The following is a 72,089-nucleotide window of genomic DNA, read 5'->3' on the forward strand; positions in this document are numbered from 1 at the left end:
AACTAATGATAACTGAATGAAAGATCTATATGTCCTCTGATATGAGCACATTTCTGTAACGATAATGTGTGCCTATGGAACAATGCTCATTTGATGACTCACGACCACAAAATAGCAATCCTACAACGTAAGCACAAACACTTGCAGCTCGTACACAAACAAACGACAAAGTTCTAACTAGGCACGAAAATTAGCAGAACTCGTATTTCCCATCCAAACAGTGCATCTCTCATAGAACGAATTTCATTCATATAACAATCAAATTATCTGGTAGAGTCAACCCTTGCGAAGCGTTAGGGCTCCCCCAACATTTCCACCTACGCGGAGATATTTTCTCCAGATGGTACTCCAACAACACAACCCTACCAGTTGGCATCGGTATGTACTCTCGACGCTTACAATATTCACTTAGATATGGCCCGCGCGAAGGTGTATACAGTATGCGCGTGAAAAGACGTATTGTTTCAAGTCTGATTACTATCAACCGACCGCGCGGATCGCTTCGGCGGATCGGGTAAGGTAAGAAGAAGAAGCATTCCCCTGAGTAAGTCAACCTGCGCCAACCCGACACACGAGGTTCGGTTCTGTCCAGAGGCGCGGAAAACGCTAACTGCTGGCGCTTGGAAAATTATTTATTGTTTAGCCCTCAACCGGAACGGACCGCTGAATCACGTCTTACGGAAAATATCGTGTGTGTCAACAGTTCTGGTGGTGAACTTTAGCATAGCATAAAAACATCGTTTGTGAACCCGCGATAAGAAATGCAAAATGAAAGTGCACTTATCAACTGTTCCCCCGCTGCAGAATGTATCGAACGATGAAAACTAGAATCGTATCACCTCACGAAGAGTTTGGGTGAGAACTGTGTCAAGTCGGTGCAGTGAACGCATGTGTAGTGTAAACCTGACAGATTTCCATTTAGAGTATTTTTATTTGCGTCGATTAAGGATATAAAGTATACAAAACCAATATGGTTAAGCCAGCTGCCAGAATAGTGATTAAATTTCTTGAATTAGTAAGTTTGACCATGTTGATACAATTTATTGGGAAATAATGAAAAATGTACGTGCCTTCCAGTTAGGATGTGTAGCTTGCATCATCACTAAGATTATCACCGACCACGAATCGCGGAGAGTATTCGTGAGAAATCAAAAGTTGTCTAGGTAAGATGAGAAAATTAGCAGTGATGATTCACTGTCTTGTTTACAATAACGAACAACTAGCTACTATTTCGTCATTTACATCTCATACACTTTTCGGGAATGACGTCACGTTATTTTGTTGAAATGGTTGATTTTTGATCAAAAATTTCGTTTTTGGTTAAATGCAATTCTATTGAGATTTTATTCCGCACGAAAATGATACTTATAAAACAATCAGACACGATTCTTGGAATTTTTGTCTATTTTTCGACGAGAATTTATGAGCAATCATACCCGTTATGATCTGAATACTCTTGAAAACAAAACATTTCTAAAGTAATTCGGTTGGAGAAACTACTTTTTGTCGATGCTATTCAGTCTATGTCGTTCAATGGAATTGCGATACGGAAAACAATATCCATACTTAATTTCAGATGGTACTTTGCACAAGGTGGATTTGTGATATCACAAGAAGATCTTATTTTGAGCGTTCCTTTTATTCATTTACAATATTTCTAAATTCTTCACAATGTTTCGTCAATGCACCTGATCCATGGCTGCAGAGCCATAGTGATTCTTGCCATGTTCTTCTGGCAATTGGCCCAATCATCTCGTCCACTGGGCTCCTCATCTCGCTGTTCGACATTCGGCGTTCTAGCAACATGTACGGCTCAGCGAACTCGTCCTGTTCTAACGACATTCCTGATGTTGGGATCGATGTAAAGATGTGCCAGTTTTAGGTTCATTCTCCTTCTTCATATTTCGTTTTCATGTACACCTCCGTAGTGTTTCCGTTTGCTTTGTAACGATATTGGAGGGTGTGGTGGGAGAAGATGCTTAGAGGCAGCAAAATTCTTCGTTATCATCCAGCGTTCCCCTTCACTGCAATATTTTTCGCCATCTTTTATGTAGGATTATTACATTATCCTCATGACCAAACAGTTGTACAACAACAAAGGCGACTGTACAAGTCGGACTCGATTATATACAGACTCGATTATTATATACAATTTTGAACTCGATTATTTACAGTAGGAAAAAAAATATTTTTTTTTATATATCAAATATGGCTTATTTAAAGAAAAAATGTAACCTTTCAGCGTTAAGATGAAGTTTAAGTGGCTATTACAAGTACAGTGGGGTAAAAATCGTGATTTCTGAAGATTTTGCTTGAATTTTCACCAGGAATTGTTTATATCGATATTGCAGCCAAATAAAGAAAGAGAGAAGTTGGGCATCAAAGAACAAACTGTAGAGCAGTTAAAGAACTTCAATTAAATTGATCGAAAGAATCTAGTTTAATATAAATTTTAGGGATAAAATTAATAATAACACATTAAAAATTATTAACTTTTAAGTTTTTCACTTCCAAAATGATATTAAAATCCACTAATTTATTAGTTCCACTACTATATCCTGTACTAAATTTTCTCATCTTTCAAATGTAAGCATCAGGATCGTCTTCCGTAGCGTACTTTTTAATATAGAGTCAGTTTGAGGTAACAGAATCCGAAACAGAAAAAAAAAGGTTCCATAAATCTGTCATTGTTGAAATTCGAACATATGCGTAGAAGGATTTTTTTCATCAACCTCCTGAGATAATCTGGATACATTTTTTTCACGTGAGAAAGGTGTTTTCTGACTTTAAGGGGGTGAATCAAAAATCAAATTCCTCTTTTATTTTCAAAAATCGAAAAATACATGCAAAAAAAAAACAAATAAAAAATTTTTTTTGACTCGATTATATACAGTGAAAAGAAATCAAAAGCTGTATATAATCGAGTCCGCGTTGTATGTGATTTCCAAGGAATGGATTCCGGCCAATACTCCGAAGCTAAGGTTGATTAAGAAATACTGGTCGATTGTGGAAGGCAAACTGAAAACAAATTTTGAAGGATGATGGGTCGTTCTCGGGGAAAACAAAGTGCATGTTAAAAAATATTCACGAGTAGTGAATAAAATTTTATTTCAGTGTAAAATAACAATATACAAAAGTTATTCATATCGATGATGCACTAAAAAGTCTTGCTGTAATGAATGAATACAGCATTTAGGGGGTTTCGCTATCATTTATACTTTGAATGTCAAATGCAAACAATTGAATTTCATAACAATCGATTTGAATATCGTTCCTGGCAGTGAATTTTAGTTTGAGTAAAAGAAATTTTTGAAAAATTTGTTGTGCTGGGCCATTTCGAAGACAAAAAAATATACAGTGTCGACATCTGGTGGCGATATCCATTAAGAGAGGCAAAATCTGTACAGTAAAACCTGTTTTTGTGCGGTTTTTTTATGTGCGAATTTTTTTTGTGGGATATTTTGTCCTTGTGCGGGTTTTTTGCCATTTGTTTTTGTACGGTGTATGAAAGAAGCATATTTGACGAAGTTATCGTCCATTTAGTTTTTTCGATGGTTTGTATGCATTTCAGTGCGAAAAAAGCATATTGGCGTCTCAATTATCCACTTCTGAAATCATTCCCCTCCTCTCATCAAACGCTCTAAGTTGTTCTAAGTTTTTGCATGACATAATTTCTAACACCAACACGTTTCAACGTGCAACTAAAAGCACAAAACAGCCACGCGCTACCGAAAAGGCAAAGTGTCCCATCGCAAAACAGGGAAACAAAAGGAAATTGAACGGTGAATGGCGTGGATTTGAGTTATTTTCTTGGGGGAAACTTTTTTTATGCGGTCCCTATCTACCGCACAAAAAAAGTTTTTTTTTTCAAAATTTGTACCGAACACGATTTTTTAAAGCTGCTGGTGAAGTTTTGCACGATTTTTTTTTATGCAACTTTTTTTGTGCGGTCCCTATTCCCCGCACAAAAAAAAAAGGTTTGCTTGTATCAGTTTTGCACCTAAGACAGTTTTGAATCGTTGAAAATTGAATGAAACTTTTCTTTGATGTTATTTGATTACTGAAAGTAGTATCAAATTACGTAGTATTGAACCTTACTTAACCATTTTTTGAATAAATTTCCTGATATTTACACAAAAATACATCATTATAATATAAAATCATTATCAGACACAACTTCCGTACAAAATTTCTTCACCATTTGTGAACCAAATGTATTACTGTATTACATAGTGTACATATTTGATAAAAAAAAATGTATATATTTTGAAACATAATTTTTATTTGATTCCATCTGAAAGCTCATTGCCGTGAACGCGAACAACCGCTTATATGCATTTCGTATAAACTCAAATAAAAAACAAGAAGTGAGCCAACGGTAGTCCTACGTAAACCCTGCGATATAACCGCAGGGTTTACGTAGGACTACCGTTGGCTCGGTAATAATTTATTTGAAATTGCATCTGAATCAATTCTTAATTAATGATTCAATGAATATTTTGAAAGATTGCTAAAAGTTTTTCTTTTTAGTGTGTGGGTGGATGAGTATAAGTAAGGAATTATTATTAACATAAAATTCAACTCTTTCGAACTTGTTGGTGGTTCGGAAACGAACCGATTGAATTTGAGTGGCCTTGTGAAAGCAACTGAAGATGTTTGATACGTGATTCATTTTTGTGAGATTTTTCATGATCACTCCATGCGCAGAACAGAAACTGAGGGCGTCATTTCACGGTGAAAACGAAATAAAGTCTATATAACCTTGTATAAGATTCATTTCGTTTTTATCGTGATGTAGCAATTTTTCATGACTGTTCCATGCGAAAGCAGAACATAAACTGATGCTATTGGACTGCATAATAGGAACACCAAGCAGTGTTGTCACATATACAGATTTTTCTGTAATGATACAGGTTTTCAGCATGTTTTTTGTCCAAGAATCTACACAGATTACAGATTATTTAATATCCATGCAGATTTTATACAGATTTTGTAACAAGATAAACTTATTTTTAAATATAAGATCATTTTTCGCAACAATTAAAAAACTTAATCAGACGATTGAAATAGTACTGAACAGAACTATTTTTGCTACTGTCAAATGTGTTAAATACAGTAGTGATAGAAATCGTATTTTTCGCCATATAATGTGAACAAAACAAAAGTTTGAAACCATCTCGCTACAAAAACTGTGAACGCGATTATCAAATCGAAATTATTTGTTAAAATCCGAAGGGAAGCGCCTCAGTATAGTTGTCAAATGACATCAACGCTAAATTCTGCAAAACCATTTATAAACACCACGAGGAAAGTGAGTATTCAATGAATGTTCATAACGCGAAACTAAATTAAAAAAGCTCTCTGTCGGTTTTCCTTAAAAATACATTTTATTTGGTATAATTCTCTATGTATTTAAAACACTCAATCTAAGATATTACACATTTTCGATCAAACTTTTGCCTGATTTTGCCATATGCCTGCAAAAAATAGTCTTATTCAGAAAACTACTGGCAAGCTATACCAGTGATCACGTGCTCCAAAATATGGCTAAGCAGAATATATACACTTTACTACAAGTGTGCAATTCGTACTTCGTACTTAAATCTAACGCAAAAGTCTTATCAGGTGCAAAATCCGGTATACGGATTCCAATACAGATTTTCTATGTTTTCTACAGATAAAAATGATTTTTTAGCTTGGAAAAACAGATTTCAATATGGCAACATTAACACCAAGTCATGGGTGCGAATATTCCTTCGCTCGGACGCATTCACACGCAAACAATTTTTCATGACTGTTCCATGCGAAAGCAGAACAGAAACTGATGCGAGTAAATGTACTCACGCCTTGCATGTGTCCGCTATGGTTTCCCAAACACTAATGCAAGCGAGCAAAAAAAAACACAGCTTGCATGTATTCGCTATGACGGTTCCTCCAGGTGCCTAGATTTGGCGTCCGTGTTCGGGAACACATTGCGATCACCAATCATCATCAATGAGCTAGATTGTTATGACTCCAATAGCTTGCTTTCAAAGCAATTTTTAAGCTATTGCAACGATGTTTTCACCAATATGTGACATTATATAACTCGTTGACATTTTATCTTTCGGATGAAGTGATTATTATACCACTCCATTCAGCCGATAAAGAAGTAATAACGTGCAAAACCTTGCAGTCCAGCGTCACTCTCTCACTTTCGAAACTTTGAGCTTACACCCCGGTACAGGAATGAAAGACGTAGTCCTACGTCAAAATGAAATTCATTCATTCAATAATCTAGATGGATATGACACTAGGTGGAAAAATGAATTCCAGAACATTTTGGAAGTGGTTGTCTAGATCTGTTATTTTGATTTTCATTTGGAATATATAGATTTTCAATGCATCGTAGTCCGAAAATCTAAGCACTTAAGCTTGCAGGAATGACTTTTTCAACTTTTTAATTCTTCTATTGCCATATACTTTGTTTGTTATGTTCCGCATTATTTCTAGACAAAAGATTCATAAAAGCACTCTGAAGCTGTCGTTTAACGTGAAAAAAATACAAGACTGAAATCACCATACGAAAAATCTTAGGTTATATAAAACAATAATATAAGTAGAAACAAAACATTCAAATTAAACGGGTGCATTATGATTATACATAATAATAAAGATAATGCACTTAAAGCTAAAAAATAATTAAGCAAGTAGCAGTTATCACACCCCTTCCACATTTCTTTCGGAACATTGTAGTGTATTCTATTAGTCAAATCAATTCATTTGATACCGATATTGAGGAGGTTGCAAAAATACATAGTAGAATCTTTTGAGGTGGCAACCTTTTTGAATCTATGTTGTTCATAATGTAGTATGTTCTCTAAGTCAAGTCCATTCATTTGATACACATATTCCAACTAATAAAACCATTTTAAAATATAAAAATGTCTGCAAAGGTGAAAGTAGTGAAAATTAACAAATATCCAGACGAGTGACAGAAAGTTGAGACAAAAACAAAAAGAAACAGAAACCATACGCTCCGATTTCCACAACATTGTGCGCCACAACTTATGCCGATATCCGGAAGAAAGTGAGAGGCGATCCTACTTTGAAAAAATCTCGGATAGAACGTGGCTAAAGTGAGACGCACCCGGAACGGCGAAATGCTGTTCAAGCAAAAAAGAGACCCGACGATTAAGAGCTCAGCTCATAAAGAGCTCTACGGTAAACGGCTAAAGTGAGGACACAATCACAAGAAATCGTGTTCGAATGCAGCATTCTGGACGAGATTACGATGGAAGCCGAGCTGAGAGAAGCTCTGAAATTCCAGTTCGAGCTGAAAGATACTTCCTCATCAATACGCATGAGAAAAGCTTTCTGAGACACGCAAATAGCTACTATAAAACTGCCGAAGATAGAATCATCCAACTAATAGGGGTAGTAATCCAGCCAAATGCCGGCGCACAGTGGGGCCGTTCTGAAAAAAGACGGTCAAAACCAATACCAATTTTTACAGCACAATTTACTCAATTTTACTCTGTTTTCTTCATACTTTATCTACTATTGATGTTTATTTGCATTATATTAATATATAAATCAATTTCTGATTCTATCTCATCATCAGACCTCAAATTTGAGTTGTTTTGCGGTAGTTGGCGATAGCAATTGGTCCTTTTACGATTTTCGTTTTCGCAAGCTGCTTATCAAAGAGTCTATGACATCCGACAAACATCACGAATGCTGATCTCTCTGCAAGTTGAATTTTGAAGGTTTAGAATGTGTTTATACGTCTTTTCATGGTATGTGATTTTTCAGAATTTTAGCAGTGTCGCGTGGTACAAAAATATATATATTTATAAAATTTTGATATTTTTTTGAAATTTCGAGACTTAATACTGGTTCTATTCACAAATATTAAAAAGCACATACGAACATATTTAAATTTAAATTAAAACAGTACTGAGTCTCAAAATTCTAATAAAAAAATTTCAAAATTTTGTAAATATATAGATTTTTGTACTGCGAACACTGCTAAAATTCTGAAAAAAATCACACATATCAAGAAAAGGCGTATAAACACATTCTAAACCTTCAAAATTCAACTAACAGAGAGATCAGTAATCAGTAAATTACAAAGTGCAGCAGGCACCAAACCGGAACGAGAAAAAAATGCTGTGGCGAAAAACCGTGCCCGGAAACTCGACACAGTTGCTCACTTAATTGTACTGCATCATGATGGTTTTTTAAGACGTTTTTTAACCTACTTCAGGGCCGACTTCCATCAACTCCCTGGACATATTCATCCCTATTCTGTATTTCGATCGATTCGAAATATTTCAAACAACTTTATAAAATTCCATTCTGTATTCCGTTCGAGTTGTTTTTCCATGTCGTTCGATCTATTTCTCTTCGAATATTAAAAGGGAAAAACGTCCGAAATATGGAATGTGAAATTATTACTCGAACGAATCGAAAATGGAAATCCGTCGGATTACAGATATCGTCGCCAAGTCCAAATTTAGCATTCCGGAGCATATTCGAAAAAAGAATGTCGACATTTTAGATGTATTTTCTTATTCGACCGGCGATTTGCGGCTATGGAGATGTTAGCGCTTTCTAGATCTCCTCTCTAACTATAAACGGTGAGGTAAACGAGCAAGAGTGTCTTCAGACACATTTATTGCCATTTCTGAAAAAAAAACAAGGTTCAACAACGTGAATATTGTGCCGAAAGCACAATAGTACCTATTGATAAATTTTGGGCTCTGTTTATCGAACCGACATTTTTTTTATAACGAGATGTAGTTGAAAAAAGTTTTGATAGATTTTTTTTTTCAAATTAGTTACCCATCAATTAATGTATAAAGCGAAGAGAAAAGTGCAAGCATTCGGAACGGGAGGGGCAGTTGGATAAAATAGCCTTTTATTTCCTGAGAGTTTGAAGAAAATCCGACAAAAAGCGTAATTTTGAGGAGCAATTTTGTGTGTGCAATCTTTTTTTTTTAATGGAATACACCCTTTATCTTTCTCAAAATTATGCAAACATGTACATGAAAGTAATAACGATTATAATTTCCCTATCTCTTCAATATTTTCAGAGAATGGAGTCTGATACACAACATCACCTGGAGCAGTGGGGGCAACGCATTTACCAATATCGTCTACGGTGGTTACACGATTGTCATCGCACTCATGCTAATCACAAGGTCAGCAGCCACATCAAAATAAAAACCACATATCCACGACTATTTGTTGTTAACCGCATATATGCCGTATGACTGTCATATCGTCGTTGTAGACGAAAAGAACGATAATAATTAGCTACACATGCACTTGGTCTCGGCCACACGGTGGCTGGGAAGTACCACGAATTGTGGCCACATACGTGCATCCACTGCCATCGTCAGCAAAAGACAATGCTTTTGTCTCTTGCGCTTTCCCACCGTCGCAAAAACATTGTGCAGCCTCCTCCCCCGCAATGCGTCGCGAAGGTTTATTACAGCGGGCGGTGGCCCATGGATATAACAGATTTGTTTGTTTCAGATTCACTTCCTTCATTCAAGAAAATTGTTCATGACCGCGGTGGTTAAGTGCCCTCGCGGAGAGCGACAAATTCTTCAATAGATTAACACTATGCTGTGCCTAGGGTAGGGAGGTGGACTGTTGGCAGTAGGAGAGAATATTAATATCCCATTCTCGTACCCAAGATAAAATCAGTGGTTTGCAACATTGCAACATTGAATTTCAATGTAATGGAAAATGATCTCTAACAATAAATCGTCGCATAACTCTCAGTTTTTGTTCCAATTCTAATTACCAGTACGAGAAATTCTTGGTAAATTATTGGAAAAACGATTTATTTATGTTCCGATCAGTTAGAAAAGTTTGGATTCATTGTTCAGTTCATTTATAAGCACCTCATTAATTTCTTTATTGTTTTTGTAATTTTCAATCTATATTTAGTAGGTTAAAAAATAATTTGCAGATCAATCAGTGTTCTTTTTATGGTACTTTCAGGGTTATTTTCAGTCACTTTCTCTGCCTTTTGCTTCAGATCAATTTCAAATGAAATCGACAAATGACAAAACATGAGTATTTTGATTCGAATGAAAGTTTGTATTCCGTTTGGGTTGAAGGAAATATGAGTTTTCCACAGCATTTGGATTTTTTTTATTCAACTTTATTCAAATTTATTCAAATATATTTATAACTTTTGAAAAGGGCGTATCGATTTTAGTAAGAAAAACCTTTGATAATTTATATCTCAAAAACTATGAGTCCTACCGAAATAGTGTCTTAAAAAGAGTTATAGAGTATTGATGTCCAAACGTGAAAAAATGTTCACTTAGAAAAAAAAATCAGTACTTTTTTTATATACAAAAAAAAGGTAATGGGTTGTATCTAGAACACGACCGCAGTTTTCGACCTAGAACAACGGAATTATATTATTCAATCCACTTGCTTATCACTTTGGATATTATTTTAGAATGCATCGAAATTTTTGTAATATCTTTTTATCTATTTACTTTTTTACTACTTTAGTAGAATCGAAAGAGTCGAGTTGAGTCGAAAGCTATCAGCACTTCTCGTTTATTTGGTTCAACTCGCATCAGACTTTCTCCTTCCCACTCAGATATCGATCACAAACTATGAACAGTAAGGTTGCCCTGCTGAAAGTTGAAAGCATACTTTCATGAAATATACGTTTTTCTAAATAAATGCAGTGTATATCTATATTCAAAAATTCTGAATACTCTTCCATATCTGCACTAGCACAAAAGAGGGGCTTAGAATGAAAGGGGTGTAAGTGATTTGATCGATTTCTCTACATCGACTCTCTTCTGGTCATAATTTAGCTGCAAATACATTCCCAGTTGTATTTGACAATGTGGAAGATAGGTCAGAACCTCATCTATCGGATTCTATAGCGAACTTAAATTGGAACTTTTTTGCAGTTGAGTTATTAACTAAAGAAAAAGTTGATGAAGAGAAATCGATCAAGTCACTTACACCCCTTGCATTCTAAGGCCCTCAAAAAGAATCTCGTATGCTGCTTTTCTTTGTCGTAGCACACCTCGATACAGAGGGCTTCATCTCCTTGTATCGAGCTGTGTGTGTATGTGTGTGAAATCAGCATTAGGCATGAATGACATCCGCTCGTTGTGTTATGCTAGCTCACTCGCATCTGTGTTGTGCATTCTATTCTATTTTTGATTTCCGCCTCTAGCCCTGAGAAGGACCCCTGTGGAAAGAAACTCTTTTCCATACTCCTCCTTCACCCGACAAGAAAACAATCCTCTCCCGCTCGATGCTCTGCGGCAACCATGTTGCTTCGTTAACCACCAAACGAGAAGTGATGTGGCTTCAGTCGGTCGGTCCTTTGTTTTTAAGAGACTTTAAAATATGCAGTTCATTCGCCTCTAATGTGTGGCTTCAAATCGCGAACGGCTTATTTAAATGAATCTATCAGTTGCTCGTTATTGACAGCTCTGTTCGGGAATACACACGAATCCGTATGAAAAAATGAGAATGCTTCCATTTATCATTAATTTAAACTGTTTAGGCATTTGTTAGGTTTAGGCATTATTAGACAGTACAATCCGTATATGAAACGAATCTTAGAGAATTTTCGATTCCAATGGTGTGCAAAGTTTAAAAAATGGGTACAAGATGGTGGAACTATTTTTGACGAACTTTGTGCAACATCGAATTTTTATGAATTTTCGAAACTTTGAATTTTGGTATGTTAACAGTCCTTAGTCACAAATTATGAATCCTGATGTGATTTAAAACAAAAAGCCATTCTCGAGATATTTGTAAAAAATATTTCCAATCTATTGTCTTTTTTTTATAGTAAATAGGTTCTTTTAATATGTTTGTCGTGGTATACCCCGCCATGTTCATAATGATGTATTTGGAAAAGTTGTTGAAAATTATAAGCAAATTCATACAATTTCATGAACATGACGGTATAACAAAATATAATTTAAAAGAGCCTATTTACTATAAAAAGGCAATAAATTAGATTTATATTAAATATCTCGAGAATGGCTGCATTTAGAAGGATATTGAGCTTTTTTGTTTTAAATCACATCAAGATTCATAATTTGTGGCTAAAAATTATTGTTAACATACAATAATTCGATGTTCCACAAAGTTCGCCGAAAATAGTTTTACCATCTTGGACTCATTTCTTAAATTTTCCATTTCTACCTAATATGAAAAAATTTAAAACAAAATAAAAATTTGTATTTTAGATATTGCAAGTTAAAGTTTTTTTTGTGTATTAAAAAAAGAACACTAATTTTTTTTCTCAGTGTATATTTTTTTCACGTTTTAACATCAATATTCTATAACTCTTTCTAAGACACTATTTTGGTAGGACTCACAGTTTTTGAGATATAAATTATCAAAGATTTCTCTAACTAAAATAGATACGCCCTTTTCAAAAATTACACTTGAGCCAAAAATTTCCCAAACGTTGTGGAAAACTCATATTTCCTCCAACCCAAATGGAATACAAACTTTTGTTCGTATCAAAAATACATGTTTTTAAATTCTGCATTTTTAGTTCGATTTCATGTGGAATTGCACTTCACTAAAACGGAAATAATAAATATTCAAAATTATTACTTCATTTCAGATGTGTAGATGCCAAATCGAGACCAACATTGTTTGAGAAGATTATCCTATCGCTAGGAACACTAATGTTCTTCGCTACCGGTTAGTGATCCCCTCCTACGATGACCTTCACCAACATTTTGCACCCAGGCATTGCACTGCACAAACTAAAATTCATAAACCAACCCTCTGACCATGACCAGTTTGTAATCGTTTTCATTTGTTTTCCCCCGTTATAATTTTCTCGCCCAGGTGGCTTGGTTTTTGCCTCAATAGATCAAGTACATCCGGACCTCCATGACAACGCAATCATTCTCGGTTGTTTATCGTTCCTGGTGGCGATACTTTTCATATTCGATTTGGCCGACCCGATGGCTCGCATGACGGCCCACATGACACAAACCGAAGGCTCTACCGTTGCCAAAGTGTCGCAGGCCACGGAAACGGAAAAGGATATGCTGAAGAAAGATGTGGCAGCGGACGTCGATGCTGCCGCGGTATATTCTATTTCACAAGATCGTTATCGAGATATGGTCGGACCGGAAAGGCAGAGTCTGCACGACATACAGGGGAATGACTATCAGAACCACTATGGTAGGGGTGAGCCCGATAAACGAAGCTATCGCGCGCGACCCGACTCCCGACATCAGAGTAATTTTGACCGACACGATCCGGAACGCCGGAGCACGGAATCGATTGTTGAGCGGAAGGTACTGCCATCGGTGCAGGTACCAGTGTTCTCATATATACGCGGTCCCGAAGAAAGCCGCCGAATTGCGGGGAAGGAAATCCAGTATCTACCCGGACCTGACTATCGGGATCGCCGGGAGTATCGCGACGCGGGTCCATACACGAGCCGCCAGTCACTGCATCCGCACTCCTCCCCGAAAGCAGCCTCATATCACGATAACGAATCGTTCGTGGATGAAATCTCACCTTCGAGACGCAGCACGTACGTTCCGGCGGACAAGTACGACAGCGAGGCGGTCCAAATAAAGCCCCGATTCAGTCGTCCGGCACCGCCAGCCAAACCAACCACGGTTCCGCTGGCGCATCAAGGATCCGCATCGGAATCCAGCTGCAGCAACTGCCACTGCTCGCAGAGAGGTGCTCCGCCCAAGCGAAACGGTCAGCAGCAACAGCCGAGAGACGAACCGGATACACCTATAAGACCGGGTTATGTAGCCAATGCAGCGAGGAAGTGGGACGAACGGCTGCGGAGCAAGAGCCAACCCATTATCGGATTGAATACGATGGTTTGAGTGATGATGTTGGTGTCCCTCTGTTTTCAATGAGTAGTTTGTATGATTGTTAATGAAATAAAAAAAAAGCAAAGGCGTTTTTTTTGTTTTGGTACGTTTAAAACAACTATATTGGTTACTCATTCCGCGTAGTTGGGAAGATGTTTCCGTGCACTAGATTATACAAATTGTTGGCTAGTATTTTGCAGTATTTTTAGTTGTTAAGTTTAACGAGTATTCATCGATGATGCGCTGTTGAAGATGGCCGCGTCTTAACTGAATATATGCATCTAACGGGACAATTCAACAACTTCAGGGAGATACACTAAGGCAGGCAGGTTGGCACTAAGTAAGATATCGGGGAACGTGGGGAACCGGTCATTGGATCTCTGTAGCTTAGCAAGCAACACATGTAGGATAGGGAGGGCACAGGTCTCCACATGCTGGCGGTACGCTTGGAGTGCAAGGATCATCTGTGAAGTAGCAGAGAAAATGAGATGCTATGAATACAACGGATTTCCAATTTACAGTTTCATAAATTAGTTATACATAAAATGATATAATTTGTACGATGTTTTCAAAACGCTGCAAAAAAAAGAAAAGGTTGGTCCTAACCCAAATCCGATCAGAAATTGTAAAAGCCAGTATGCACCCAACAATTATTGCAATTCTGTCGAAGATATTAGCAGATTTGCTCGAACGAACGTTATCAACAATATTACACAATATGGAAATATGGCATTAATTTAATTTTCAAATATAATGAACCTATAGCACCACTAGCAACCTGATATAATCTATACTAGGGTGACAATGGATTTATGGAAAAAAAATTAATCATCGAATTTCAAAAACCGACAATGTACATTGATTTTCGGCCAAAATTTTTTTATCGAGATGACACCAGATTCTGAGGTTTTTTGCATTTTTAAGTTAATTGGCATCGAAAAAAAAAATTAGATTTTCCAAATTTCCTATATCTCCACACTATAATCTTCGAAAATCAGGAAGAATTAAAATAAAAATCAGGAGAAATCAGGATAGCTCATATTAGGTTGTCTGGAAAGTTCATGTCGACTTTTTTGTGAAAACAAAACCACAGGCCCAAACTTTCCGAACAACTTTATTTTTCTTCGATAAATGGATTTTCTTGTTTAATTATCTTATACATCGATAGGTTGCATTTCAATATTATTTATTGCGAAAATACCACGGAACTTGTATTTTCTTTATTTAACTCTACATTTTTCTTAGCGGCAAATATTCCTTCTTTTTCTTATTTTCTTATTTTGTTATTTGTTATGATATATTTACCACAGTCCCATCATTAATGTTGATTCTACTTTGAATCTGACGAGCAAATAATATAAAAAATCTTTTCATATTGACCGTTACCGTCAAACATTTTCTCTCGAGTAATTTTACTTAATCTCGTTTTACTTAATCGATATCGCAGGAACATATTGAACGAAAACTGTGTCTAATGATGATTTTATATTATAATAGTAATTATTTGTGGAACAAACAGGAAATGCATCGACAAATGGTTAATTGAGTGTCAGGACTACATGTGTTAGGTAATCAAACAATATGAAGTAAAAATTTTCATTCAAACTTTTATATTTTTACACTGCACTTGGTCCTTCTGATCTGATAGAGAATAACTTACCTCTCAAGCACTAATATCGCCACCAGACGTCGACACTGTACATTTGTCGTCGCAAATATAAACAAATCAGACTATATAACGCACACCAACAAACCACCGCTTTCGTGAAACTGAAAACGTTTTTTTATTACAGAGTCAGTTTGGCACTAACTCAGTTTTAAAAACGAATTCGCTGTAGGTTGAAACTGAGTAAATAAAAAAACGTTTTGACAGCAGTTAGTGCGGCACTGGGGCTATCAATTTCATCCTAGTTTCGCACTAGGTCCAACCCGAAACAGTTAGTTTCGCACTGAGATGTTTCACGGGTTCGCACTCGAGTTCACCAATACAGCTATATTGAACTGTCAAGTTCCGAGTATTATTTTGGAAAATCAAAAAAAAGGACTATGAAAATGGAAAACCCGCAGCTTTTGCTGTTGTATTATTGGGGTCGTAATTCAATTCGGATTCTGATTTTGATGTATATTCGCTTAGACGGCATTAAGCTTTATGTGCTTTGATTGTGAGGCGAAAATAATTATGGATTTTCAGGTGGAATGAACATGCTTTTAAAATAAAAATTATGAATGAAAATTTTACATAATAATGGGAATTGTTTGTGGAACAAACAGGAAATGCATGGACAAATGGTTGAGTGAGTGTCAGAACTATACGTATTAGGTAATCGAACAACATGAAGTAGAAATTTTCATTCAAACTTTTATAATTTTACACTGCACTTGGTCCATTTGATCTGATATAGAATAATTAACCTCCCAAGTACTAACATCGCCACCAGACGTCGAAACTGTACATTTATCATAGCAAATATAAACAAATCAGACTATATAACGCACACCAACAAACCGTCTCATTCGTGAACCCGAGAAGGTTTTTTTATTACATAGTCAGTTTGGAACTAACCCAGTTTCAAAACGAATTTGCTATTAGTTTTGACGTAGGACTACGTCTTTCATTTCTATACCGGGGTGTAAAATCAAAGTTTCGAAAACGAAAGCGTTACGCCGGAGACCGAGATTTTGAGCGTTAATAGCTCCTAAACAACTGAACGAAATGGTATGATAAACACTTCATTCGAAAGATAAAATGTCTACGCGTTCTCCACTTGTTACTTTCTGATCCAAAAACTTGTTTCAATAGTCTTAAAATTGCTTTCAAAACAGGCTATTGAAATCACCAATCGGTATATAAGCGAGCGCCGCTCGGAAATCCACTCAGTTCAAATTGAACAGCGATTGGAGCATGTTGTCGTTGTTGTGGTGAAGCTCTTCGTTTATCATGAAAGCGCGGATGAACGGTGTCACCAAGTGCACCTTAGGCCAGAAGGGAATCCATAAGGAGGAGAGTGATGCCACAAACGGTTCCCCGGGAAGATCTCGAAGCAGCCGCTACAACACACACACACACACATACACGGGCGGAATTCTTTCCGTTTGGATGCCATTCAGCATCGAGAAAGATCCGGAAAATAATCTGCCAGTTCCTCTGGGAATTTAAAAATACATTCATGTGAAAGAGTTTATTTGAATGTTTTCTATCCATGTAACACTGTGACCAAATATGTTTCAATCAAGTGCTATTAACAGATAGTTATCGAGTTAGCATTAACCACTGGTGGGCTTCCAGTATCGAGGAAAATGTGGAAATATCTAATCGTTACTGAAAATAACCTGCCAGTTCCTCTGGGAATTTAAAATTACATTCATGTGAAAGAGTTTATTTGAATGTTTTCTATCCATGTAACACAGTGATCAAATACATTTGGTTTTGTGATTTTTCAATCAATCGCAATTAACAGGATAGCTTCTGAAGATTATTCTTCCCCATTAGTAGTAGGATATTTCCGTGTCCAATATTGGATGCATAATGTGCGATTCACATAGCACGTTACGGAGAAGAACGTCTACGTTCCGTCAACGTCTCCACCAATTCACACATGCAGTCAATGCTTCCACCAGCACCGTCACGTCAAATGCCAAACGAATGATTTATTTAATTTTATTCATGGTGTCGCCACCTACAACAATTTTAAATTGCAATGCCCTCTTTCAAATCAGCATGCCTAGAATCAGTTCTAAATTTAGAAAAATTCAATGAGAATCATTGAATTCAATTATTTAAATGCTTAAACCCCGTAGTCCGACCCTTATGCAACAATAATAATAAATAGAATAATTCTTTCAACTAGTCGCGAATGATTTTCACTCCGAATGACTTAGCTCCAAAGAGATATGGTGGCATAAAAAGTACAGTAAGTTACTTATAAAGCGATATGCTGAGGCACCACTCAGTGTCGCATTGGAGTCAGTTTCGACCAGTAATTGGACATTTGCGACTGGTGGCGACTTTCAATGTGGGGCCATAATTTGGGCCCCGAACTCAATGTTTACAAAAATGTCCAACTAGAGGTAAAAATGTCTAATGAAACGTGTTGCATCACAGATCTGTTCAATTAGCTTAATGTCGATGTAGATGTAAATTACTGTGCAACCAAATCAAAACAAAAGCCGAGACACAAAGCCCAGACAAAAACCAAACGAGCCGTCCGTCTCCGTCAAATATTCTTTTCTACAAACCCTGCCGGTCGTTTTCGTTGAACGTATGCTGACGGGTCGTTACGTTGCTGGTGTATGTGAATGTTTTCATGAGAATTGCATGGTAGAATCATTGACGTATCGTGACGTGACGGGACGTGAACGTGACGTGTATGTTGTATGTGAATCGCACTTAAAACCTTGTGCCTCCAACGTAACGCTCTCGTTTTCGAAGTCCCTCAAATATTCATTCATTCAGAATGAATTCAGATTCAACTTCAAACAAATGATCTCTAAATCAACGATAGTCCTACGTCACCCTTGCGGTTATACCATAGATATAACCCACTTCCTGTTTTTTGTTGTACACCCCAACACTATCATGCTGTCCGTACCGGCACTCATCCAAAAGTAAGCAACGAACGTTGTCGATGCCACTTTCGCATTCTACATTAGGACGCCGTCTTCGCTGTGGCACACCATAACTGAGGCCTGTACCAATTCAAGAAGCCGGAAAATACTGTGATTGTGGCGAGCGGTCACCAAAAGAAGGATTGCAAGCACGCCTGGCATCGATGATTCGGCCATTGAGATTCGAGAGCTATCGACCTTAAGGCCAGGCGCAAGTTGAGACGCGTATAGCGCGAGTAACTTGCCGCGATATAGCGCCTGTTTTTGTGGCTAATGAAAACAGATAGAACGGCGCAAATTGGCCAGATGACGCGAGATTGTGGAGCGCACGTGAGACACGACTCGCGTGACGCTGTGGCTGAACCACAGTTTCTCGTGCTGGTCGTACCGGTCGGGTGATTGTGTTAGTAAATAAATATATCGCGAAAACAGTGTGAATCAGATATTGTATGCGAGTGGCACGTTATTTACACCAAACTGCGACTGAATATGCGCTCCACCACGCTACGTTTGTGGCACGTATGAGTCGTGTTGGTGGTCTCGTGTTCGTTTACGAGCGCTATACGCTTCTCAATTTGCGCCTTGCCTAACTGTAGGTTGATCTAGCGGATGGTCAAACAATTCACGAATGCGGCTTCGATGAAAACTGCACATGCTGTACGTTGCGTTCGTCAAAACTTATTTCGGGCAGGCGTCCAAAGCCATGCGTTCGGATCGGGCAGAGAGTGCAGTAGGAAGCAGTTGTGGTCCTTCTAATCAATCGACGTTATGCCTTATGAGCTTTGGAACTGTGTAAAACCCCAAGGTCGGCCATTGGCGGATCTTTGGTTGTACTGCGTGAGTTCACATCCCAAAGCTGGAGAAAAAGAAGCTGGATGCCACCGCACAGAAGTTGATTTTTGTTGGCTATTCAAAGGAACACAAAGCCTACGTCAAGTGAATCGTGACGTCAAGTTTACCGAGAAACGAGGAAACGATGTAGAGTCTTTCGGCTGACTCTTTTCACGGTTTCAACGATAACGACACTCTACTTAGAGTGGAATTTAACATCTGCAACTTCGAGGGAGAGCTCGGGAAGATTCGCCAACCACTTCAGCAATATTTCAAGCATACCTGTTTAGGCGAGCTCAAGCACTTCATGAGGATTCACGTGACGAGAGATGGTGAGCACTGATGGCACAACTCTACCGTTGAGACCTCGATACTCTTTTGTTCTTTTTCTCTATGAGTAAAAATCAGTTATATTCGTTCTCTCTACATATAATCGGTCGTTTTATTTCGCTGCGCTACGCAGTCCTATAATCACTACACTCTCGATCAAGCAAGCTACATTAAAAAGTTGGTTCGACGATTCCGACACAATCAAGTCAAGCCGTCGAAAGTGTCGATTAACCTTGGAAACATCAAGTAAAAGCAACAGTGTGCATTGCCAAACGTCTTTCCGCAGTTATAGCATCTGTTTGTTTCACATTTCGCCCGATCGGACATCTCTCATTCCGCTCACAACTGGGCGTAAAAATCACAAACCCAGCAAACCACAACTAGAACCAAGAAAGTCCTTCGATATCCAAAGACCACAAAGAACCATCGTCTGCACCTGGGATCCGGATGCCGCGAGAGGAAGTTTGTCGTGGACGCCGATTAGGCCGACGACGAAGGAGACAGAAAATCGCATTTTGGATTTCTGTTGCAGTCCTATAGCGGTCTTGTCGAGTGGGAACAATCTTGTGGCGGACGGATGTTCTCAGTTGAAACAGTAGGAAGATTAGGGTGGCAATGGATGTATGGGAAAAATTTCATCATCGAATTTCAAAAACCGACCATGTACATTTTGTTTATTTGTCTAAAAAATGATCTGTGCCAAGTTTCAGCTCGATCGGACATGATTTAGGGGTGCTTCAAAGTGCTCAAAGTTTTGATTTTTTGATCCTCCAAAATCTTCCAATGGGAGAGGTAAAGGAAATTTGGAAAATAGAATTTTTTTCTTTCGATGCCAAATGACTTCAAAATGCATGTAACGTCGAGATCTGGTGTCATCTCGAAAAAGAAATTTTGGCCAAAAAATCGGCCTTCTGGGACTTAGCCTGAGAGGCAATGAAGATATGGAAAAAAAATTATTATCGAATTTAAAAGACCGACCATGTACAACCATGTTTATTGGTCCAAAAAAAATATCCTGTGTAAAATTTCAGCTCAATCGGACATTATTTAGGGGTACCTCAAAAAAGCACTCAAAGTTTTGATTTTTTGGCCACTCAGGCTAAAGGTGGAAACAGAATTCCGCGCTATGCGTCGCGTTGCGACAATTGTGCTTTGACACTTCTTTTCGAATATGTGTGTTTACATTTAGTCGAACACAATAATGCGTTGCGTCATTAGCAGCGTTGTACTAAACGCTAACATTTGTTCTAAACTGCGCCGAATTCGCGATGACAGTGGCATGTTGTCGACGTCTGGTGGCAACTTCAAATTAGGGCCATAATTTGGGTCCCGAACTCGTTAGTGTAATCTATATCAGATTAGAAGACACGAAGCCGGTTTTTAAATTCTAAAATTTGAATGAAAATTTTCACATCATGTTATTTGATTACTTGAAACACGTGTTTCTGACTTTCATTCAAGCATTCCAATTCCAATTTTCATTCATAATTTTAATTTTGAAAACTTGTTCATTCCGACTGCAAATCAGCTATTCTTTCACGCTCCCCTGAACTGGTAAACGAAGCTCAATGCCGCCAGCGGGGATATGTCAATCCCCCTTATTCTACGCGAATGACGTGAGACGGCTCAAGTGACTGCCTTCCCGTAGGCGAATGGCGTGACTCAGTGTTATCCATATAAGGGTTATGCAGATGATGGAGTGTATGAGTTGGATTGCTGCGATTTTTCAATCTTCATTTTTCCTCGTTACAAATTGTCACGTCACTATTCGTGTTTACATTTGAAATATTTCTGCTTCCAAGTGAAAACGCTTTCTCAATTAGTTTCTATCGCTATTTTAATTGGAAAAATATTCAATTTTTAACAGTAGTGAATCAAATATTAGCATAATGCCAAAATGTGCTGTGAATGCTTGTGGAATTACGTCGAGAAAAGCGAAAAAAGACGGAATTTTCGTGTGTTTTCATGCGTACCCAAAAGATAGTAAAAAGCGAGCAAAATGAGTCAAATTTACCGGTATTATCCAGGAACATCCTGCTCTAAACATTTTGCACCGGAAGCGTTTGAGCATAATGCTAGCACTCAGCGACAACTCATAAATTATGGACGAAATAAGTTGGTCAAAAACGGTAATCCGTATTTAATTCCTCATCTTCGTAGTAACAAAGATAAACATAATTATAATGATTCTAGCGATTCCAACTACCCGCATTACGGCGGTTACCGGAGCAAGCAGCAGTGATCGCTCGCTGCGCTATTCGAGAAAAGAACAAAAGAAAATCGAAGATATTTTGAGGGCTCATAGTATGTGTAACGAGGGAAGCACTTTAACGATCGAACATGATTCTACTGAACCAGGTACAATTTTCGATGTTCAAGAAGAAGATTGCTACGGAAGTTCTGATGAGCCTCAAGGTAATATGTATTCAAGATATGATTCAATCTAAACCTACTAACGCAGGTCAAATTCATATTTCAGAGGAAAACGTTGACTCGAACATGAAAGTCCTGCTAGAGGCTATCGAACTAGCCGTGCCATTACCAGTGACAAGGGAGAGCTGCGGAATGGGCTGTACGGACGATTCTGGATGGGAGGATTTTCAGCATCCCGACTGTCCTGACTGCAATACCCAGGACGTGGAGCTGTTTGATAAATCTGTGATAAAAACGCTGCGGGAAAAATTTACGAACAAAATTAACCGTCTGGCGCAAGTTTCCGTGAAGCAAAAGTCTACAACAGCTACGCGTACAGCTAATGCCATTTCTATTTAATGCTAAAGACTTCAATCAATATAATCAACATGGGCTGTTGATCAGAGAGAAGGAAAGACATCTCCAAATGTTGTCCAACATTATTAAACAGAGAAACAAGAAACTGGAAGAACGCAACCAGGATATAGAAGCACTTCGAAATGATTGCAGTAAGATTCAGGAAGAAGTACAGCCACGTTCAGATCAGCTCGTTAAAAAAGAAGCAAGGAAACACTTCAATAAGGTTTTCACGAACAATCAAGTTGTATTAATTCTCGGGGAGAAGAAGAGAGTTGTATGGTCGACTGATGAGATTGCTCGAGCGTTTTCGTTAAGGTGAGCTTTGTATGTATGGTTAAGGGTACCAAAATCATATGAACAATTCTAATAGCGACAGATTTTCTATAAAGCCTCATTAGCAATATTGTCCAAAAAATAATCATTAATATTTTCTAGTTTCACAAGTAAGGTCGGGTGTTCGGTAGCTCATTAAAGCTACGTATAAAGCATAGCTTCTACGCCTAAGACTTAATATCAACCATTATAGAGTTGTCCCTCTTTTTTAGTTTTGGGCTATGGTTGACTTAGAAACGTTCTAACTTAAAAATATACTACTCAGCATAATTATAATGCCAATTACAATAACGTGCTAAATGAATAACTCTTTAAAATCACTAACTAATTTTATTAGTGGGACTTTTACAGCTTTTGAGGAAAGCCCTAAGAATTTCGTTGATTGAAGTTTGTTTTTTAGAATTAGAACGAGTGCGAGACAAGCACTCAATATATGAATATATAATTATTCAATAATACACTTTACTTCGTAGGTAGGGTAATTATATTACAGTATAATAATTATTCAACAAACATTAAACTTTCGAAACAGTCCCATGTTTTCTTGAATAATTTAGGACAAAATGATAAATAATCTAAGTATTTTTATCATTTATTTGTATTTTCTATGTAAACTATCGATTGAATGCAAATGATGACGACACAATTTTTTCCGTTCACCAATACATGTATACATGGCCTACTGCTCCACCTCTATATGTACCTCATTGGACGTGACTATAGTTCGTCACTAGGTGAGATTTGAAGTCGTATCCTCATTTTTTGTTAACTCGAGCGACAAATAGGAGCTAAAAAGTAAAATGGCTTCCAGAATAAAATAGTAAACTTTGCAATCTCACCTCACTCGCCGCGCGGAATAAAGGGGAATGTGTTGTTTTTAAAAACATTGAACTGATCCGTGGACACAACAAGATTTTCTTACGAATTTTATTTTGTTCTTGTTTACATGACCAGTGGCGACGCGAATGCTAGATTGTGACTGCAAATCAACAGACTGCGTCGGGCGTATGTTTTATACAAAGCGCAAGCAATGACAGCTGATGAGAAACAACTCACAACACGGCATTCTGTTTCCGCCTTAAGTCCCTAAAAGTCGATTTTCGGCCAAATTTTTTTTTGAGATGACACCAGATCTCGACGTTTCATGCATTTTTAAGTCATTTGCATCGAAAAAAAAACGATTTTTCAAATTTGCTTTCTCCCCCTTGGAAGATTTTCAAGTATCAAAAAAAACAAAGCTTTGTGCGCTTTGAGGCACCCCTAAATCATGTCCGATCGAGCTGAAACTTGGCACAGATCATTTTTTTTGGACCAATAAACAAAATGTACATGGTCGGTTTTTGAAATTCGACATGTCCATTTTTGCTGCCACCCTAGGGAAGATAACAAGTCGTGCATGGAGATCGTCGTGTCCCAGGGTCTTGAGAGGCGCTCGAAACATAAAGCCATAAAGTACGTCTTCACGAAGGATCTACAACAGCAGCAAATCATTGATCTGCGCCACATGTCACCCGAGCGCATGGAGGCCGACGAAGCCGTTGGACCGCTTCAAGCTAGACAGATACCGAACTGCCATCGACGTCAGACTTCCACCCGAAACATAAAACTAGCATCATTGAGGATTGTCGGATTGATGACACCGATGCAATTTAGATCCTGGATCCAGTTTACCCCAATGCATTAACACTTTGACGACCATGAGGGCCGTACTGCATTCAAAAGTTATTCCGCTGGGGCCATGAGTGCAGCACTGCACATGCGAAATCTTCCAAAGTTTGAAACGTGTGCGCTACAGCACACGTTCTACGTTAAAAGAATGTGTTTTTCGTTTTCTACTGACATCAATACATAGTAGGACACTTCGATATCATAGTTTGGCATCACTGCTTGTATTATTCTACTAATTACAATTTATAACTGCCCGAAATGCTCCGAAAAGTTTTTATGTCTGGATTGTTCTAATAGAAAACATTTTACGAGTTTGAAATAATGTTATAAAAAATGTAACTTCTATAAAAAATTGTTTTATAATGATTTTTATCGATATTTTACTCGTTTACCTTGAGTTGGGACCGCGTGTGCAATACAACACATGGGTAGTTTTTTCTCTAATATGGCAGATGGGGATGAAATTTTATGCTAGATGGGTTATTGGCACCATCCAGTGTAAGAATCAACCATTGGACCCTCCGGGTTTTCACGAACTTTTTGGCCAAAAAACCATGGCCGTTAAAGTGTTAAATTTCTATTATTCGTTATCCCCGTGTAACACATAATGACGGGTTTACATTAGGGAGATCTATAGCTATAGATGGATTTATTCACGTGAAAATAGATGTAAACGGAGGAGAATAAATATGATACACTTATTCGAGGTATATATAACTTGAATAAATTCAGCATATGTAAACGCTTGTGAATTTCTCACTGGTGAGAAAATAAAGTTGGACGCAGTTCTACTTCAGGTGGATAAATTCACCGTAAATATGAATATATTCATTTTATAAGTTTACACTAGTGTAAACGGTTGATGCGATTTCTATAAATCTCATCATATTTCTTCCCATAAATATATTACTAATCTAAGCCCACCCTAAGAGACCAATGAACTGCAAAGTTTAAAGCCTCTTCAAACCAAGTGAAATCTCTATAAACTCTTCAACACCTTTGCTAATCAATTTTTTGGTGTCCACTGAAAATTAGGTTACTTCCGGAGAACAACCATCAAGATAGTCAATTACAGGTAACAGAACATAACCTCCTGATAGCATCTGGACTACATATGAATGTTGCATGAGACAACAATGGCATTTTTTTCTGCACGGCGGATGACGTGATATGCCTCGAGTCACAGTACTCCCGAAGGCGAAAGTTGTGACTATAGTTTGTGATTATATCAAATTTGTAGTCGACTCTGCATTTGCCACTGTTATGCACAATTGATCTTCTGTACAATCACAACCAAAAAAAAATTACTAAGCCGCGACAATCTTCATCATATCGTGAAACGGATTATTGTACAATAAGTGAATAAGTGAAAGTAAAAACCTTGGTAATTTTTTGAAAAATTCATCAGAATAATTTCACGTTGGAAAGTTAGAAAAATCTGAGCAATGCAAAAACATCTATTTTGGTCTAACGACTGTTTCACAAAACCGATCGAGTATTGATTAACACCACGATCTGCACCGAAAAAAAATAAAAAAAAAAATTGAAAAATCTACTTACAGCACGGCATACAGTTGGGTGTCGCTGCGCCGCACGGGCCACAGTCACCTTGGGGGACACAACCACACGGATCACCCAGCGGAGGACAGCTAGGGTCACACACCGGACCGCATGGTTCACAAGGTCCGCAAGGTCCACAAGGGGCACAGCGACCGTATGGTCCGCATGGTCCACACGGCGCGCATGGTCCGCATGGACCACAAGGTCCACATGGTACACATGATGGTCCGCAAGGTCCACAAGGTCCGCATCCCGGGGGACACGAGTAGCAGTCGATGGCGCACGGGTTGCAACCGCTTCCGGTGGTGGTCACCCGACAGCGCTTGGGACACACCGGGTTACTCTTGTTGCCCATGGTTACGTTGCGGAAGCGTCGTGCATAGGTCGACGGACAGCAGGTGGCTTCCGGTTTGGTTAGACAACAAGGTTTTCCCTGTTGGTGGGGGAAAAAATTAATACTCGCTAGAATTTGGTTCTTGGAAAGATCAACAAACCTGACATTCCGAACGGGGGCAATCATGTTGGAGACCGTTTCGCTTGAGACACTCGCAGTTGGCGATGAGAATTCCTCCACGCAATTCACGACTTTTGCAGCATCGAGCCGGTACCTTTTGTGGAATGAAACTTTGCATTAGTATTTATTTTTATGGGCAAATATTTAAGGGAGAAAAGGTAAGGTACAAGGGTGGAATGGCGTGAGCAGTGCGCGTGAATCATCGAAATATGAAAGTATGAAGCATTCGAAACCACCATTTTGTACACCACCTTTGTACACTTACCTTCGCTCACGTGTTTTCCCTCCGTTGGCTCCTAGCATCGCTTTGGCCGGCAAACCGGATCGCACGGTGAGCACGCCGGTGTTTTGGTGAATCCAGTATATGTTGGAATACAGCAGTAAGCCGGAGGCGGTGGGATCTGCACGATCTGTGGCTTCGGTTGGCACACCATCGTTGTGCATATCTCCTTAGGTTCGACAATCGTACGCGGGGTGCACACAATCTTTGGGTCGGGTACGATTCGCTTGTAGTACAAAATTTTCGGATCGGGCACTACTCGCTTCCGGTAGATGATGCAAGGTTCCACATAGGTGCGTGGTTGGTAGATAATTTTCGGTTCCACAATGGTCTTCGTTCGTGGGACCACATGCTTATCAACCACAGTGCGGCAACAGTTGATGAGCTTTTTCTGGGCGACAACTCGGGGAGGCTGCTGAACTGTGATAAATCGCGGGCCGCATTGCACTGGAGGGCAAACGGTTGGGCATTGGGGCATGCAGTTTAAATCGTGGGCCGCATAGGTCTTGGGAACACATGGATCACACAAACTTCCGGGAGCACAGGGTGGGGGACATGGACCCTTTAGGACGGGGGAAAGGATGGTGCAGTTGATAACGAACTAATGCATACTGAAGCGAATGGAATGGATGGACCACTGATAAAGTCTCCCGTTCCCCTTGCTTCTGTAACTCCGGAACGTACCTAGTAGATTCGTTGGCATCCGCAGTACATTTCTTCGTAGCGTATATCCGGAATGTTGGGTTCCTTCCGGCGGAGATTCCAGCTGTGATGAACTGTTGTGGTACTGTCGTAGACTATCAGCGGTCGCTTCCACCAGTTCAGATAGGAAGGGGAACGGGGTGACTGACGATGGTATAACGTTATATTGAACGATCCCGAGTGGATTAATGTGGTATTGAAACATGGTTTTCAATTCGTATAACTTGCTGCTTGGAACAAGGCTTCGTAATTATAATAAAATTCTCTTCGAGAATTTTCTCCTCTAAGTTTAACTTCGATTGTGGTTTTGGAATGAAATTGCATATACAATAAGACAGTTCGTTTTCATCAAAATTAAGATTCGAACAAAATATATCTTTACAACAACTCACTCCCACTCGAATATTTGAACTTTGTTCTGAAATTATCGCGAGCGGAGAGCGCTACTTTTTACATCACAGTTTTGAGCTTTTCCAGAGGGAGTTGTATGCTAAATACCCTTGTTCCTTTAAATTTTTCCTCGAACTAACCATCTACAACATATCACTATTAAGCTTAGCTTCTAACAAACATTTCAAGCAAATCGATCGTAACAACACCAGAGTGACAGTTTTACTTCGAATCACAAGCGTATGATTGGTAAAATATTACTCCCTTGATGCTCGCAAGCACTATATACTTCACTCCATCACCCACAGGACGAAAGTGGTCGCCTAGCTTCGAATATGGCGACCACTTTTCTGTTGCCGTTGCCGTTGAGTAAGAAACGACATTGAGCCAAATACTAACACTATTTCAATTCCAATCGCAAAATAGTATCGATTTGCAACATGTTTCACCGAAAAAAAATGAATTTCCGTGCCTCCTCCTTCCGCCTTCATCGTTCGGATTGATTTCGCTGTTTCACCGCGGAAGGAGGATTTTTCGCGCACATTCGCGAATACTACCAACTATGAACAAAGGATCGTTAACGTCTCCACCCTCCGGCCGCAGGACGACCGGAGGACGCGAGGTCGCGATGGAATGGCGGTGGTGGTGCTCTAGTAATGATGACGACAGCAGAGATAACAGAAACGATAGCGATGCTTGGTGCAACAGGAAAGGGTACAGTGATCGCACTTGTGACAGGAAGAAGAACAGTGACATCTTACGCAAGGATAGCAGGGATAGCAGGGATCGCAGGGGCTGCAGCACGGGTCGCACATTTTTCACACGACTTGGGCGGTTCTTGCCGAGGTCTTGAGGTGCGTTCGCTCTGGAAAGTAATCCAGAGTTGTCTTATCGTCGTAAACGGTCCCGTGTCCCGGGGGATCGATCGACCCTTGTCACGAAATACTCACCAAAAGTATTGATTTTTCTACCGCACGAAAGTGGCCTTCAAAAATTAGTAGCTTGATAGTGCTTCACTGGTTGATGGTTGAGACTTGCTAGTATATTCCGCTTGATGCTTCTGGGTTTTTCCAATATAGTTGTTCACTTGTACTGAATGAAAAGGAATTTTAAAAACTTCTACAAATTATATTTTTCACACTTTTGATTTTTTTTCCTGCTGTCCGTTCTCTTCGAGATCCAAACCGATTATGATGGCAGAGAACAGTGAAAATTTACAGCTACCCATTGAAAAAATTGTTATTTCCGGTTACCATGGGTACACGTGTTCGGAATCGTTCATTTAGCAGGGGGAGAAGTGGGGGTAGTTTGAAATTTCGCGCCGACGGGAGAAAAGGCAAACTGCTCGAATACAAGAATGGTTGTATGCTTCGATTGGTGGCGATTCGAAAAGGAGAGGGCGATACGAGCACTGTGTAATGGTCGTATTAGGGTTCGTTTCCAAGAGATGTCATAAGAGCAAAGTGTTGCGTGATTATGTCGCGTGTGTCGCGTACCACAGCTGTGGAATGGAACAGATGGAGAATCGCGACGAAATTATGCACAATTAAAAGTTAGAAAATAAGCGAATGTTGTTACTGCAAACAATAAAATAATGTGTTCTCACATCTTAGGGAACATAGGTCATGAGTTAATAATATAGGTAATGGATAGGAGAAAATAGGTGTGAGTGAATTCCGTACACGTTTTATTGTGTAATACATTCAGAGTTATTTTTCCTAGCCTGTAATATTGTGATCCCTTTTCATTGCAATACACGTAGAATTATCTTCGTTATGATGTCATGATGTCAGTAACAGGATCGTATTTATTAATGTTGAAAAGGCAGCTCAACCCTCATAAACCCCTCATAAGGCTGTGAAAACTTGGCAAGGAATCGGTTTAAACTTCAGAGAACATAATCCTTACACGAGGAAGAATATAGTTTTGCCTTTTATAAAAAACAGGAAGTGGGTTATATCTATGGTATAACCGCAAGGGTGACGTAGGACTATCGTTGATTTAGAGATCATTTGTTTGAAGTTGAATCTGAATTCATTCTGAATGAATGAATATTTGAGGGACTTCGAAAACGAGAGCGTTACGTTGGAGGCACAAGGTTTTAAGTGCGATTCACATACAACATACACGTCACGTTCACGTCCCGTCACGTCACGATACGTCAATGATTCTACCATGCAATTCTCATGAAAACATTCACATACACCAGCAACGTAACGACCCGTCAGCATACGTTCAACGAAAACGACCGGCAGGGTTTGTAGAAAAGAATATTTGACGGAGACGGACGGCTCGTTTGGTTTTTGTCTGGGCTTTGTGTCTCGGCTTTTGTTTTGATTTGGTTGCACAGTAATTTACATCTACATCGACATTAAGCTAATTGAACAGATCTATGATGCAACACGTTTCATTAGACATTTTTACCTCTAGTTGGACATTTTTGTAAACATTGAGTTCGGGGCCCAAATTATGGCCCCACATTGAAAGTCGCCACCAGTCGCAAATGTCCAATTACTGGTCGAAACTGACTCCAATGCGACACTGAGTGGTGCCTCAGCATATCGCTTTATAAGTAACTTACTGTACTTTTTATGCCACCATATCTCTTTGGAGCTAAGTCATTCGGAGTGAAAATCATTCGCGACTAGTTGAAAGAATTATTCTATTTATTATTATTGTTGCATAAGGGTCGGACTACGGGGTTTAAGCATTTAAATAATTGAATTCAATGATTCTCATTGAATTTTTCTAAATTTAGAACTGATTCTAGGCATGCTGATTTGAAAGAGGGCATTGCAATTTAAAATTGTTGTAGGTGGCGACACCATGAATAAAATTAAATAAATCATTCGTTTGGCATTTGACGTGACGGTGCTGGTGGAAGCATTGACTGCATGTGTGAATTGGTGGAGACGTTGACGGAACGTAGACGTTCTTCTCCGTAACGTGCTATGTGAATCGCACATTATGCATCCAATATTGGACACGGAAATATCCTACTACTAATGGGGAAGAATAATCTTCAGAAGCTATCCTGTTAATTGCGATTGATTGAAAAATCACAAAACCAAATGTATTTGATCACTGTGTTACATGGATAGAAAACATTCAAATAAACTCTTTCACATGAATGTAATTTTAAATTGCCAGAGGAACTGGCAGGTTATTTTCAGTAACGATTAGATATTTCCACATTTTCCTCGATACTGGAAGCCCACCAGTGGTTAATGCTAACTCGATAACTATCTGTTAATAGCACTTGATTGAAACATATTTGGTCACAGTGTTACATGGATAGAAAACATTCAAATAAACTCTTTCACATGAATGTATTTTTAAATTCCCAGAGGAACTGGCAGATTATTTTCCGGATCTTTCTCGATGCTGAATGGCATCCAAACGGAAAGAATTCCGCCCGTGTATGTGTGTGTGTGTGTGTTGTAGCGGCTGCTTCGAGATCTTCCCGGGGAACCGTTTGTGGCATCACTCTCCTCCTTATGGATTCCCTTCTGGCCTAAGGTGCACTTGGTGACACCGTTCATCCGCGCTTTCATGATAAACGAAGAGCTTCACCACAACAACGACAACATGCTCCAATCGCTGTTCAATTTGAACTGAGTGGATTTCCGAGCGGCGCTCGCTTATATACCGATTGGTGATTTCAATAGCCTGTTTTGAAAGCAATTTTAAGACTATTGAAACAAGTTTTTGGATCAGAAAGTAACAAGTGGAGAACGCGTAGACATTTTATCTTTCGAATGAAGTGTTTATCATACCATTTCGTTCAGTTGTTTAGGAGCTATTAACGCTCAAAATCTCGGTCTCCGGCGTAACGCTTTCGTTTTCGAAACTTTGATTTTACACCCCGGTATAGAAATGAAAGACGTAGTCCTACGTCAAAAAGTTGATGGGTTTGAGCCTAGGGGCACGGATAGGATCTTGACATTGGACTGTAATTGTGTGTAGTAATTGTATTTGAATTGTGTTTTTTCATTGTTCAAAATCTGTAATTTTTTTCTCTTTTGATACATCAAATAGAAGCCCTGAAAAAAATCTTTTCCTGTACGAACTTGTTGTGGTATCCTGAATTTAGAGTGTAGCTCTGCTAGTGTAAGGTAAACAAAGAGAGTGCTGTTTAACCTGTCAATGAAGATAGACGTGTCTGGAAGAATAGGAGTTTTACGTGAAATAGATTCCAGTAGTAATGGAATATCACATTGGCGATCCTGCCATGATGAAAGTGAACAGGAAGAAAGTGTTATGCTTAAAAAAAAAGTCACAGGAGGGTTGTGTCCGAGACACGACAGCATAGTTGACGTAGGATTCCGTTAGGCTATATGTTGATTTTGGATATGTTTGAAGAATTACATCGTTAAATTCTTTGTGATGATTTGATGGCCCTGAAAAGGGCAATTTTGTTTGATTGTTGGATATTGTTAGTTCACTCCACCAGTGTTTACCGAGTAGTGTTGACATAAAGATGGTAACCAGTCGTTGGATGGTGCGTATCAGATAAAAGATACCGAAGTGGAACGAGATATGATGAGAACCGCCTTCTGTGATCCTAGACGAGATGCCTCCTATGTTATGTATGGATGAAATATGAAAAAACTCACTAATGGAATATAAAATAGTTACCAATACCGAACACAATTATACATTTTTCTCATCAGTAAAAACATGTTACTTCGATATAGAGAAAACATATTTGAAATGGAGAAGGTAATTTTCTTTTATAACTTTCACTTTCTGAGTGTTTATTCAACTCAATGCGAGTTTTAATTGGACTAACAGCACCTAATACTATCTGTAGAGCATATGGGAAATCACTTTTTCTAATATTTTTTCACTTTTCAAATTTTTCTCGCCGTATAAACTTTCCTTGGGTGAAAATAAACACAACAAAACAGACAGCTTAAACCAAACGACCCGTTCTCGAGCGAGAACACACCTTGGTTTTTATTTATGAAATATGAAATAAATCGTTCCATATATCAAGTCATTTTTAACACAACTGCTACCATATACAATTTTACACTTACACTTGTGCTAATTTTTTCACAATACACGATCGGCCATTGATATGAAATTTAACGAAGCAACCAACATTAAAGTTCCAAATTTAAATTTTATTTGCTAGAATTAATCGTTCACTCACCTTACTTGCAATATAAAAATGTCCCCGACTTGCATATATTTGCAAAGCCGATTTCCCCTAGGCACCTTGGTTTTGATGTCTCTGTTAGTGAATACATTTCGGTAGGAACAAAAGCACCCCCTACTTTCATGTATTTGCAATGTCGATTTCCCCTAGGCAGCTTGATTTTGATGTCTCTGTTAGGGACCCGCCGCATGTGTAGTCAATTTCGACCAATCAGAAGTGGGTATTTCCGTTAGGATAAGGGTTGAGATTTTTCAATTGTTCGATAGTTAGTTACATAACATATATTATTTTCTTCAAAATAAAAAATTGTTATGGAGTACCGAAATCGATTGACGCAAAAATTTCATCAATCCATCATTAAATGACTGAGCAATAAGCGTTTGAAATTCGACAATTTTCACGATGTGCTCGATTTTCGATTTTCAATTTGTACCCCAATATGTTCCCGAAAGACGTTATCCTACGTCAAAAAGATTTTTTGCGTCCGATGAGCAGTGTTTTGAAACAATGAAGGTAACGGTGATAGAGGGAGATTCAATTTTCTCTGAAGTGCTGCCAGTAATGTAGAAAACATAACATTCAGATTGTTGAACGTTATGTTGTGTTGAAATCATCTCCAGAAAAAAATAAGTCGGTTCGAGCCTAAGACCGTATATAGTTATATATATTATTTTATTCAGATACTACATTGAGTCGGGTTTAGCCCAAGGCCAATATTTGGATAAATTTGCGCCAAGTACATTTAGATCAGTTGAGTCGGGTTAAGCCTAAGGCCAACTAGTAAATATGCATGTAATCATATCAAATGTCATTTGTTTACCATATTGAGTCGGGTTAAGCCCAAGGCCAGCTTGCAAGTGTATATGTTCATATTTACCATATTGAGTCGGGTAAAGCCCAAGGCCAATATTTGGCTTGTTTCCGCTGAGCTCAGCTCAAAGCCAAAATCATTGCATTTGAAGCAGTTGAGTCGGGTTAAGCCCAAGGCCAGCTTGCAAGTGTATATGTTCATATTTACCATATTGAGTCGGGTTCAGCCCAAGGCTAATGTTTGGTTAGATTTGCGCCGAGTTCAGCTCAAGGCCAAAATCGTTGCATTTAGAGCAGTTGAGTCGGGTTAAGCCCAAGGCCAGCTTGCAAGTGTATATGTTCATATTTACCATATTGAGTCGGGTAAAGCCCAAGGCCAATATTTGGTTTGTTTGCGCTGAGCTCAACTCAAAGCCAAAATCATTGCATTTGAAGCAGTTGAGTCGGGTTAAGCCCAAGGCCAGCTTGTATGCGTGCATTGTAGTTCTTACTTACTATATTGAGTCGGGTAAAGCCCAAGACCAATAGCATGGTGTGCGAATGACGGTGTTCTCACAATATAAAACGGGGTGGCCAAAGACGATTGTAAAAAGCGTGGCACTGGTAAACAATCAATAAATTGGAAAGCGGTATCCTGCAGCTGAGGCAGTTATGAGCTGAATGATTTATTTCGAAAGGAAAAAATTCTCGCATGTAGAAGTCTACATGCGGTTGAGAATAGTCGTTAAGTTTTAGAATGTGTTTTATGTAGAAAATTATCTACCTTTTTGGAAAATATGCATTGTTTGAAATATTTGTGATCGATATCTCTTGTGCCGAGATATCGATTAGTTCGATGTAGATTATAGAATTAATGAAAACATTGAGAACCGATATATGGCAGCATCTATGAAAATGAATGTAAATTTTTCAAACATCATAGTATTACACATTGATTTGATAGACGCTGACGCTGATGAAGCAAATAATTTTGGTGAGCTTTAAGAATTAAATGAACTTGAGACGGGCAGTATTTTTTTTTTGCAGACTTATCTCACTTCTTAACTAGGCGAACCTAGCCAGAATTTTCACCTGCCCCCGGGCTTCTGAATGCCAAAGGGGGACTAGGCTCTGCGGAATGCACGTATCTGCATGCTCGTGCTGTTTTAGTCCTGACCGAGGAATTGTCGGACAATCGCGCAGGTGCTAAGGATGACCGACTTTTGGATGCCGGCCAATTCCTTCTCGATGTTCAACACCTTTAGCGCTTCCAGAAGTGTCTTCGGGATAATTCCAGTTCCAGAGAGAACGACTGGAACAATTCTTGGGACCTCCCTTAGCCCCCACAGTTCCTTGAGCTCCACGGCCAATGGTCGGTACTTGCAGATTTTGCGACCGTGGGTCTCCTCCAGATTCTGGTTCAGTGGAATAGCGACATCGATGATGGTGACTTTGCGGTCGCTCTTGTCGTAAACCATTATATCTGGCCGGTTGTGGTGGATCGAGAGGTCGGTCAGAACAGTGCGATCCCAGTACAGCTTGAAACGGTCATTTTCCAGGACAGGTGCAGGCAGGTACCGGTAGTTTGGTACGTTGTCTTCCAGTAGAGCACATTAGAGCGCCAGTTGTCGATGAACAATACGGGCCACGTTGTTGTGGCGCTCGGTGTAGGCTGCGTTGGCCAAAACGGGACAGCCTCCCATAATGTGCTCTATGTTTTCACCTGGTTGATGGCACATCCGGCAAATGTCATCAACGTCTTGATGCCAGACGTACCGCCTGCAGTTTCTCGTCGGAATTCTCTCTGCACCTGCTGCTTGATCTCGTCGATTTGCGTTTGGGAGAGCATGTTGTTGCGTACTATCGCTCTACGCCTCGCGTTCATCGCGTTCTGATCAAGCCTCCCGACGAACTCTGGATACGCTTCCTCGAACATTGTTAGTATTCGAGGGCGACCGCTCATGTCCGTCTCCAAAGCAGTGCAGATGTAATAGGCGCGGATCACGAATTCATTCATTTCGTGTGTCCACATGATCCGGCGCCTAGTGGTACCCACAAGTGTGGACGACTGTCGTCTGGCAGTCGCAACACGTCTCGTAGGCGCAGCGTTTCTTGGGTGATGTCGATGGCTGCTGTTTCCGTGTAGCGGTAGCTCTTCGGGTTGAACCCGGCTGGTGGCCCGCTCTTGCACATCGCCCTCCAGCCGCTGGCCGCTCGCTCTTACGCCCGTTCCAGGACCAGCTCCAGTTCGGGGACCCTCCTCGGGCGATCGCATTCTGAGTATTCTTCGTGAACGTAGCTCCATTTTCTGGGTGTATCTCCTTTGCCCGGGAGACAGCGGGTTGGCAAGGCCTCCATGACCCGGGAGGCCTTCCCCGGGAGAGATATAGCGCTCTGACTCGCTCGCACCCCCTCACTTAGCCACTTTCGACACCCGTTCTCGGAGCCAAGACCAGGTGTGTGTTTCCAGTTCACGCCCGATCTAAAAATGTCGTCATATGATCTTCGTGGAGGCGTGAGATAGGAACATTTGAGACCAACAGGCAGGCTCCTACCCTATGTTGATCCCCATTTGAGATTTTTTTTTTTATTTTATTTTATTTTTTTTTTTTTTATCAAATGAGTTATTTTTCTTTTCGAACCAAAGAACGTTAGGGGGGGTCTCCGTAGCCACATTGGTTGCGCGTTCGCTTAGTAAGCGATCGATCGTGAGTTCAAAACTCAGGGCCCTCATTGACCATCTTTGTGTTATTATAGAATAGCTACGTCCACGCAACAATCATCAGCGATGGAGATCGATCCACGGTCGAAATAAGATCGATTCATCCATACAACTGCTCTGCTCTGCCAGACACATCGGGCTACTGTTCTATAAATAACTCAACAATGATCAAACAACTGTCTCCGCTGTCCGGTGGTCCAACTGGATAATGGAAGAACAGAAAGAATACCCTTACGCCTAAATGGCTACTGTGTGAATGTACCATATGTAATGGTATAGAAGGAATACTGGCGAATGGCAACTGTGTAATGTGCTAATTATAGATATGATAACCATGTGACATGTACACGATTAAAATTCGGCTATGTTACAGCTAAAATGCTAATGAGTCTTAAATAAATAAATGGGATAAAAAAAAAAGAACGTTAATCTCTTTTGATGTTTTAGCGTCTTTGGAGGATGAGGGTTCCTTATTACGGCGAATCAATCAATCGTATGCATTGTGATACTGCGGAAGTCCATTCACATGGATATTGTCTAGTACATAACGAGAACGCTGTTCAATTGAAACCGGATGCGAATGAATCATATGATTTAAAGTCTCCGTGAACAAAGAAAAAAAAGAAGAAGAAGTATGAAAAGAAGTATTGAAAGACTGCAAAACGAATTCGTTAACTAGATTATTTTCCGCTACATTGTTGTTACTGCCAGGGGAGGATGTGGTATCCTGAATTTAGAGTGTAGCTCTGCTAGTGAAAGGTAAACAAAGAGAGTGCTGTTTAACCTGTCAATGAAGATAGACGTGTCTGGAAGAATAGGAGTTTTACGTGAAATAGATTCCAGTAGTAATGGAATATCACACTTGTATCATTTAACGGGTTAGATTAGATAACGCGGTAGAATCCGGAACCACATTCTGTTTAAAAATGTACATTCGTTTAAAGCCTATACTAGCCTTTTCTTTTGTTTATTCAATTATGCAGAAGAAGACAAAGAGTCATCATGTATCATTTTTAAACACAAGTCTTAATAGTTAATATCTTCGTAAATATAAACCTAAGTCAAATTAATTCATGACTACAGAAATATCTTATAGATAAAATAGCATTTTCTCCTTCGTTGCCACGTTGGCGATTTATAACCTTCTTAGCGTAGAGAGAATACTTGAAACCGGGAAATTTGAAGATAAATTCTGCTTTTTCTAAAAAACTTGAACGAATTCCATACCAAAAAAACAAAACATCATCATTTTACGCGCTGCGCCATCTGGTTGTAAATCCAACGTAAATTCGTCAATTGCGAAAACTGGCACGTAGATGTGAAATTGTATCAATTATGGTAATACAAAAATACACGTTTATTTCGATAAAATCGTATAAATTGGTCGAATCACAATATCAAGAAGGTTGTAATGTATGCGTCTACACTGTGTTTGCATCAAAACAGCCACTTCACAGCATAAAAATCACATTATTTTGAACGCATATTCCTTAGCAATATGCTAAGAAGCAAGCATCAATACGACACACTATTTTCAAACTAAAAATTTTCAACAAAAGAAAAAGGTTTCACATGGAATCAAGTACCAGAATCGACAAAGGAGAGATTTCTGACGTTCAAAAATCGTATTAGAGCCTTTAAAAATAAGATTTGCTTTCTAAACTAAGAAAAAACTCACTCGTATTACCATAATTGGTACTATTGGGATGATAGGTACTTCTACCCTATATTGAGTATTCTATGGCCTTGAGTGCTCTCTAGAGAAGTTCGTGTAACTGCTGTAGTGAATTGATTTCATTGGGTGCTAAGTTCTGCTTATGTATAGGAAAGGGAAAGGAGAATTGGCATGTGCATTCGAGGAAGTGAAGCGGGTTCCTTAGGGTGCTCATACACTGTTTGACCGAAGCCAAATATTTGACTCTTTTTGACAGATAAAATTTGGTCAACGTGTACTGATCAAATATATTGTACACAAAACACGACAAGCAAATATTCAATTATTGGATGCCTAAAATATTTTTTCAGTCTGTTCTTCGAACCTGTCGGTACATTGTTAGGTTACCTTGAATATTTCAGTTGATTTTTTTCCATGTTCGGTGTTTGATATTACTACTGTTGAAAATTGAAGAGTAGCAAACAAAATAGTGTTTGTACAAATATCAACTCAAACTTTATCTGTCAAAAAATATCAAATATTTGACCTCCGGGCAAACAGTGTACGGCCACCTTTAGGACGACATATTTAGAGAGCATAATATTAAGATCGCGACTACTCATGCTATCATAATCTGATATGCGCGAGTATACTCTTTCGATCTTCTAAATCAGCAACCAGTTAAATTAATTAATTGCATTTTACCATAACCAAATAACATGCGCGATATTATGACATCCTGGACCACAATTACATGAATTGTTAGTTGTTAGAAGACACAATAAAAATGTGAATTGAGCACGAATTGATTGGGCAACATACAATACAATAACTGATAAATGCCTATTACCGGTAAATGGAGAATAATTCATTATACGCATCAATATTGTGAACTAAACGCCCGTATTTAGGCAAAAAAGATTACTCGTTGCGTCGGAGAGTAGTGCGAGTGGTTAGTGCAATCGAAAGAGAATATATCCAGTTTAATCGTCAAATTGTTAACTTTTTGACGTAGGATTACGTCTTTCGGGAACATATGGGGGTACAAATTGAAAAACGAAAATCGATCGCATCGTGAAAAATGTCCAATTTCAAACGTTTGTTGCTCAGTCATTTCTTCATGGATTGATGAGATTATTGCATCAAACGATTTCGGCACTCTATAACAATTTTTCACCTTGAATAAAATAATATATGTCATGTAACTAACTATCGAACAATTGAAAAATCTCAATCCCTATCCTAACGGAAATACCCACTTCTGATTGGTCGAATCGACGACCCATGCGGCGGGTCCCTACCAGAGACATCAAAATCAAGCTGCCAGGGAGAAATCGGCATTGCAAATACGTAAAAGTAGGGGAAACTTTTGTTCCTACTGAAATATGTTCCCTAACAGAGACATTAAAACCAAGTTGCCTGGAGGAAATCGACATTGTAAATACATGACATAGGGGGATAATTAAAATTAAAATTTGGAACTTTAATGTTGTTTGCTACTTGAAATTTCATATCAATGCCCGATCGTGTATTGTGAAAAATTTAGCACAAGTGTAAGTGTAAAATTGTATATGGTAGCAGTTGTGTTAAAAATGACTTGAAATATAAAATGATTTATTTCAATTTTCATGAATAAAAGTCAAGGTGTGTTCCAGCTCGAGAACTGGTCGTTTATAGAAAAGTTTATAGGCGAAAAAGATTGGAAAAGTGAAAAAATATTAGAAAAGGTGATTTCCCATATGCTCTACATATAGTATTAGGTGTTGTTAGTACACTTAAAATTCGCATTGGGTTGAATAAACAGAAAATTCGTTTCCCATTTCAAAAATGTTTTCTCTATATTAAAGTAACATGTTTTTACTGATAACATTGGTGAGTTTTTTTTTCTCTTTATTTCATCCATACATAACACAGGATGCATCTCGTTTAGGACCACAGAGGGCGGTTTTCATCATATCTCGTTCCACTTCGGTATCTTTCATCTGATACGCATCATCCAACGACTGTTTACCATCCTTCTATCATCATCATTCGGTATGCACTGGTGGAGTGAACTAACAATACCCAACAACCAAAAAAGGGCCCTTTTCAGGGCCACCGAATCATTATCAAAGAGCTTAACGATGTAATTCTTCAAACATATCCAAAATCAGCAGAGAGCCTAACGAAATCCTACGAAATCCAACTATGCGGTCGTGTCTCGGACACAACCCTCCTGTGACTTTTTTTTTTACACTATATTGACTGTTCAGTTAAAAAAATTGTGGCAATATAGTTGCCACTTTGTGCTCCCGTGGCCGAGTGGTTAGCGTCATAACTAACATGCCGGGTGTTAGGGTTCGATTCCCGTTCTGGTCGGGGGAATTTTTCGTCAAAGAAATTCCCTCCGACTTGCACTGTGATCACGCGTATTCTAGAGCTTGCCGCTCAGAATGCATTCAAGGCGTGTTATTTGGCATAGAAATCTCGGCTAAGTTCTAATAAAAATGACGCAAGTGATACTACGTTGAGAAGGCGAAGTTCCATTAGGAACGATAGTGCCATTGAAGAAGAAGAAGAAGAAGAAGATAGTTGCCACTGCCCGTTAATCTCAAAAACACTGTTTGCCGCTGCCTTGTAAATTCACTTTATTGAGCCTTTGGTAATGCATCAATTAATACGGAATATTTCTACGCTTCTATCGCAATTAATAAAATGTTATTTTTCATTAGATAAACAATTGAAAAACTGTGAAACATCAAGCGTTCTCTAAACGCCCTAACTGCCTAGTTTTGATTGGCCCGATTTACGATTTCCCGAACACAGACTTCTTATTCAATGTACTTGTGGGAATCCCGAATCCGAATCCGCAAATATATTGAATTCAATTGAATTCGGAAATTGTTTTATTCAATCAAAAGTTTACTCAATACAAACAAATAATTGCAAAGCTCAGGTAGTCCCACGTTAACCTTGCGGTTATATCATATATATAATCCACCCATTTTTGATGTAGACTTTGTTACGGGAGAAAATGGCGAACTCGACACAGAATCGGTCACTTCCCGACGTTATGATACTTAGACCGACCAAACACTTCACTCGTAGAAATTTTTTATTCGAAATCCAGAGATGATTGGACTTGTCACACTTCGAAGATGTAGAAGAAATAAGTTGAAATATAGCCAAAGCTGGTTAGTCTATACTGATACGTGACGGATGATTCCGCCTAGATTTTTAACTGTGCAGAATTGTACTTTCCGATGAGAGAAAACATTTTCTGTAAACTTTTCGGTTCCACGTGATTTTTAGAATACTAGAAAGTTTCACTATTTCACTACGATGTTTCATTTGCGGCTGAGCGAAGTAGGGGAACCGGGGGTAAGACGGACAGTGGGAGTATGATGGACAGGTGGTTGATTTGTATAGTTGCATTGTGAATTTTAAATTTCTGTTAATGGGAACCCCTCCTACTTGCTATTCTAGAATATTTAAACCATTCCAAGACAATGAATAATGATCAAAAGTGAAATAGGGAAACAAAAACCGAAAATCATTGTCAAAAGACGTGATTGGAAATTTTGGTATCCATTCCTAAGGTCGTTTGTAAGACATTTTCTGATGACATTCATCAACATGTGTTGAGCGTATATTTTTGCTTTACAGTGAAAACAAAACAAAATCCGGAAATCGGTTGGCTTGCACAATTATGGACTCTATTTTGAAAGCGAAGAACTATGTATCGGCCCAAGGAGGAGCGTCAAAGATGAAGTTAAAGGAAAATTTGAAGGCAAAGTTCAACGAAACCACGTAAAAATATCATACAATTCTGAGGCAAAAAACTTTTCTATTATCTATTTTGTTGTATCGACACGACTTCCACAACTCATAAATTAAGAAAATATGTTCAAAGTGAAAATAAACCGTTATTTTCATTTTCTCCCTTAACTTTTCGATACCGATTTGTTGGCCAACATTACAGATATCCAATTTTTATCAGAAAATACTGCAGAACTAAATGTGGCAACCCTGGTGGTGAAGATTATGCCTGTTTTGATTTAACTAAGGCGGCGGTGACAGTGGTTGCGGAAAAGTGGTCGTACGAACTGTATGCAATAGTGAAAATAAAGCGTGTGTCACATCAAATTGCATCACGGAAAAAACGCTGTAGAAATTCGCCCAGTAGACTGATCCTTTTGAAAATTTTAGACAGTAAAATAAAAACTATTAAACAACTTTTGGCATTTTCTTTTTATTCATACTTCGAGCCCAAGCCCGTATGCTCGCACCTTCCTCTTTACCCCGTCCATAAGGTTCTGTACAACGTCAGGTTGTAGTTTTTTTTGAACAGAAATCCATTTTCTCTTGAAGTCCGCCTCCGATTTGACAACTTTTGGGTTCTTCCGGAGGGCCTGCTTCATAATCGCCCAATATTTCTCTATTGGGCGAAGCTCCGGCGCGTTGGGCGGATTCATTTCCTTTGGCACGAAGGTGACCCCGTTGGCTTCGTACCACTCCAACACGTCCTTTGAATAGTGGCACGAAGCGAGATCCGGCCAGAAGATGGTCGGGCCCTCGTGCTGCTTCAATAGTGGTAGTAAGCGCTTCTGTAGGCACTCCTTAAGGTAAACCTGCCCGTTTACCGTGCCGGTCATCACGAAGGGGGCGCTCCGCTTTCCGCAAGAGCAGATCGCTTGCCACACCATGTACTTTTTGGCAAACTTGGATAGTTTCTGCTTGCGAATCTCCTCCGGAACGCTGAATTTGTCCTCTGCGGAGAAGAACAACAGGCCCGGCAGCTGACGAAAGTCCGCTTTGACGTAGGTTTCGTCGTCCATTACCAGGCAATGCGGCTTCGTCAGCATTTCGGTGTACAGCTTCCGGGCTCGCGTCTTCCCCACCATGTTTTGCCTTTCGTTGCGGTTAGGAGCCTTCTGAACCTTGTATGTACGCAGGCCCTCCCGCTGCTTGGTCCGCTGGACGAATGAACTTGACAAATTCAGCTTATTGGCGACATCCCGGACCGAACTTCTCGGATCACGTCTAAACTGCTTAACTACGCGCTTGTGATCTTTTTCACTGAAGGAGCATCCATTTTTGCCGTCTTCACCTTCCGGTCGATGGTTAGGTTCTCGAAGTATCGTTTTAGTACTCTGCTGACCGTGGATTGGACGATTCCCAGCATCTTACCGATGTCCCGATGTGACAACTCCGGATTCTCGAAATGAGTGCACAGGATTAATTCACGACGCTCTTTTTCGTTCGACGACATTTTTCCAAATTTACGAAAAATTGACAGTGAAGCATGGCCAACGTGATATATACACTCTTATCTGATTTTAAGCGAAAGCTGAAGATATAATTGTGACACACCCTTTAAACAACCACATTGAGTTGTATTGGTGTGGGTACATTGCTTCCCCCTTGCTTCGTTCGAATTCGCCTGCTTCTTTCGAACAAAATTGTTTGTTTCTCTTCGTCAGTTGTCGTACAATGAAATTTTCATGTGTACTCCGAGCCAATGTCACCTTAGCCTAACATAACATTATCAGCAAAAAGATAGGTTCGTCACGTCACGATGTCAAAATCTCCATTTATTTGCAGTGATTCAATTAAATTCACGACCAACACCGATTACTCGCTGCATCACTGCAGAATATGATTAATACAAATTCAATCAACAGTAGCGAAGATTTACAGTTAGATGTGAACTAGTGAAACTAATGTTCGTTAATTTGCATGCACTTCAAACTCATTTTATCATTTCATGCTCAAGACAAACCCATCCTTTCGCGACGAGAGAGCAAAAAAAAAAGAAGCTACTGCTTTGTGCCGTAACTTCGCCAAGGCGAACCCGCTCTCGGATCCCACCACTAGCACATCCTCCAGCTTCCTTGACAGTGCAACGCTTCCGGGTGCGCCACGTTTATCCATTACGACTATTCTTCGGCTCGTGCCGTAACGGAAGATCACAGCCATTTCGGCTCCAGCATAGAGAGGGACGCGCGGCGATGGTTCAAGATCATGGCAATAATACGCTAACAATCGTCCAATTAAACTAGTCTTTTCACACTGCTAATCGGATTCGGTTTCGACTGAAACGACCCAAATTTCCGTGGTAATTGTGTTTCCCCAAGTTCAGCATCAGCAACTGCTACTGTTAGGCTGCGGACTGTCGCATCTGGGGCTGAAGATTTGGGTTTTTCTTTCTGGTTTTTTAGCATGAAAATAATTGTTTTATTGAAGCAACGATTTCTTTGGTTGTCACAACCCGATTGATTGAGCTGGTTGAAATTTGAATTATCGTATGAAATTGTTGAGAATTGCCAACTGTTTCGACCGTTTCCAAAGCAGAGATATTGTTTTGCGAGTCAAGTTCATTAAAAAAAGACGTTTCAGTTTTTATTTAATATTCATGTGGAATGAATGGAATTTTAACAAAATACTTGCCGAATTATTTACGTTTGTTTCCATTCTTGATAGTTTGCACAGTGCTCTCGATGACTTGTGTCAAATCTTTATCCGGAAACATTATAAAATCATTCTCATAAATCGTCTCTCCATAAGATTCCGTCGCGTTTTCTTGCCTGATCTTTCAATTGACGAATTTACGCAAAGCTGAATCAGCTCATGCGACATCTACATTAGAGCTCAGAACCACAAAAGTGAGGGTGTTTGTTTATTTTACGCACTGAAAAGCAAGATTCAGTGGTGATTATTCATTTTTTTTCAATTTGGATTCATTTCAGCCATTGAATGTCGTCAGTATATGGTAAGAAAGTTGGAGTTTTGTATATTTACGATAGTTTCAACACGCGATTTGACCAAAGTCATAGATAATTTCTGAAAATTTTATGTTTGATAATGCATACCGGTTATTGATACTATGAATAATTGCGATGAAATCGATATCATATCAAATTGGCTGATATCATTGATTATGCAGGGGCCGATACGAGAAGAATTTGCAGTATTTTTAGCGCAAAACACCCTATTCATCGTTTACTTAGTTGAAAAAATATAAAGTTACAATACTTATAACAAGACATTCCTCGTAATACACATAGCACATCGTAAAATGATGATTTTCTAACCTTTTCAGCGTGGAAAGAATACATGAAACCGGGAAATTTGAAGATAAATTCTGATTTTTCTAGAAAATTTGAACGAATTCCATACCAAAAAAACAAAACATCCTCATTGTACTCGCTGCGCCATCTGGTTGTAAATCCAACGTAAATTCGTCAATTGGCGATCTAACGCAAAACGTAAACGATCGGTGAGACATCTGGATTCTGTTTTTGAACTAAGAAAATGATGATAAGGTAACCTAAAATTGAAAAACAAATCACGTATGTTTTACTTCCGGACTTTCCAAGGTAGTTCTCACATGCAAGAACCATGCATTTTTCTACTTGTTTTTGATGGTGCTCTCGAATTTCCGTCTTTGATTCAACCATTGTCAATATTTATACAATTTTCACTACTGAAAGAGATAAGAAAATAACATGTTATATATAATAATACGCAGAATTAAATTTCTTAAAAACTAATCGCAATCAAATAATCTTTTATGATTATAACATTGTAATATATGGAAAGAACTACAAACCTTCCATTAGCTCACATGGCAAAATTTAAAACCATCATCACTTTCACCGCAGCGCCGCCTAGGTGTAGATTTGTACATTAGATCGCCAATGGGCCTGATTCTCGAATACACTTCACGGTGAAAACGAAGGGCCTGATTCTGGAATACACTTCGAATACACTTCACGGTGGAAACGGAATGAAACGTATCCGCGATGACAACGGTAGGGTGTCGACATCTGGATACGAGATTAGTTTCCCACTAAACTTATAATTATAATATCAAATTATCTTCAGATGATATTTTTATATGAGATTATTATATCACATGAAGAAAACATAGTTTTCCACTCACATTGAATACCAGTTTGATACGAAGAAGTTAATTTTCATGATTGATTTTTTGTTTGAAAAGTGCTCATTCTGCCTGAAAACTCATTATTATCTTCTCGACACTTCACTAACTCGTAAAACGTAGTTCAATGGCATGCCGTTTATTCCGTTTCCACCGTGAAGTGTATACATTCGAGAATCACGCCCGAAATTGACGAATTTACACAAAGCTGAATCAGCTCATGCGACATCTATATTAGAGCTCAAAACCACAAAAGTGAGGGTGTTTGTTTATTTCATGCACTGAAAAGCAAGATTGCAATACATGAAACCGGGAAATTTGAAGATAAATTCTGATTTTTCTAGGAAATTTGAACGAATTTCATACCAAAAAAACAAAACATCCTCATTTTACTCGCTGCGCCATTTGGTTGTAAATCCAACGTGAATTCGTCAATTATGTGTATCCGCGATGACAACAGTACAGTGTCGACATCTGGATCCGAAAATATTTTCCCACTAAAACTTATCATTATAAGATCAAATTATCTTCAGATAAAATGTTTGTATGAGATTATTTTACCACATGATGAAAACAAAGTTTTCCATTCACTTTGAACACTAATTTGAAACGGAGAAGTTGATTTTCATTGATAACTTTTATTTGAATAGAGGTTATTCTGCCTGAAAACCCACTATTATCTATGACGCATCACTAACTCGTGGAAAGTAGTTCAATGGCGTGCCGTGCATTTCATTTTCACCGTGAAGTGTCTTCGAGAATCAGACCCAATGTGACATTCCGGTGCAATCAAAATATATCTCAATACAGAACCTAGAGGAAGACCAGAGATAACAGGTAAAGGGTCAGAAAGAACAACATCGTGAAAAACCCTCTGATATCTTCCAGCTAGGTATGACAACAAATATAGGAGGTTGTGTCCAAGACACGACCACATTGTTGACGTAGAACTACGCTGTTATTTTGTTCAAGTCCTCCACTTCGCGCTCTTCTCAACAGAAGCCCTTTCTATTTATATTTCCGGTCTCGATTAGCTGAGATAGTTTTGTTACTGTCTCTCGAAACCAAATCACACACAAAATTCCTGAACAAAAATTTTCAAATTTTCTTGGTGAGCCGACGATAAATTACCTTGATGATTCCCCATACAATTGTATAGTTCAAACCTCAATGGAATGGCGTCAGTTTGATGTAATGATTGCAATGCCAGAGACATCATCAGCGTGTGAGTAATTTGGTCGCGTCCACAGTTCAATCTGAAACGAAGACATGTAATGACGCAAAACAAGGAAGAACAAGCGATGTTCATTACTTCTTATCTCGAGCGATACTGAAAATTTGCCTCAGCGAGATCCAATATTTATGCTCTAGGCAAATATTTCCCTTCGTTCTTCTTCTTCTTCTCTTCTTTGTTCACGGAGACTTTGCTCGTTATTTACGGCATGGGTAAGCTTCTAGTTCTCATCAATTTCAACCGTTTACACACCAGGGGATTGTAATATATAGCATAAACAACGAATCTTAGGGAATTTTCGATTCGTTTGGTGTGTAAATCGTCAAAATCCGTTTGCGGCAAAAATATTTATTAACGTTAACTTTATTTCATAAAAACGTGACCTGTTTTCTGATTTGGCACCCTTAATGAAAGACGTAGTTCTACGTCAAAACAGAATTGATGTGATAACGTATAACAAAACATGTTATGTGTAATTTTGTCAAATGCTTTAGAGAAGTCAAGCAATATCGAAACAACTGAACCACCTTTATCTAAACCAGGCCAATGCCGTCAAAAATTTTAAGCATGGCAGTTTTGGTGCTATGGCCCTTGCTAAAGCCTGACAAATATTCGAATAAGATATCGTTATCCGCAACATAACTACAAATTTGGGATTTCATTATTGATTCCAAAGTTTGTGATAATGAACTAAATATGCTAAATATGGACGAAGAATAGACATAGAACTATCTGATGTTTTTTTTCTTGATTGGTAGAAATTTTGCAGTTTTCCATTCCGTTTTTGTCCTGATTATAAGATTAAACATGTGCGTTATAGGTTTCATTATGAGAGTAAGGATTAGTTTTATATATTTGATTGGAATTCCACCAAGTCTAGTTGCATTGGATTAAATACCATAGATGGCATTTATGACATGACACTCCTCGATATGCGTAAAGCTGAACACTTGTGGTAAGGACCCAACGTTCCTTAAATCGATTAACTTTATCAGCATTGAATTTGGTTGGTCCTCCAAAGGTTTCTTTTTTGACGTAGAACTACGTCTTTCATTAAGGGTGCCAAAACTGAAAACAGGTCACGTTTTTATGAAATAAAGTTATCGTTAATAACTATTTTTGCCGTGAACGGATTGTGGCGATTCACATACCAAACGAATCGGAAATACCCTAAGATTTGTTTTATATGCTATGCATTACAATCCCATAGTTTGTATATGGTTTAAATGGATGAAAATTGGAAGCATTCCCATTTCCTCATATATTTGTTTTGTCCATTTGTGTGCTTTCCCGAACAGAGCTGTCAATAACGAGCAACGAAGGGGAAATCGTAAGATGTAAAGTCTCCGTGAACAAAGGAAAAGAAGAAGAACGAAGGGGAGTATTTGCCTAGAGTATAAACAGTGGGAGGCGAATGAACTGCAAAGTTTAAAGCCTCTTAAAAACAAAGAACCAACCATATGAACAGTGGATCTCGCTGAGGCAAACTTCATTCTTCGTGAGGACACCGACTGGACAACATCGTTCCTGGGCGAGCAGGACGGCGAGGTATCGAATGGTTTTCTCAAGGCAATGGGGGTGGAGGAGTAATATGAGGAAAAAGTAAAGTTTTCTAAGGGCCATTTTGAAGGCTAGAGACGAATGAACTGAAGATGTTTTAAGTCTCTTAAATTCAACAAGGAAAAGAAGATTTCAGTATTGTTCTAGGTCGGTGATTTGAACATGCTAATGATGACAGCTAAGCTAATCTAGACTTGCAATATTAACAGAAAGGGCTTCTGTAGAGAAGAACGCAAAACAGAGATAAGTGTGTGTATATTTAGTTGCTTCAAGCCATCGATATATGGATATTTGAGGCGTACGTGCGTGCTTCATAACCCGTCCGTCAGAGTAGTGCATCTTCGCTACGCTGAAACCCCACAAACAAGGAGGGGAGATAGTAGGAGGGAATTATTTACGCTAGGGTATTAGTAATGAATCTCTGCTGAGGCAAATATTCAGTCTTTTGCCAAGCAGTTTGCATTGTTTGTTTTCTGTCATCATAAAGGCTTCGTTGGTGCCTTTGACATTGCATCAATGCATTGAACTGACGCTATAGTGAAGCAGGTGCTGAGGTTGTGCACCAAAAAATTATTTGAGGCATATCAAGTTATTCAATACGTTATTTTATTGTACCAATGTTTGAACTTGGGGCATTTAGTTACCGTTTTCAAAGGAACAGTGTTCTTAAATAGTTCTTTGATATGACTATCAAAGTAATTGAATGATTTGTTGGAATTGTCAATGTTATAAAAGTAATTCCAATCAATTTGATTGGAAGAAGAAATTGTTAGCCCTGGGTCTATTCGGTTAAAATCACGAAAACGGAATTCTTCAGTAGTTAGAACTGTGTCTATATTAACTGAAGCATAAAGCAAGTCGTGTTTGGACATAAACGGGACGTCGACTTGATTGAAGCGGAAAATATTGTTTATGTCATTAGTTAAAATATGGTCAATTTGTGAACAACCATTTCTATGAAAATGAATTGGCTCGTGACCAACCGACTGAAACGAGAAGTTGTCTAAACAGTTTAGAAAACGTTTGGTTTTGTCATACATTTCATCTAGTAAATTGGTATTAAACTCTCTCAAAAATAAGAACTTTGTCTAATTCATACCGGGGATAACTCAAAATTTCATTCAAAACATGCGAGCAATCACACAATATAATTATAAAAAGCACCCACCAATAGTTTGACCCCATTCACCTCAATTTCAAATTAAAAAAAACTCAATATTTTGAGCATATATATCATTCGATGACTTTTCGATTATTTTGAACTTTGTGCCGTTCTTAAGATACACTAGAACACCACCTCCAAGTCTACCAACCCGGTCATTCCTTACTGTTGTATAGTTATCGATTTCTAAGACATCATTCGAAATATTATCGTTTAACCACGACTCACTTACACATATTATGTCTACTTTTGAAATGTGAGCAATATTTCTCAATTCATCAAGCTTAGATAGGTTTTTAGCGCAAATACTTTGACTATTCATGCAACATATTGATAATTTATTTGGAATATGAGCAGACTTCATCACAACACCCGCGATACACAAATTTGAAGAGGCATTACGACTAGATAAACTGCTCATATGTATACAAAAACTCAAGACTTATATGTATAAAAAAACAACAAGAGCCACAAAAATTCACAAGACTACACCCAAAATTGATTTTTAGCTCTTTTTTTGTCATCCCGATTTATTACATTAAATGAGCGTAAAAATGACAGAAAATACCATGACTCACAAATACTGGTAAGCATTTGTATAATATACTAGCTGACCCGGCAAACTTCGTCCCGCCAAAGTTTGTTTTGACGTAGGACTACGTCTTACTTTAAGGGTGCCAAATCAGAAAACAGGTCACGTTTTTATGAAATAAAGTTAACGTTAATAACTATTTTTGCTGCGAACGGACTTTAACGATTTGCGTACCAATCGAATCGGAAATTTTCTAAGATTTGTTTTATATGCTATACATTACAATCCCATAGTCTGTATATGGTTTAAATTGATGAAAATTGGAAGCATTCCCATTTCCCCATACATTTGTTCTGTCCATTTGGGTGCTTTCCCGAACAGAGTTGTCAATAACGGGCAGCTTATGAAGCCGTTAGAACAAAATCAACGAAGGGGGATAGTGAAAAGGTAGTGAATATTTGCGAGGCGAAATCCTCCCTTGCATAGTAAGTAAGCAGTCGCTAGCGTATAAGTATTGCATCTCCTCCGAGGAAAATTCTCAGAATCTTTCTGTGCCCGAAACAACAAAGATCTCTTATTCTGCTCGTTTTGTGTTTTATGTTTCCCCTCGAGCTGTGAACGCTAGTGAATATTTCACTTGAAGTGCATCTGGCATTTCAAATAACACAATCATCCGAGCCATGGTAAAGCAGACGAAAAAATAGAAGAGTACAAATGATTATAGATCGCTTCTAGCCATCAATGTTTGGCTTTGTTTGTGTTGCTTGTTTTCGTTGCACGAATCTTATAAATTGTCCATTTCCTGCACATGTGAATAGCACACCTTCGATACTTTTAGTTGCCATCCGTATTTGCTCTCGTGCGCATCGGCTCTGTTCTGATGCGACAAGCTCCTAGCTTTGTAGACGGTCTTTCTCGCGATGTTTCATTTTTATCGCTGAAACTGAGTGCATCTGTTAGACGCGTGTTTGATGCTTGTTGATGGCAATGCACGGAAGATGCCTCTCGTTAAATACTCAGTGCAATGCGTGCATTGATATAAAGAAACAAATTGCGATATATGACCAATTAGTGTACTGTTCAAGAAAGAATCGTTGCTTCTCTAATGATTCTACAAAACCACGCAAGCCATTAAACCTTTTCAGGGTCCCCGGAACTTTTAATAAGAGTTATTTATGAAATTTCGATGTTTTCGCAAATAATATCTGAAATGATAAACCAACAATTTCGAAAAAAAAACATTGCGCAGTCCTACGTCCTAAGCGGTCGTGTCTCGAATACAACCCCTCGTTTTTTGTTATCAATATCTTCAAACATTCACGTTTTCTTACTATGAGCAAGTTCATGGGTCCAATCGCAGAACTGTTCATTGGTTGATCTTCTAATCGTCTCCGTTGAATGTACTTTTTACTATAAAATTCCTAGTATTTCTAACAAAACTCATCATTATAACATCAGAATATTTTCAGACACAGTTCTCGTTCAAGATTTTTCAATCACTTGTAAATAACATGTTTCTCCGTTACATGGAATAAATGTGGCGATCCTTTTTTTTTGTATAGATAGAAGAAGATATAGGAGTGCGTTTCATCACATTAAAATCCATTTCCAGTTTCGAACAAAGATCAATTTCGCTAGCGCAAACATCAAATGGACTAACAGCACTTGTCACTATGTAATTGTAGAACATATGGGAATTTAATTTTCCGAAATTTCCCTTTTCCATCTGAGTTTTCCGAAAATTTTCAATTGTCATGTTTGGCTGGAATATTTTTGGTTGAAATATGTGTAATATTTTTATGGGACCACCTCTCCATTTTAGAGCCTTTTAGAGTCATACCATTCTAGAAACATTTCTCATACCCAAAAACCTCATATCCAAAATTGTGCTTGATTAGCTTTCGAGTTATGCAGAAATTTGTGTTTCATTTGTATGACAGCCCACTCTTAGAGAGAAGGGTGGAGAATCTAACCATCATAGAAACATCTATTGCACCCTAAAACCTCCATAAGCTTAATTTGATTCCATTTGCTTGATTAGTTCTCGAATTATGTAGAAATGTGTGTTTGGTTGTTGTGTGGCAGCCCTCCCTCAGAGAGGGGGGTGGAGAGTCTAACTACCATAGAAACATTTAAAGTACCCTAAAACCTCAATATGCCTGATTTGGTTCCTTTTGCTTGAATAATTCTCGAGTAATACAGACATTTGTGTTTCATTTGTATGGCAGCCACCCCTGAGAGGGGGGGGGGTGTCTAACCACCATAGAAACATTTATTGCACCCTGAAACCTCAATATGTCTAATTTGGTTCCATTTGCTTGAATAATTCCCGAGTAATGCAGAAATTTGTGTTTCGTTTGCATGGCAGCACCTTCCCCTTAGAGAAGGGAGAGGAGTGTCGAACCACCATAGAAACATTTATTGCACCCTAAAACCTCAATATGTCTAATTTGATTTCATTTTCTTGAATAATTCTCGAGTAATGCAGAAATTTGTGTTTCATTTGTATGGCTGCCCCTCCTTAGAGAGGGGGAGGGGTCTCAAACTATCACGAAAACCTTCCCCGGACCCAAAAATCCCTACATACCAATTTTGATGTTGATCGGCTCAGTAGTTTCCGAGTCCATAAGAATCAGACAAACAGACAGACAGACAGACAGAAATCCATTACGATCCATATCCGTATCGATCCAATCCATACGAGCGAGCGAATCAAGAGACACGTTTGAAATAAACCCGCATTAATTGACCACGGCCCAGACCGAGATAGACGGCGCCAGTGGTTGTATGGTTAGCGTAACAGCCTCACAATCCGATCGGCCTGGGTTCAATCCCAGCTGGCGTCGTTGGGATTTTCTGAGGCGAAAAATCTCTGGTTACGTCTTCCTTCGGAGCGGAAGTAAAAGAAGTTGGCCCGGCTCATGAGTTGTTGAGTCTGATAGGTAGGAACAGGTGGAGTCGCCTCCCTGATGTCGGTGATTGGCACTAAAGTGGCGGAAATAGGCCGACGAAAAATAAGCGAAGATAAAAAAAAAAAAAGACCGAGATGGATATAGATCTCCTTTGAGCTGGAAAGTGTTTTCTAGGAGTAAAATTAGAAAATACTTTCCAACATCAATTTGAAATGAGGTGTAATATTATCACGCTCCTTCCCAACAGCATCATTAGCTATGTGGATAGCGTGATCGTGTAAAACAGTCTTGCATTCCAGCCGGTCTTGATTCGATTCCCGTTGTCGTCGTTTGGACTTTTTTTATGGGTGTAATCCTCAAAAAAGATAAAAAAAACTGCTTCCATGCATACAAACATTTTGAAGCGTTGGGGGCATGACACTGACATGATTTGTGTCAAAAATGAAATGTACAATCAACAAACACAAAAACTGACAATGTACAACTACCACAAATTCAATATTGGAACTTTAACAAATGGCGCATTAGAAACTAGATACCGTTGACTTTCAGCAAGACTTTCAAGAGAGGATTCATGGATAAGAAAAGGATGGATTGGAAGGAAAAACAGTATTTTGTTCGGGTAGGGTTCACTGATTTTATTTTCGTTGAATATTGTTGACAACTTGACGTAGCGCATCCTCCGATGTCACAGCACATTCCTGGTTACTGTGATTTTGATAGCCTTCGAATGTCGACCAGCGGAACCGATGCAGTTGAATACTCTAGCGCCAGACACCGTCTACGAAAGTAGCTCATCAAATACCTCATCTTGAGTGTAAGGAACGCCACTGAATATTACATCATTGTAGAGTTGCATTTTTGCAATTGCATTTGTGCTGTTTATAAGATCCCGCTTCACTTGCGATAATTTCATGCTGATGTTCACAAAATCAGTTCGAATGTCTTCCAGACCTCTATTTAATTCATCTCATAGCTCAGTACTTGATTTAGTGGCTGATTTAGTCCTGAGTTGCATTGTTTTGCGCAGCCATCAATCTTGCTAACTCGTTGTTCGAAATGTCCTGGTGAAGCGAATCCGCAGACACAGTTGATTCATCGACGAATCAAGAGCAATAGACAGAGTATTTGACAGCAACTTGATGACCAATAAGCAAACACGTATTTTGTCGAACAAATCGTCTCTGGATCGGTTGAATAACGACAATTGTGGTAGAGCAGTTGATGATCTAACGATTCTAAGAACTTTTTTTCGAGCGAAAAACTGTGCTAGTTTTAGTTTTCAATGCGCTTGACAGACAAATCACGTCCACTTAATTTCCACCACAGTTAATTGAATTGTTATTGTTAGTTATTGAGTTATCAAGTGGCATTATTGAAAGAAGTCAAATTTGATGGCTGAACCTTCATTTGGTTAGTAACCTTTATTATGAAATTATATAAAATTCTCGTGTTATTAAGGACATCGTTTATATAATTCAACTCCCACTTATTACATGCACGATCAACCGATTCCAGCCCCAAGTGAAATTAAGATAAACCACACTCAATCAAAAACCCCACAAGCATCCGGCATCATTCGCATAATAACCCCGTCAACCGCGTTGGTGACCGAACAACGCTGTGGTCGCATTCAACGCCCAGACAAACAGCGCTCCATTACTTCATTAACTCCAATACCGCACTATCCAGGAATCCGTCATCTCGAATTGCGTTTTGCATCTCTCTGTTGACTGAATTGTGCCATTCCCTCGGCTGCAATTGTTTCAAGCTGATTTATCATCACTCGGCTCGCGCATCCATTGCTGTCACGATGGTGACAGAAAACTGATCGGCCCGCTGATTGTTTACGTCACGGTTGTTGCATTTTAAACTCTAAAACCCGTCCATTGTGACAGAAGGCAGAATTCTCACCCGCGCCGGGTGGGAACTGCGAAGATGCGTCATTTGAAAGTGTTGCACACATAATTCGAGTGAGTGGAAATGACAGAAGAAAAGCCATCAACGTGAGAGACCCAGTAGAAGTGGTACCACAAGCTCGGGCCGAGCTCGTTATGGACCCGGGGAAGAATCATTTTCTCGGCCAAATTGAATTATAAGATAGGATTATGATCGAAAGTGCGTTTTCTTTCTTTCCTTGTCGGCTTTTGTTATCGTTTGAATTGCGGCCAAATTTGTGAAGGAGATTGAAAAATTGTTTCAAACGTTGTACAATTGCGCTGAGAAAATAATGCAAAGAGGAAGCAGTCATTTGAAAGTGAAAAGAATGAATTTTTGTATGTGCTTTCATTCTCATCCGAAAGAGAGTACACATGTGTACTCAATTTGTGTGTCACTGGAAATGCTACATAATTACGCCACCAGTTTTCTTTATGGATTATCTGTGATCTGTAAAAGGCAGACCATGATGAAAAAAGATCACGATGTATCATAACTTTCTTACAACGACTCGTCTGATTCGGTTGGCTCTTTCTTTTGTATGCAAATTGGTTTAAATCTCTCAGCAAAACCGTCCAACCACTTAAGTGTATCTTGTGACCGAATCCTACTGTCCCACTGCGAAATGGATCATCTCCCTAAGCAACATCTTACGTTCGCTGTATGTGGCCGTCTGTCATCGGATACTAATTACATGCGCCGGGGTTCACCAACGGAATTCTGCTTTACTTACACAATCGCGCCTTGAGTGGTCGAACTGAACTATTACTCAATCTTACTAATTTATTCATCCATTCGAACTCGGAGATGGATTCATCTACTTGCTGGGTGATTGTCCCGACTGATCCCCTTCAGATTACAGATGGGATATTATTAGGTAATTCACACTTACCATAAAAACCAAGAGATGCATAACTGGATAAAATATTATAGTTGTCTTTTAACACGCTGAGCTCCAACCGAACTAGGGGACCAGCAAAGAACTTTCTGTCCGGCCCACGTCGGTCTTTGCCAATCGATAGTGGACTATTTAAAAATCATTTTCGGTCATGAAAAAAGACGGAAAATTCAACGTGTTAAGTATTTATTGAAATATTTCTAAAAATATTTAAAAAATTATTGACGTTAGAATATCGTCAATTAATCTATTTAATTTTGATTTGGAAGAAAAGACTTTTGTGTTGATTCCGAAACGTCGTTCGATCCAAAAATTCTTAAACACAATATCAAGGAGAAACCTGATCTGGAGGGAAAAAAACATTGTTATATCATTTTAGATTCGGTCAAGTGTTTGACGCGTTTGCGGCGTGTTTAGAGTATGTTTGGGACTAAAAATGTTGGTTGGTAAACGACTGGATAATGCGTACCATCGGTACTTTGCGTACCTGCAGGTATAAAAAGACCCCAATTGTGGTCCTCAGCCTCTTATCCAGTAACTCCTATCCCTACCTCCCCGTGGTGCCACCCGGGATACGAGCAACCATAGTGAAGATCGGGTAATCAACCCCGGTGGGATCTAGGTCGTATGCTGACAGGGAAGGTGGGACTTCTCTTCTTCCCTCCGGAGGATGAAGCTTTCTCATTTAGTGCACGTCTGTTCTCCATGTTAGGAGCGGCACACGACAGCGTCTAACCCGAAGCGGGCGGCTAAATCAAGAAACGTGTTGTCTCCAACACTATAGCTAAGATGGCAGCCCCATCACGAGACTCGGTAGCGTGGCCCTAGTAAGGCAACCTACCTAAAATAACCTATACTCAATTAATTACGACTCGGAACATCCGGCATGGACCCAGGCAGGAAATCTGTCGCAAGGGTGAGTAGGTGTGGAAGGCCCGCGGCGGTAAGGCCCAGTTTTACCAGAGCGGTGGGGCTACCAACGAGCTGGGAACGGGCTTTGTAGTGTTGGGCAGAATGTTGGATCGCGTTATTAATAGGAAGGCGATCAACGAAAGGATGTGTGTTTTGAGGATAAAAGGCCAGTTCTACAACTACATCATCATCAACGTGCCCTTTCCGCACGAAGGCAGACCCGACGACGAGAAGGAAGCGTTCTATGCGCAGCTGGAAGCGACATACGACAGCTGTTCACCACGGGACATCAAGATCGTCATCGTGGATATGAACGCCCAGGTTGGTAGGGAAGCAAGGTACAGACCGGTGATAGGCCCGTCCAGTCTACACACCGACACGAACGACAACGGCTTGTGGTGCATCAACTTCGCAGCTTACCGAGGCCTGGTGATCAGAAGCACTTTCTTCCCCCGCAAGGATATCCATAAGGCCACTTGGAGATCACCTGACCAACATACCACAAACCGAATTGACCACGTCCTCATCGAAGGCCGATTTTTTCTCAAACATCACTAACATACGCTCCCTGCGCGGTGCGGATATTGACACGGATCATTACCTAGTAGGACTACAGGTGCGATCAAAACTATCGAGAGCTTACAACTCACGGCAAAACCGCCATCCTCGGTTTAACATTCGGCAGTTAAAAGACCCGCAAGCTGCCGAGAATTACGCGCGCCTGTTGGATGAGGCACTACCCTCCTCTGGGGAGCTAAATGCTTCGAATCTCGAAGACGACTGGAGTAAGATTAGCTCTGCCATCGAAGAGACCGTAACCGCGGTACTAGGAGAGGAAACTACGAGCTTTTTTCACCACTATACTGTGGTGAAAAAAGCGCCAGCAGGAGGACAGGGATCGTGACGAATTAGAACAACTATTTCAGGCTAATGATACGCGCAAGTTCTATAAGAAGGTGAACCAATCTCGTAAGAGCTACACACCGAATCCAGATATGTGTAGGGACGAGAAAGGAAACCTGATTACAAGCGAGCGCGAGGTGGTCGACAAGTGGCAGCAGTTCTTCGATAAGCACCTCAATGGTGAGATAGCAGATGGAGGCGTAATGGAAACCTACCTGAGAGTGCCTTCAAACGATAATGATGTCCCAGTCCCCGATCTCCAGGGGATGCAGCGAGAAATCGGGCTGCCGAAAGCAAATAGAGCCGCTGGAAAAGACCGACTTCCGGCCGAGCTCTATAAACACGGTAAAAATACACTGGCAACGGCCCTTCATTGGGTAATATCCAGGATTTGGGAGGAGGAGAAATTATTGGAAGAATGGATGGAGGGTATTGTTTGCCCCATCTATAAAAAGGGCGATCGGTTTGAGTGCGGCAACTACCGCGCTACTATAACGCAGACTAATAAGCGAATTCATAAAATCTCATGAACATGATGGTAAAACACGACAAACATATTTGAAGGGCCTATTTACTATTAAAAAGACAATAAATTACACAAATTTTTCCAAATATCTCGAGAATAGCTACATTTAGAAGGAGATTGATAATAACCTTATTCGTTTTAAATCACATCAGGATTCATAATTTGTGGCTAAAAATGATTGCTAACATACAAAAATTCGAAGTTTCGAAAATTCCTAAAAATTCGATGATCCATTTCGTTAAAATTAGTTTTACCACCTTGGGCCCATTTTTTAAATTTTCTACATGACTTCTATTTTATATGAAAAAATTGAAAAAAAAATTAAAAAATACATATTTTTTGATATCGCAAATTAAATTTTTTTTTTGTAAATAAAAAAAGAGTACTAATTTTTCTTCTCAGTGTATATTTTTTTCAAATTAAGCCAACACTACTCTATAACTCTTTCTAACACACTATTTCGGTACGACTCATATTTTTTGAGATATAAATTATCAAAGATTTCTCTTACTAAAATCGATACTACCTTTTCAAAAGTTACACTTGAGTCAAAAAATGAACCATAATGATGTATTCGGAAAAGTTGTTGAATATTACAAGCAAATTCATAAAATTTCATGAACATGACGGTATAACACGACAAACATATTAAACGGGATTATTTACTATGAAAAAAACAATAAATTAGAAATATTTTTTTAAATATCTCGAGAATGGTTGCATTGAGAAGGAGATTGATAATAATCTTTTTTGTTTTAAATAACATCAGGATTCATAATTTGTGATTAAAAATGACTGATAACATACAAAACCTCGAAGTTTCGAAAATTCATAAAAATTTGATGTTCCACAAAGTTTGTCAAAAATAGTTTTACCATCTTGGGCCCATTTTTTGAATTTTCTACATGACTTCTATTTTGTATGGAAAAAAATTTAAAAAAAAATTAAAAAATACGTGTTTTGGATATTACAAATTGAATTTTTATTTTGTAAATAAAAAAAGAGTACTTTTTTTCTCAGTGTACATTTTTTTATATTCAACCATCAATACTCTATAACTCTTTCTAAGGCACTATTTCGGTACGACTCATTGTTTTTAAGATAAAAATTATCAAAGATTTCTCTCACTAAAATCGATACGCCCTTTTCAAAAGTTACGCTTGAGTCAAAAAATTCCCAATTGCTGTGAAAAACTCATATTTCCTCCAACCCAAACGGAATACACACTTTCATGGAATCAAAAATACAAGTTTTTAAAATCTGCATTTTTAGGACGATTTCATTTGGAATTGCTGAATATGAAAAGTACCTTACAAATGAAACACAAATTTCTGCATAACTCAAGAACTAATTAGGCAAATAGAACCTAATTTGATATATGGAGGTTTTATGGGGCAATAAATGTTTCTATAGTGGTTTGACACTCCTTGTCCTCCCCAAGGCAGCATAACTCGATAATCAATCAAGCAAACGGAACCAAATTCGGCGTGTGGAAATTTTAGAGGGCACGAAATGTTTCTATGGTGGATCGTATAACATACTAAAAATACTAGCTGAATTTGCCAGGTTTTGATTAAGAATCAAGTCCCTCTTCCTTCATGGGGTGCTCCCCTCTCCATTCCCCATACTCTAATGACATACAATTAGTTGGAAAAACTTCAAATCATAAATTGCTGCTAAAATTGTTTGAAATAAAAAAAGTCATATGTCGCTTTTTTCTTGTCACCTTTTTTTAAGACTGGACACCCTAATGGGCAAATAAAAAATACGAGTCTATTTTTTTTTGTTTATGATCTATATATCTCTCTATTGAGCAAAATTGAAACACTTTAAAAAACTGTTTTTAAATTGTTTTAGAATTACTGTATTTAAATATATTCTGCCATATCTCTGGAACGCCTACGCCGATGTTGACCAAACTTGACAAACATGTTCCTTACACATTAGAGGTGGTCAAAGCGTATTGGAAATGGGAGGGTAACCACTGAAAGGGGAAGTAGTTGAATACCGAACAAATCAGTGTATAATTTCCTCTTTTTATTTAAAAAAAATACACCTCTATCAAAATTTGATCGTAATATAGTCACAAGTGATCTTAAGCCACTTGTTTCGATCATAACAAGTAGAAAAATAACCAGAAGTGTTGAAAAAAAAAAAGGTTGAAAATATTTTTGCCCGCTTGCTTGTGTGAACATCCAAATTGGGTTATTAGCTAAAAAATCTGAGTTTTTACCGCCGAAATTTTCTCAGGGACTACGACGCGACGCACCGTCAAAAAGTTCAAAAACCCCAGATCCGGTCCCCAAATGCACCATACGGAGCAAGCGTGGCTGATTTGCATGAAATCAAAAATTTGCAAAAAGGTGACAGTCAAAACCAATGATTAAATGTTTGCGTTAGCGAATACCGTAAAAGACAAGCATCGTTTTTCAGTTTTTGTAGTTTTTTCAACTATTTTGTTTACTGTTTTATATAAAGTGCTAGAAAAGTTAAGGAACTTTAACAAAAAGATGAAACAAATGATAAAGGGTGTGTCACATCAAATTGCATCACGGAAAAAACGCTGTAGAAATTTAATTTTTAGGAATTATATCTTCAGCTTTCGCTTATAATCAGATAAGAGTGTATAGATCACGTTGGCCATGCTTCACTGTCAATTTTTCGTAAATTTGGAAAAATGTCGTCGAACGAAAAAGAGCGTCGTGAGTTAATCCTGCGCACTCATTTCGAGAATCCGGAGTTGTCACATCGGGACATCGGTAAGATGCTGGGAATCGTCCAATCCTCGGTCAGCAGAGTACTAAAACGATACTTCGAGAACCTAACCATCGGCCGGAAGGTGAAGAACGGCAAAAATGGATGCTCCGTCAGTGAAAAAGATCACAAGCGCGTAGTTAAGCAGTTTAGACGTGATCCGAGAAGTTCGGTCCGGGATGTCGCCAATAAGCTGAATTTGTCAAGTTCATTCGTCCAGCGGACCAAGCAGCGGGAGGGCCTGCGTACATACAAGGTTCAGAAGGCTCCTAACCGCGACGAAAGGCAAAACATGGTGGGGAAGACGCGAGCCTGGAAGCTGTACACCGAAATGCTGACGAAGCCGCATTGCCTGGTAATGGACGATGAAACTTACGTCAAAGCGGACTTTCGTCAGCTGCCGGGCCTGTTGTTCTTCTCCGCAGAGGACAAATTCAGCGTTCCGGAGGAGATTCGCAAGCAGAAACTATCCAAGTTTGCCAAAAAGTACATGGTGTGGCAAGCGATCTGATCTTGCGGAAAGCGGAGTGCCCCCTTCGTGATGACCGGCACGGTAAACGGGCAGGTTTACCTTGAAGAGTGCCTACAGAAGCGCTTACTACCACTATTGAAGCAGCACGAAGGCCCGACCATCTTCTGGCCGGATCTCGCTTCGTGCCACTATTCAAAGGACGTGTTGGAGTGGTACGAAGCCAACGGGGTCACCTTCGTGCCAAAGGAAATGAACCCGCCCAACGCGCCGGAGCTTCGCCCAATAGAGAAATATTGGGCGATTATGAAGCAGGCCCTCCGGAAGAACCCAAAAGTTGTCAAATCGGAGGCGGACTTCAAGAGAAAATGGATTTCTGTTCAAAAAAAACTACAAGCTGACGTTGTACAGAACCTTATGGACGGGGTAAAGAGGAAGGTGCGAGCATACGGGCTTGGGCTCGAAGTATGAATAAAAAGAAAATGCCAAAAGTTGTTTAATAGTTTTTATTTTACTGTCTAAAATTTTCAAAAGGATCGGTCTACTGGGCGAATTTCTACAGCGTTTTTTCCGTGATGCAATTTGATGTGACACACCCTTTATTTTGTGCAGAAATATTCATTAAAATTAGTATTGAAGTTGTGTTCGGAATTTGTATCAATTTTCTATGCATGATTCAAATTCCGAACACTTCATTTTAAATTTAAATTTACTAAACTTTAATTTTATAGATAACTAGCTGACCCGGCAAACTTCGTCCAGCCAACAAATTGTTTTATGTTATCATTACCTTCAAACATTCACGTTTTCCTACTAAGCGAGTGAGTGAGATTCATGAGTCCAATCGCAGAAATGTTCATTGATTGATCTCCTAATCGACCCCATTGAATTTACCTTTTACTAAAAAATTCCTAGTACTTCTACCAAAACTCATCATTATAATATCAGATAATTTTCAGACACAATTATCGTTCAAAATTTTTCAACCACTTGCAAATAACATGTTTCTCCGTTACTTGGAATAAATGTTTGACACAGAAAATCCCCTTAGAGAGGGGGGAGGAGTGTCTATTTACCATAGAAACGTTTCGTGCCCCCTAAAATCTTCACATGCCAAATTTGGCTCCATTTGCTTGATTGGTTTTTGAGTTATGCAGAAATTTGTTTTTCATTTGTATGACAGCCCACCCTAACAGAGGGGGAGGAGTGTCGAACCACCATAGAAACATGCCAAATTTGGTTTCGTTTGCTTGATTAGCTCTTGCGGAAATCTATGTTTCATTTGTATGGCAGTCCCCCACCCTCCTCAGTGAGATGGGAGGAATGTCTATTCACAATAGAAACGTTTTGTGTCCCCTAAAACCTTCGCATGCCTAATTTGGTTTCATTTGCTTGCTAAATTCTCGAGTAATGCAGAAATTTGTGTTTCATTTGTATGGCAGCCCCGACTTAGAGATGGGAGTGGAGTGTCTAACCACCATAGAAACATTTATTACACCCTAGAACTTTCACATGCCAAATTTTGTTCCATTTGCTTGATTAATTCTCGAGTTATGCAAACAAAATGTGTTTCATTTGTATGGCACCCCCCCCCCTTCCTTCTCCGACCCCAAAAACCCCTACATACAAATTTTCATGTCGATCGGATCGGTTCAGTAGTTTCCGAGTCCATTAAAATCAGACAGACAGACAGACTGAAATTTATATTTATATATATATATATATATATATATATATATATATATATATATATATATATATATATATATATATATATATATATATATATATATATATACACCTAACATTTTTCGGTTTATAGGCTTCATTTTAAAATTCATTTTTTACAAAAAAAGTGACTATCGAAAACCAGTGGTAAAATGTTGCACCAGCAAATTCCGTAGAAAGCAAACATCGTGAATTTTTGAATTTTTGTAGTTAAAACTATTTTGTTTGCTATTTATATGTTAAGCCGGGAAGAATCTCGTTGCGAATCTACTATAAATTGTCAAAAAAAATCTTTTATGCAGAAATCATTATTAAAATTAGCGTTGAAGTAGTGTTCGTAATTTGAGTCAAGTTTCGACGCATGGATCGAATTCCAAAAGAAAATTTTTGAACACACTATTTTCCGGCAAATACAGCGATAAATCACAAATTGGGGTACAAGGACAATCCAATTCTGGAGCAACACTATAAAAAGACCATTTGTTAACAAATGTTTGCAAGCTCTTCCCTTGCAAAACGTAGGTCACAGGTGCAAACCAACGAGAGTAAAATTGATTTTCTTAGCCAGGTTTTCAACTAAAACCACAATAACAAAACAGGGGTCCTGAAGTAACAGGTCGAACTCGATTATATATTGATTCGATTATACAGTCATTCCATACCAACCCGATTTAGTGGTTCTTCGATTTCCGTGAGAAGTGGTAGTTTTGTTTTTTATCGCAAAATATCAGACCCGTATTTTTCATTTTTTTTTTTTGTTAGAGTGACCTTCCATTTAAGGGTGGTCCAAAAACTCATTTTTGACGTAGGATTACGTCTTTCGGGAACATATTGGGGTACAAATCGAAAATCGAAAATCGAGCACATCGTGAAAATTGTCTAATTTCAAACGCTCATTGCTCAGTCATTTCTTGATGGATTGATGAAATTTTTGCGTCAATAGATTTCAGCACTCCATAACAATTTTTTGTTTTGAAGAAAATGATATATGTCATGAAACTAACTATCGAACAATTGAAAAATCTCAGCCCCTATCCTAACGGAAATACCCACTTCTGATTGGTCGAAATTGACGACACATGCGGTGGGTCCCTAACAGAGACATCAAAACCAAGCTGCCTGGGGGAAAACGACATTGAAAATACATGAAAGTAGAGGGTAGTGATCTCCGATTTATGAAATTAATCGTTCATCAGCTAATCGAATACTTTTCAGCAGTTTGATATGCGATACGATTAATCGCCCCAAATAATCGATTAATCGATTAATCGTCACACTGAGAGGAATCATTAGTTAGACTAATATTTCTCATTTGTTAGAAAGCCATCTAGAATCAAAAAAGTGTTCATTCCGCCTGATAATCAATTATTATCTTTTACGCTAAACTCGTAAACGAAGCTCAATTCGCGTTAACGGAATTAAGCTCCCTCGACGAGTTCAGGGGAGCGTCAAAGATAATAATTGAAGTTCAGGATGGAACTGCAGCGGCTGTACGTTTTTTTCTCTGGATCGATTAATCGACGAAAATTATTCGTACGCTTCGATTATTGGTTGCGCAGTATTCGTTCGATTAACAATCGATTTCTGTAGGAAGTATTCGATTAATCGATTAATCGAACGATTATCGGGAATCACTAGTAGGGGAAACTTTTGTTCCTACCACAATGTGTTCCCTAACAGAGACATTAAAACCAAATCATTATCAAAGAGTTTAACGATGTAATTCTTCAAACATATCTGAAATCAACAGATAGCCTAACGGAATCCTACGTCAACTATGCGGTCGTGTCTCAGACACAACCCTCCTGTGACTTTTTTTTTCCAAAAATAACTTTTTTTTTCAAAAAACCATAACTTTTGAACTACTGGACCGATTCAGATGATCGACATATCAAATTAAACCAGTTTGCTGGTCTTTTTTGAGAAAATACTACATCTGCAAATTTTTAAATTTGAATTTTATTTTCATAAAACGCATTTGTTTTTTTATAGTTTTCATGGTCTCGGGACCGAGGGCGCTATATTTTTTCTTGAAAGCTGAGGGTTTTTTACATAACATATCCAAAAATCAGAAATGTGTTCATTTTTGTTTTTGAGTTATAATTTTTCAAAGTTAATCTTTGGTCTAAAAATCATGTTTCCCTTTTTCACCATCAATGACGTTATTCAAAAATTCATAACTTTTGAACCATCTAACAGATTTGGATAATCAACATATTAACTTGAAGTCAATGAGCTAGTCTTCTTTGAAAAAATATTGAATTTTCTAAAAAAAATGGAATCCCATTCGCATAGATCACGTCCAAGGAAAGTGAAGTGGAAGGTAAAACGTAATGTCAGAATTGCCGTTCGGAGGTATCCGGTAAGTTTGAACTTATTTACATAGATTGTATCCAAACAACACTAAACATTGACTACAGTTTCGCCGGCACGGTTGATTGTCGTTATGAACCAGCACAAAAAACAAAGCTGCAAATTATGCGCCAGTGGCGGTACCACGATCAAAGCACTCCCTGAATCACATTAGCCGAGTCAGCTGGCGGAGGCATATGCATAAAGGTTTTTTTTTTTATTTTTTATTTATTTATTTAATTTGTATTATGTAACTTGAGACTTCGGTCTCATTTAAATGCTACAATGATTTGTATACAGAACAGTGCGTCACTAATATAACTTTTATGATTTCAATTTGACTAATTCTACTAATTTAACGGTTAAAGTGCTCTAAACATTTCTTCTTAAATGCAAATTTCGAATTCATTAGAGTAAGATTATTGGGTAATGAGTTCCAATGTGAAACACCTCTCACGAAGAATGATTTAGTGGTTCTTCGATTTCCGTGAGAAGTGGTAGTTTTGTTTTTTATCGCAAAATATTAGACCCGTATTTTTCATTTTTTTTTTGTTAGAGTGACCTTCCATTTAAGGGTGGTCCAAAAACTCATTTTTGACGTAGGATTACGTCTTTCGGGAACATATTGGGGTACAAATCGAAAATCGAAAATCGAGCAAATCGTGAAAATTGTCTAATTTCAAACGCTCATTGCTCAGTCATTTCTTGATGGATTGATGAAATTTTTGCGTCAATAGATTTCAGCACTCCATAACAATTTTTTGTTTTGAAGAAAATGATATATGTCATGAAACTAACTATCGAACAATTGAAAAATCTCAACCGATCGATGAAGGTTACTAGGTTACTATTTTCAACGACAACTGTTTATTTATTATACTGCTTCAAATACCTTCGACGAAATCAAATGTAACCATACCAACGTAAGTAATAACATAAACAAATCCAAACTTTTCGTCTTGCCATTCCTCAAACGTCTTTTCTGAATAGTGTAAATTACGAGCCACCTGTTAACTCCACCATCTTGATCACGCCTAGTCGCATAGGAATATCGAACGAAGACTAAATCATGTTAACTTTGAAAAATAATAATTCAAGAACGATAAAAAAACGCACCTCTGATTTTCGGATATGTTATGTAAAAAATCAGCTTTCAAGAGAAAATATAAAAATATTAAGCGCCCTTGGTTCCGGAACCATGTAAACTAGAAAAAGGAACACAATCGATAATTACGAAAACAAAATCCAATATTCTTGCAAGTAAAGTATTTTTCCACAGAAGAATAGCTTATTCGCTTTAAATTGATGTATCGATCATCTGAATCGGTCTAGTAGTTCAAAAGTTATGAATTTTCTAAACAAATGCTTTTTGGCTGTTCGGAATTTGAGACAAATGTAATTAATGTAATTTTTGGTTTTTCACCATGAAACTATATTTGTAAATCTTTTTTTTTTTTTAAGTCAAATGAAAACGAAGGCTCTATTGTATCCTAAAATCAAATTAATTTCGCGAAAAAGTACCATTTTGAGTAATAAGACACTGTTTAATGGCCAACAAAGCTTAAGTGTTCGGAATTTAAGAGAAAACGGTAGTCCCAAAACAGCTTCGGAGGGGAAAAAGATCAGCCGTCAGATCCGTAGGGGAATCATTTATTTCTTCATTGATGTCTGGTGAAACGTAGTCTCGATTGTGGTTTTCTGGATATCTCATGATTTTTGCTTGAGCTTTCGTCCACAGTTGTGGTACCTATCATTTGAAGCGAAAACAACAATCCAATTGTTTTGATTCCCTTTTGTGTGATGTTTCCCGCCAAGTCATAAAGCGTTATAAAATTATAGCCAATAAATCATTGAAACCTTCCAAAACACTGTCACGAAACCCGGCTGGCGTACACATTTCGATTGCGATTATCGATCATACTCGGGTATGCAATCGATCACCCCAAGGCCCTCGAGGATATCATAATCGAAACACCCTCGCTACACGGTGCACGCTATCAAATAAATCGTGATAATTGAGTGGTCGGCTATATGGAGCAAACCGCTACCGCAGGTTAATCAAAACTATTTGAAAACTCCACGAAGACGATAAACCCTTCGGATATGGGCAATTGTTGAGTTGCCTTGGGGGCGAATTTCTTGCGGTTGCATGTGCATGGATGCACATGGGGGGATTCATAAATGGATCGATCTTAACACAATTGCTGATAGGTTAGTTTCAGTTGCGCAAAAAATTTGCTGAGCATTTCATTGATTTTTAAACACAACATCATTAACTGGGTGCACGAAATATTCAATTATATTAGTAGCGTGCTGAAATGGTGTAGGTAATCGTATTCGATAATCCAATGTTACCTAGGGTAAGACTCTTAGAGATCGCGTTTAGTTAATTTATGACAACGTCCGAAATGATATGAGCTGTGTCATAAATTATCTATATCACACAAAAATATGAATTATTTAACTAATTACTGTAGTTTTGATGATACAAATTCGTTATCATCAGCTAACAATCCCTTGAAAATGGAAGGAAAAAGCTGATAATCATCCAAAAATAGCCACCTTCTATCTTCCTTTCCCTCATCCATATGTGGCGGTTAATTTTTCCACAAGTTCCCGTCTAGATACGCATAAGAAAAAACGCTACGCATCATAAGTCATAAGTCAATGCACTCCAGAGTAAACAATCCGAAGCGATAGGCAGCGCGCGGCTGGCCAGAGTGTGTCACTAGAGTGACCCACATTTTCCACCCGGGAGAGCGATGCGATGGCCAGCTGTGCAGCATCGAGCAATTACTCGACTCTGGGGGCGTTTGAGCTGCCTAACGACTTTTCTTAGCGCACACACAAACGCGCGCTGCCAGCATTAGCTTGCGTATCAAAACAACAAAATCTGCAGTAAACTCAGAAACTGCTAGGCAGCAGGCAGCAGGCACTCGAGTGCAAATCTACACCGTCGAAGTAACTGTGTGGACATGCAATATCGACCGTGAAAAGCTAGCGGTAAATGGGAAAGTATCAGCCCTCTGCTACCGCCCACCCTGCGCTATCTGACGTGATGGGGCTTTGGAGAGTGAGATGGTGAAAGAGAGTTCACGCATTCGCCGGTAGGCAATGAGCGATGCCCTGCTGCGGAATAACTGCATATAATTATGTTGCCTGCTGGTCAACCATTCTATGCTGTGCATACGATGGATCGACTTATTACATATGAATCAATTCCTAGAGTTTGTTGGATAGCAGAAACAACTTTCTTGTCGAAAAAAAAATTTTGCTGATTGACCACTGAAAAAACCCATTAAATGACTGAACCAGTTCAAATGACCGGGTTACGAATGGCCACTATCTGATGTAGAGAATAATCCGTATAGAGCACAAGTTGATTTAGTATGGCAATCGCAAACGAATGATACAACCAAACTGGATTGTGAAATGAGTAAAAAGTGTTACAACATAAACCATAAATGACATCGCCTCGAGAATGCAATAATTATTCTCACAGTTAGTTGAGGAGAATTTGATTTCGAAATCTTGTCTTCGTTATCTTGTGAAATACTCTGTGTGATCACGAACGAGCCTTCTCGAGAAATCGTTTTTGGCAGTCTTAATGTGCTGACGACGGATAAGAGGAACACGAAATCCAGAATTGTTGTTCGTAACATAAACAAGGGCAGCTTGTTTTGTGATGAGTTTGACATCGCATGCATGTTGGAAGCATCATCTCATGTTAATTGTTAGCAGTAAAACATATTTTCAAGTGTTTTATTTTGTCCATATGAGATAGAGATTTTTTGCGGAAAATGTCGATAGAATATATAAAGAAGTATACTGCAGTTTATGATTTCACTTCGAATAGAGATTAACAATACTGTGATACTGTGATTTTGATTGATCGCACCAGTTACATTTGTTAGACAAACCATTTAATCACAGCAGTCCATAGAATTCACTAACTAAAAAGCGTCCACATTTTCATTTCGCTTGTTTACGTGAAGAATATATTTTTTTCAGGCACACTTGATTTGAGAGTGTATGGCTTTCTAGCTGTCTTGACGCAAGGTCTTTAATGAAGAATGATAAGATGGGAAGGTTTATATTGGGTTGGGGAAAAAGAAATGTCGTATATTGTCAATATATGGCAACACTTAAACATATCTTGTGTTGTACTTATCGCATCGGGTCATACTATACGGCTATTTAAAGACGACAATCTGTGCTACAAGTGTCGTCTTGACAGTGTTGTGATTGTTCTTTTCAGTCTCAAGTTATAGCGCGTCAAAGATGAAGTCCAGCAAGCAAGAAATTCGCCATATTTTACGTTATTACTACCTGCGAGGTAAAACTGCAACGAAGGCGGCCGTAAAAATTCGTGTAGTTTATGGACCCGATACTGTAACGCTTCGCACAGCACAGCGTTGGTTTGATCGATTTCGTTCTGATGTAGTGGCTGTCGAAGAGACACCCCGTAGTGGTAGGCTAATCGTCGTGGAAACCGATAAAATCGTTGAAATCATCCAAGTAGACCGGCATGTGAGCACTCGCTCGATTGGCCAAGAACTGGGTATAGACCATAAAACCGTTTGGAACCATTTGCAGAAGATTGGATTCCAAAAAAAGTTGGATGTATGGGTGCCACACGAGATGACGCAAAAAATCTTTTAGACCGAATCAACGCCTGCGATGCACTGCTGAAACGGAACGAACTCGACCCATTTTTGAAGAAGATGGTGACTGGTGATGAAAATTGAATCCCGTACGACAACCCGAAGCGCAAAAAGTCGTGGTCGAAGCGCGGTGAGCCGGCCCAAATCATCGCCAAGCCCGGATTGACGGCCAGGAAGGTTTTGCTGTGTGTTTGGTGGGATTGGAAGTGAATCATCCACCATGAGCTGCTCAACTATGGCCAGACCCTCAACTCGGTTCTCTACTGTGAGCAGCTTGACCGTTTGAAGCAGGCGATTGACCAGAAGCGGCCAGAAATGACCAATAGGAATGGTGTTGTTTTCCACCAGGACAACGCTCGGCCTCACACATCTTTGATGACCTACCAGAAGCTACGGGAGCTCGGATGGGATGTCCTATTGAACCCACCGTATAGTCCGGACCTGGCTCCAAGTGATTATCATCTCTTCCGGTCCATGCAAAACGCTCTTGGTGATACTCAAAGCCTCAAATGCCTCAAAAGAGGCTTGCGAAAACTGGCTGTCTGAGTTTTTTTGCAAATAAGGAGGGGAGGGGTTTATAAGGGGGAATAATGAAGTTGCCTTCTAAATGGCAACAAGTTTGCAAACGGCGCATATTTGACTTGAATTGGATTATTTTAAGTATACTAAATAAAGCGTCAAATTTCGATCAGAAATACGACATTTCTTTTTCCCCAACCCTATATGAGCAGTCTTGAAGGAAGTTCTAAATTGTTAAAATTATTACTTGAGGATATTTGAATACTTAAAACACGCAGTTCTGACCGTACTTAACTTTACTCTCCTAATCATTATATTGGGTCCTTTAAAAAGTATCTGAGGTTTTTCGTTAAACTAATGAACTTAATTTTTCTTTTACCTTCGCCACTTTTCCGTGTTGGAATCATGAAGTTCAAAGTCGCCAGCAAGAATGATTAAAAATTGTACAGATTATATCTTGTTACATATGTGGCTTTAATTAAAAGTCTACTATCCAAAACATAACTTAAGTGCCAGAGAATGAATGGAGAATATATACCTTTTGATGCTAGTCTGTTTACAAGTTTACAAGGCGCATGTACCTAACAACAGATTAATGGTGTTTTGCATTGTCACGATTTCCCCCCCAAAACTCATTCAGGCAGACGATTGTTACGTAAAAAATTTCTTGCGATTCGTGACAAGTGATTAAACAAAAAAAGTACCTCAAAAACAAGCTCCTTTCCAACACATAATGTTTTCTTTTAATTTATGAACCCTGTGTGTTGGAAAGTTGAACACGTTGAACAAGGCGACTCCCGAACGCGCGATTGCGCCGCCCGCCACCACGGCTTTGCTTTTTGTTTGGAACAAAAACCAAACATAAACACCAAAACAGCTGAGCGCGTGATATTGCAGCAACATGATCATTCCATTCCACGGCGATGACGAATGATGTA

General features: G+C 38.8%; 3 protein-coding genes across 3 annotated transcripts; 2 read left to right on the forward strand and 1 right to left on the reverse strand.

Moving 5' to 3' along the window:
* Positions 1–483: 483 nt before the first annotated feature.
* Positions 484–15,019, forward strand: LOC129769519 (uncharacterized). Its single transcript, XM_055771846.1, has 5 exons — positions 484–1,015; positions 1,078–1,163; positions 9,078–9,185; positions 12,623–12,702; positions 12,853–15,019. The coding sequence occupies exons 1-5, from the start codon at positions 971–973 to the stop codon at positions 13,860–13,862; spliced, it is 1,329 nt and encodes a 442-aa protein (XP_055627821.1). The 5' UTR covers positions 484–970; the 3' UTR covers positions 13,863–15,019.
* LOC129765848 (keratin-associated protein 16-1-like) lies at positions 13,929–29,023 on the reverse strand. The gene is made up of 8 exons (XM_055766285.1): positions 28,786–29,023; positions 28,597–28,700; positions 27,431–27,589; positions 26,765–27,344; positions 26,710–26,714; positions 26,444–26,557; positions 25,950–26,382; positions 13,929–14,314 (listed from the first exon to the last, which is right to left on the reverse strand). The coding sequence occupies exons 2-8, from the start codon at positions 28,648–28,650 to the stop codon at positions 14,238–14,240; spliced, it is 1,422 nt and encodes a 473-aa protein (XP_055622260.1). The 5' UTR covers positions 28,651–28,700; positions 28,786–29,023; the 3' UTR covers positions 13,929–14,237.
* A 28,315-nt stretch (positions 29,024–57,338) lies between these two features.
* LOC129765849 (uncharacterized) lies at positions 57,339–58,669 on the forward strand. Its single transcript, XM_055766286.1, has 3 exons — positions 57,339–57,634; positions 57,696–58,059; positions 58,115–58,669. Exons 1-3 carry the CDS (start codon positions 57,339–57,341, stop codon positions 58,667–58,669), a joined length of 1,215 nt encoding a protein of 404 aa, XP_055622261.1.
* The last annotated feature ends 13,420 nt before the right edge of the window (positions 58,670–72,089 follow it).

The sequence above is a fragment of the Toxorhynchites rutilus genome, chromosome 2, assembly GCF_029784135.1.
Source record: "Toxorhynchites rutilus septentrionalis strain SRP chromosome 2, ASM2978413v1, whole genome shotgun sequence".
NCBI lineage: Eukaryota > Metazoa > Arthropoda > Insecta > Diptera > Culicidae > Toxorhynchites > Toxorhynchites rutilus.

Coding starts and splice junctions, on each gene's coding strand:
- LOC129765848 (XM_055766285.1), bottom strand. CDS start 28,650: ATGTGCGACCCGTGCTGCAGCCCCTGCGATCCCTGCTATCCCTGCTAT. Junction 27,345..27,430: donor GCGGATGCCAACGAATCTAC/TAGGTACGTTCC, acceptor AGTATGCATTAG/TTCGTTATCAACTGCACCAT. Junction 14,315..25,949: donor ACCCAACTGTATGCCGTGCT/GTAAGTAGATTT, acceptor GCTACTTCACAG/ATGATCCTTGCACTCCAAGC.
- LOC129769519 (XM_055771846.1), top strand. CDS start 971: ATGGTTAAGCCAGCTGCCAGAATAGTGATTAAATTTCTTGAATTA. Junction 1,016..1,077: donor TGATTAAATTTCTTGAATTA/GTAAGTTTGACC, acceptor CGTGCCTTCCAG/TTAGGATGTGTAGCTTGCAT. Junction 9,186..12,622: donor GCACTCATGCTAATCACAAG/GTCAGCAGCCAC, acceptor ACTTCATTTCAG/ATGTGTAGATGCCAAATCGA.
- LOC129765849 (XM_055766286.1), top strand. CDS start 57,339: ATGTTGGATCGCGTTATTAATAGGAAGGCGATCAACGAAAGGATGTGT. Junction 57,635..57,695: donor ACGAACGACAACGGCTTGTG/GTGCATCAACTT, acceptor TTCCCCCGCAAG/GATATCCATAAGGCCACTTG. Junction 58,060..58,114: donor TCGAAGAGACCGTAACCGCG/GTACTAGGAGAG, acceptor TGGTGAAAAAAG/CGCCAGCAGGAGGACAGGGA.